The sequence below is a fragment of the Moschus berezovskii genome, chromosome 1, assembly GCF_049115385.1.
Source record: "Moschus berezovskii isolate FMDL1 chromosome 1, NW_MosBer_1.0, whole genome shotgun sequence".
In the NCBI taxonomy this organism is placed as follows: Eukaryota; Metazoa; Chordata; class Mammalia; order Artiodactyla; family Moschidae; genus Moschus; species Moschus berezovskii.
In genome coordinates this window covers 120,936,946-121,009,034 of record NC_142460.1, presented here as the reverse complement: position 1 = coordinate 121,009,034, position 72,089 = coordinate 120,936,946, and the positions used below count along the sequence as shown (strand labels likewise).

The 72,089-nt window shown below is 38.7% G+C and overlaps 1 long non-coding RNA gene across 2 annotated transcripts; it reads left to right on the top strand.

The window, feature by feature from the left end:
- The first annotated feature begins 25,079 nt into the window (after window positions 1–25,079).
- On the top strand, window positions 25,080–48,825 carry LOC129545747 (uncharacterized). Of its 2 annotated transcripts, XR_008683750.2 has the most exons (4): window positions 25,080–25,343; window positions 48,011–48,169; window positions 48,335–48,444; window positions 48,557–48,825. It is a non-coding gene; the product is annotated as an uncharacterized LOC129545747 (long non-coding RNA). The 2 variants fall into 2 exon arrangements; XR_008683749.2 differs by having other exon boundaries at window positions 48,335–48,825.
- The last annotated feature ends 23,264 nt before the right edge of the window (window positions 48,826–72,089 follow it).

Below are 72,089 nucleotides of genomic sequence, written 5' to 3'. Positions count from 1 at the left end.
TCCAGTAATAAACTGTAAGCATTTATGCCATTACTTTAAGTGAATTTTGAGAAACTTCTTACAAATTATCAAATCTAAGGGTAGTCTCTTTTGGAGACTGTTTCCTTTAAATTTTTCAGCTGGCTTAAACTTTCACACAGGTCATTTGGGTTAAAGTTCTAAATAACTTGACCCTTTACCCCTTCACACACACACACACAAACACAGAGGTGTCAAATAGAGTTTTCCAGTTTTCAGGGATATTTAGAGAAAAACAATTAGGAAAATACTGGATCTCTACTTGAAGCAATGTTCATAAAGGACATGGAGAAAGCAATTCTCTGAAAGTAGAAATTTTTTCAAGCTGAAAAATATAGAATTGAACTGAATTGATTATGGTTAGATCGAAATGACAGTCATGATCATAAGAATATATAGTATTCCACATTTCCTAAATAAGTCCAGTTCATTGTATTAAAATCACTTATGACTGAGGTGACAAAACCACGTGGTAATCTTGAAAAATTATAGAAAGATGCAAATATCTAGATTCAAAAATTGGTAAGAGAAACAATTTTATAATTTTGCATATATATATATAGTAAAGTAAAAAGAGACGAGATTTAGTTTTGATCAATAGTAAACAAATTTTCCTGATTCTTGGGAGGAACTAGGCTATAGTTTAGTTTACTTTGTTGTTTAGTCACCAAGTCACATCTGACTCTTTTGTGACCCCATTGCCTGTAGCCCACCAGGCTCCTTGTCTATGAGATTTCCCAGGCAAGAATACTGGAGTGGGTTGCCATTGCCTTCTCCAAGGGATCTTCCCAACCCAGAGATCAAACTCCAGTCTCCTGCACTGGCAGGCAAATTCTTTACCACTGAGCCACCAGGGAAGCCCCTTTCAGTTCACTAATGATAATCTAATTCAGAACACAAACATCTCTCTGAAGCCTAGGGCTACTCTGAAAGAAATCTGATTCTATTCCAAATGACTCAGATAACACCTCTGCACAATAATTCAAAGAGGCAAATTGGGTAATACTGAAAAGTTGACTAAAGAAGATGAAGTAAAATGGGTAGCCATCTATAACATGTATGAAAAATGTTTAGGGACAAGACGTGCGTGCCTCTTATGTTGCATCAGTTGTATCTGACTCTTTGTGACCCTATGGACTGTAGCCTGCCAAGCTCTTCTGTCCATGGAATATCCCAGACAAGGACACTGGAGTGGGTTGCCATTTCCTTCTCCAGGGTATCTTCCCAACCCAGGGGTCAAAACGGCATCTCTCTCTTTCATCTCCTGCACTGGCAAGAGGGTTCTTTACCACTAGTGCCACATAGGAAGCCCAGACACAAGACAGTATCTTTCAAATATTTGAATGGTCATTACTCAGAAATGCACATTCTTCCACCTACAAGGCAATGATGGGTGGAACTAATTCCAGTGTGCAATGAGCTCAATGTGACTAGAACTTTTTAATGACCATAGTTGGCCAAGGGTGAGTGAGTGAGTGAAAGTTGTTCAGTCATGCCTGATTCTTTGCTACCCCATGGACTATACATTCCATGGAATTCTCCAGGCCAGAATACTGGCGTGGGTAACTATTCCCTTCTCCAGGGGATCTTCCCGACCAAGGTATTGAACTCATGTCTCCCATATCGTAGGAGGATTCTGTACCAGCTGAGCCACCAGGGAAGCCCAAGAATGCTGGAGTGGTTCTCCTATCTCTTCTCCAGCAGATCTTCCTGACCCAGGAATTGAACCAGGGTCTCCTGCATTGCAGGCAGATTCTTTACCAGCTGAGCTACCAGGGGAAGCCTGCTGCTGCTGCTGCTAAGTCACTTCAGTCGTGACCGACTCTGTGCGACCCCATAGACGGCAGCCCACCAGGCTCCCCTGTCCCTGGGATTCTCCAGGCAAGAATGCTGGAGTGGGTTGCCATTTCCTTCTCCAATGTGTGAAAGTGAAAAGTGAAAGTGAAGTCACTCAGTCCTGTCCGACTCCTAGCGACCCCATGGACTGCAGCCTACCAGGCTCCTCCGTCCATGGGATTTTCCAGGCAAGAGTACTGGAGTGGCTTGCCATTGCCTTCTCCTAGGGGAAGCCTAAGGGAGGAATAAACATATACCCTTCCTTTAGTGGAGGGTGGGAAAGCATTTGTCTAAGCATATGATGGGACCTTTGTTGAAAGACTTAATTTGGTCAAGAGATTTTTAATTGAGTAAGCTTTTAAATAATCTTTAAAGTTATTTTTTAAACTGGGTCACCTTTAGTTACTATCAAAACTTGAGCTATCATATTTTCAGTTTCATTTTTCTAGTCTAGGACAGTTTAGAAGTAGTAAATTAAGAGGAAGTGGTTACCTGAAGTGACTTAACATTTATCAAACTCCTATTTTGTGTTTTACATGTATTATCTAATTTATTCTTTAGAAAAAAATCTACCATTAAGCCAATTTTGTCATAAGAGAGATAAGGTCAGGCATTGATATAATCTACCCAAAGTCAGTTAGTAAACAAGCATACACATCCTGACTAACCCAGATCTCTCTCCTTCTAACAGCCGTGTTATTTCTCAAACCATTTCTTTCTAGTGTCAGGAGATAAGAGTCAACATTGTCAGTGAAGGAATGACAGAGATTTCTCGTAAATCAGACCCAATATCTTCCAAACCACAGCTGTCTGGGGCCATTAATGTGGGTACCAACAGCTTCTCCTATTTCAGAAAGCTCTTCAGTGTGTTACTGAATTATGAGAGTACAACAATTTAAATTTACTTTTGTATACAAGCTCCATATCCTCAAGAAAATATGAGGGTGTGTTCTGTATGCTATGTTTAGGAAGATCAATGCCATTGCCACTTCTAAAGAAACATTTTCTATAAAATGTTCCTTGGCTTCATACAACTGCATTGACTGAGGTTTGCATAAAAATCACCTGATCTATTCTATGATAAAGTTCAGAAGTTTGCCTGAATCAGCTGAAGACAACACAAATATGTAATGGCGTGATCAGGATTGTGTGAAGTGCCAGAAATTCAAATGGAACCAGGTTACACAATAAGGAAAATTTACTGGAAGGCTAATTTTCTCACCTCAGGAAGAACAGAGGTACAACTATGCTTCAGAGATAAGTGAACAAAGCAATCAGTCTTCCCCAGGAGCCCCTCTTTGCATCGTTTGTCTTTCTATTCACTTTGACCTCCCCAGTGTCATCCTCTTACTGTAGACGGCTTCTTCATGTTGTGGACAATGGCTTCTGGGAGTACTTCAGCATTACTTCCTGGAACTCCCATCACTTACATTCCAGGGATTATAACTTAATTTCATTTGAAAATCATGGATAAACACCCTATTACTCTGTTTGGGTCAGGTATCTAACAATGAGTCAATCAGTTCTGTCCATGAGAAAGAGTTTAAGTAAATCAAAATGGTCCTTGTGGGACTAACCTCAATATTAGGGTCATTACTTCTGAAAGTGAAAGTGAAAGGCACTCATTGCTGTCTGACTCTTTGAGACCCTGTGGACTGGAATTCTCCACACCAGAACACTGAAGTGGGTAGCCATTCCCTTCTCCAGGGGATCTTCCCAACCCAGGGATCAAACCCAGGTCTCCCACATTGCAGGTGGATTCTGTACCAGCTGAGCCACCAGGCAAGCCCAAGAATACTGGAGTGGGTAGCCTATCCCTTCTCCAGTGGATCTTCCTGACCCAAGAATTGAACCGGGGTCTCCTGCACTGCACACAGATTCTTTACCAGCTGAGTTACCAGAGAATTGGTCCTATAGGCAAAGAAATCATAAGTCAGGGAAACACCATAATTAACATCTATTTTATCTGACCTTCAGGTTACTTAAATACTTTTAAGGAAAATTCTACTAAATCATGAACAAATTTTAAGCATAAAACATTAGTTTCATTAATGAAATGGGCTTCCCTGGTGGCTCAGTGGTAAAGAATCCACTTGCCAATGCAAGAGACGCAAGTTCCATCTCTGGGCTGGGAAGAACCCTTGGAGAAGAAAATGGTAACCCACTTCAGGATTCTTGCCAGGAAAAATCCTATGAAGTGAGGAGCCTGGCAGGCTACAGTCCATCAGATCACAAAATAGTCTTAGCAAACAACAATACTTAATGGAATAAACTTCAATTATCTAGAAAATGTAGTTACTTGGGACATTTCATTGTTTAATGATATAGAACAAAACATTTTAGTCAAAGTCTTTTGACAATAATGTCTTAGCAATAACAGCATTAAGTTGCTAAACCAATCAGGTGGCCTAGAAAACAAAATCCTTTCAGATGTGATTGAAGTCCTAGGGAAAAACAGAGTCCTTGTTAAAATGAGAATTTTGTAAAAATATTCCAAGGATTGTTTCCTCTCTAGCTCAATTGTTCTGAAGCATTAGTTTATACATTGAGGTGAATGTGGATATTATTCTCTTATACTAAGATCGAAGTCAAAACTTGGTGAGAGCGATACATGGAAATGTATGTTAATCATTAGAAGAGGTTTAAAAGTGTATGTTCCAATGACATGGTTATATAGATACAGTTCTCAACTGGAAAACCGTTAATGTGAAAATTCAAGGAGCTGCCATGAAGAAAGAGTTTGTGCCGAAGGCAAATTGTCAAATCTGAAATGTAAGGGCTAAAAGCTGGTCTTGGACAGATTAAAAAAACACACAGCAAATAGACTGCATTGTTGTAGGCTGAAGCTCATTTTCAGAAATACATTGCTCAGCACTAAAGTGGACAGTCTAATCAGTTCCTCTGCAGAAACAGCTAAACCTTTGCAAATGAAAGAAAATCAACAGAGATGAAGCTGTGACTGGAAAATTTGATCCACATGGTTGTATTTTTAGATATGTCAAAGACTGACCTCCGTTTGCAGTTTTCCTAGTTTAATGTAAAATTAGCCTATATGTAGCATTTCTATGTCTCATGGAGTTATGCTATATATTATACCTTATCTATTATTCCTAGAAAGGTAAATATTCCCTATATTCATTTCAAATACTCCTTCTTTTTAAGCTATGCGAATGGTAATTAGCCTACTCTGCAAATATTTGGTGTAAGATTCTGGTTAATTAACCTAAAATCCTTATCTGTGATAAGAAAGTTTGATGGAAATTTACTGAGGATGGAATGTACTGTTTTGTTACTTTCAAAATATCTAAAGGGCAAAGAGATGGTGAACATATGGGGAAATTCTCACCACTGGAATCTAAGCAGAAAGATTTCTTACTTTTTCATCAGTATGTAGGACATTTTTGAGTGTGGAAAAATAGTGACATCTCCATGTTTAAAGCAGACACAACCTGGTTGTTTTCACAGGCATATTATTATTATTTCATGGATAAGTGCGTATATAAGTGCATCAACACATATATACATGTGCATAGGTAAGTAATATGGGACCAGGGAATAAAGCTCTAGAGTAAAACCATTACCCTATTTTAAACTAAGGCAATTCAGTTGACAATCATATTGCTGTGTGATATTCAAATGTCAAATGCATATCTCATTTTCAACTAAGACCATTACATCATTCCTTGTCAAATGCCCTGAAATATGGATAGGTCTAGCTCTGATTAGATAAGGGACCTCATGCTGGTGTTAGCAAATCCAACCCCAGGGATCGGTTCCCAAGCTGAGGGAAATGGCAAAGTTATTATTGATGATGGTGCCAAAGCTAACAGGTTTCACATGTCCTTCATGAACATATGGCTACAGCCCCAATAGTGACACTGTTAAGAGCCATTTGTTCAAGTGTCCTAGAATTCTGACTGAAAAAAGTGAAAAATTCATATATTTTATTAAATACCCACCAATATGGAAGTTTGTTTAACTCATTGCAGTTTACCTGGTTCACTGTGCTTACTAGAATCATATGAAAAATAATCTTTTATGTATGTGCAGGAGTTTGTCTCACCAAAGGGACCACATAACATGCACATTAGAATCCAAGTCTGGGGGTTTGAGTCTGGGCTCTCAGGACAATTCTAGCTATTTGATTTTGGCAATGATCTTAATTTTCTAAACATCAATTCTTCTACATGGTTGTGATTATTGTGAAAATTAAATGAACTCATGTATGACCAATAAAAGGTAACTCTTTTTGTTATGCTATTTAACTTTACTCAATTTCATGAAATGTGTAGGGTACACATCATAGTCTTGTTCTAGTTCAAGAAACAGACCCCCCAAAGATGAGTGGCTTGTCCATTAGGTTGCAGTGCTAAAAAGAATGAAAGGGAATCAAGTTCAGGTCTCCTTATTTGAAATTTAGTATTCTTAAAGTGTCTGTGAAGGAACAGAAACTCTGTAAAATAGACTGTAATTAAGGTACCACTATACTTACAGAGGCAAAGTGAAATAGTGAATTGGTCCAATTACCTCAATAATTCATGCTCAAAAGTACCCAAATGATTTTATGTAGTATGTCTGAATATTTCAGGCCAAATATCTGAATAATTGCCCAATTATTCGTATCATTTTGAATATATGTATAAATCTGGTCTTTTGGGTGGGGGAGGGGAGGAGCATAGGCTCTGAATCATGTCTCTGATCTTTCCAAAATAAATAAAAAGTATTACTTTTCATTTTCCCCTTCTAATTTGTTTCAAAATCCAGTGGCTTTTTTTTTTTTAATTGAAGTTTGTGGATAAATGGGAAAATCTTTACTGAAATATGGTACTTCCAACTGTAATTTTGGTTTGAAATAGGCTGCTTACAAGCACAACTTCACACAAGAATGACAAGCCATGGCCTTTGTGGGTGTGTATTGGGGGTGGGACAGAGTTCAAAATCCTTTCCGCTTTTATTCTAAGTGCTGAATCAAATTCAGATCCTGGAGAAAATGTTTCAACTCTATTAAAATGAGTTATATCCAAATTAGTCCAAGACAATCCTGCTATCAGAACTGGGCCAAAATTACAGTTATTTGAAACCAAAGAAACCCACTCCCTCTTCTTTTTTCTGACATTTACTAACCATATACCCATTTCAAGGTAGAACTAAATTCTCTGATTATATTTCCTTAGCTACAGCCCTGAAGTGAACATAATATCAGCATTAAAATAGAAATTGGTGTAGTTTAGAAAACAAAAAAAGTTTTTTTAAGCTATAGAAACACAATTAAAATAGACTGGGCATGGTTAAAATCTAGTATCTGTACTGGGGGAAAACAAAGGTCAACCTACCATATTTTGGGTTTTGTAATAACTATAGTGCTGAGCAGAATGTGGGAATAACGTTACCATGGATTGACAAGTCTATTATACTTTAAACAGGTACCATGAGAAACTGTCTATTCACCACTAAGTCTGAATTGTACAACGATCCCCAGAGATGAGGAAGGAAAAGGCTCAGACACAATTAGAGTTCGTTTGAAAGGCTACACACAGTATAATGGTGTAAATCCCTCTGTAGTACTGTGCCCACCCTCACTTATTGCCAGTAAGGTCTCTGCCTCTCTGGTCAGCTTCCAGGTCTCTGCTCTAAAACCTGTCCCAACTGAAAGGCAACAAAAATCCCCTCAAGCTAGACAATACGAGTGTGCCCAAAGCAGCTAAGATTGTTACTCTCCTTGCTTTGATTATTCCTATCTTTGGAATTTTCAACCTGGTTTTAAACATCTCTGAACTCTGTTATTCCACACATTCATTCTCTTGGGTGTGAAATGAAAGAGGAGGAGCAGTGCCTTTAGAGAAGAGATTAATGAAAGGTGAACCCCTCACATAGTGGAACCTTAATAATCCTTTATTGACCAGACATGAAAGAAAGCCTAAAAAGAAGAAAAGAATATAGTAGCCGAAAAGAGAAAAGGGAGTGGTTATAAGTTACTTTTTTTAAGGGGGAAAAATACCTACTTCTAACCTTCCCTTGCACCAGGCACAATCTGAGACCACTATTTTTCTTCACCTTAATCTGAAAAGGCCCATTATGAATCAAATAACTTAGAAGAAAAAGAAACAAAGCAAAGCCTTTTGCCAAATTGTAATGGTTAAGATAGTGATAAAAAAAGAATTTTATCTAAATAGCTGTCCTTTCTATATACTTTGGCCACCAAACTTTACCTCTAAGATTTTTTCCTACTGAAATAATCATAAATGTGCCCAGAAAAGAATTTCAATAAAAACAGAAATAGGGGACTGCTTAGAAATATCACAATATATGCATATATACAATGGAAATGCTAATAAAGAAGACTGAGAACCAAAGAATTGATGCTTTTGAATTGTGCTGTTGGAGAAGACCCTTGAGAGCCCCTTGGACTGCAAGGAGATCAAACCAGTCAATTCTAAAGGAAATCAATCCTGAATATTCAATGGAGGGACTGATGCTGACGCTGAATCTCCAGTACCTTGGCCATCTGATGCGAAAAGCCAACTCATTGGAAAAGATCTTAAAGCTGGGAAAGATTGAAGGCGGGAGGAAAAGGGGACAACAGAGCATGAGTTGGTTGGATAGCATCACCAACTCAATGGCCATGAGTTTGAACAAGCTCCAGGAGATGGTGAAGGGCAGGGAAGCCTGGTGAGCTGCAGTCCATGGAGTCGCAAAGAGTCAGACATGACTGTGACAGAACAACAACATGCAATGGAAAAACTACAATCATTAAAACAGAGTCCTTGAAATTTTAACTTAGTCTGTACATACTTGTTTAGTTCTTACTGCTGACAGATCACTGGATGCCAGATCCTGGTGCCAGATACCAGGATCTGGCATCCAGGGGTATCTGCTTTCAAAGACCTCATACTCTTAACAGTAAGACAGAAATGAAAATAATTATTAATTTAGATTTGAGATACTTGTGATTATTCTATATTTATTCAATGAATATACTTTAAAAAATATAAAAGACATTATGCCTTTAACTTTATTAAATATATGTACATATGTGTACATGTGGGCTTCCCTGGTGGCTCAGATGGTAAAGAATCTACCTGCAATGTGGGAGACATGGGTTTGATTCCTGGGTCAGGAAGGTCCCCCAGAGAAGGGAATGGCTACCCACTCCAGTATTCTTGCCTGGAGAATTCCATAGACAAAGGAGCCTGGCAAGATACACTCCATGGGGCCGCAAAGAGTAAGACACAATTGAGCAACAACACTACCATGTATACATATACATACACATACATGTATGTACTCATATACACATATATATGCACATTGCAACTCTTAGCTATTGCTGAATAACAAATCACCCAAACAACCATCATTTCTTATCACTCATGCATTTAAACATCACAATTTGTGTGTGGATTGACTGGAACAACTCTGTTCCACGTTTTTCATCCTCCTTGGAACAATGTACGAGTCTGAGCTGCTGTCTTTATGGTGTGACAGAGGTAAAGGGAGAAAACAGAAACAAAGGAAGCCTCTTTAAGCACCGGCTGAAGAATATGCAAGGAAAAATATAGAAAAATCACAAAATATATTGGCACCAACATTAGTTACCAAAAAGAAAGGATTATGTGATTTTTAATTTCTTCTGTTTTATTTTTTTCTAAAGTTTCAACAACAAAATGTACTTTTTATAATCAAATCCTAACAAGAACTTATTTTAAATATTCTGCCAAACTGAATTTTCACAGATTTCCTACTTCTTATGGTCTTTTATATAGTTACTCACATAGAAGGGAGGCCAACTGGAGAAAGAAGACTTAGTATTTTGTGATGTCTATCCATATGTCATGATATGAACAGGCTTTAACAGTATCTGAACCGTGAACTTCCAGATGTTCAAGCTGGATTTAGAAAAGGCAGAGGAACCAGAGATCAAACAGCCAACATCCGCTGGATCATCAAAAAAGCAAGAGAGTTCCAGAAAAACATCTACTTCTGCTTTATTGACTATGCCAAAGCCTTTGACTGTGTGGATCACAACAAACTGTGGAAAATTCTTAAAGAGATGGGAATACCAGACCACCTGACCTGCCTCCTGGGAAACCTGTATGTAGGTCAAGAAGCAACAGTTAGAACCGGACAGGGAACAACAGACTGGTTCCAAATCGGGAAAGGAGAATGTCAAGGCTGTATATTGTCACCCAGCTTATTTAACTTGTATTCAGAGTACATCATGAGGAATGCTGGACTGGATGAAGCACAAGCTGAAATCAAGATTGCTGGGAGAAATATCAATAACCTCAGATATGCAGATGACACCACCCTTATGGCAGAAAGTGAAGAAGAACTAAAGAGACTCTTGATGAAAGTGAAATAGGAGAGTGAAAAAGTTGGCTTAAAACTCCCCATTCAAAAAACTAAGATCATGGCATCTGGTCCCATCACTTCATGGCGAACAGATGGGGAAACAATGGAAACAGTGAGAGACTTCATTTTGTGTGGTTCCAAAATCACTGCAGATGGTGACAGCAGCCATGAAATTGAAAGACACTTGCTCCTTGAAAGAAAATTTATGACCAACCTAGATAGCATATTAAAAAGCAGAGACATTACTTTGCCAACAAAGGTCCATCTAGTCAAGACTATGGTTTTTCCAGTGGTCATGTATGGATGTGAGAGCTGGACTATAAAGAAAGCTGAGCACTGAAGAATTGATGCTTTTGAACTGCGGTGTTGGAAAAGACTCTTGAGAGTCCCTTAGACTGCAAGGAGATCCAACCAGTCCATCTTAGAGGAAATCAGTCCTGAATATTCATTGGAAGGACTGATGCTGAAGCTGAAATTCCAATACTTTGGGCACCTGATACAAAGAACTAACTTACTTAGAAAGACCGTGATTTTGGAAAAGATTGAAGGCAGGAGGAGAAGGGAATGACAGAGGATGAGATGGTTGGACAGCATCACTGACTCAATGGACATGAGATTGAGTAAATCCGGGAGTTGGTGATGGATGGGGAAGCCTGGTGTGCTGCAGTCCATGGGATCGCAAAGAGTCAGACATGACTGAGCAACTGAACTGACTGAACTGATCTGTATAACAGTGGATGCTAATTACCTAATGTGTTGCCTGGCCTTCCTATTAATATAAACTCTACAACTGATCAACTTAAAGTGTAGAGAAATTGTGACACTAATATCATCTTTGTTTATTTACTTTATTTAAGAAAAAAAACACACAAAGAATTTCAGTTGCTTCCCAAAGGTTACATCTCCTTAAACTTACTTTATGTGCATGGGCACAACTAGGTGTCTTGTAATGGTCAGAAACTAGATGACACCTTGAGATGCTGTCACTGCTTTTCAAAGGATGTATGATCCTTCATCTCAAAATATTCCTCTTACTGGCACATAAAAGCAATGCTTTATGTCCTGTTCCTGTTTTTCATGTTGTTTTCTTGGGTAAGTGGGTATTTTTTTCCCCCTTGTCCTATTGACTAGTATAAGAAACCTTTTTTCCTTCTATTTTGGGTACAATGATTAGATTGAATGGTTGATGTTTCTAGTGAATCATTCCACCAATTAGGCCAAAATATTAAAAGACAAGTAACTTGAGAAGGAAACTCACATTTCCATAGCACTTTGCAGCAGATGTATCCTATTTACTGCTTTATTTTACTGCTTAATGACTGGATCTGAAGTAATTGCACCTTTGACAGATATTTATTTGTAAAATGTGATTCATTCAGTCAGACACTTTAAGAGTGATTTTCATGCCAAGTGTTAAAATTCTGTAGTCTTGAGTAGCTCTTTCAAAAGATGCAAACATGCATGTAAATTACATGCATCAAGCACATCTACTTTCGGCTCTTTTTTATTATAGAAATATTTCAGTTGACAAAGAGTGCTAGTGAATAGACGGCAGGGACTTCTGGACTTTAATCAACCGCAATCACTGGCAGGTTCAGAATTAATTTCCTAACCATGAATCACCTGCAGACAATGAATCATATTCTAGAGAATTTTGCCAAGCAAAACAAGCCATCATGCCCTGCACAACTTTTTGAGGACGGGGCCATGGAAACTCATTTGACTAGCATAGTTAAAATAGTGAAAAGAAAAGAATACTAGAGAATAGTGGAACAGGCTATCAGTGTCTGGTGACTTTTAGCTTCGCAAAGACAAGGGAATCAAGAATTCAGCATGCAAACACCCTTTCTGAAATGGTCTAATCATTCTGTTCCTTAAATTTTAGCTAATGAGAATCAAGGTAAAGCATCCTTTATTAATATTTTCTGACAGTGAAAGGTTCTACACATTACAGCACAGATATCAGAACATTTCCACCCATTTTAAAAATATTTATTTATTTATTGGCTATGTCAGTTCTTCATTGCAGCACATGGACTTTGATGTCCCACGACATGTGGGATCTTAGTTCCCCAACCAGGGATCAAACTTGCATCTCCTGAACTGGAAGGCATATTCTTAATCACTGGACCACCAGGGAAGTCCCTCACTCATTCTTTAACCAAAGTATTACAAACTTCTTTCATTTCTAATTCAGACACTGTCTCTCTATGGTAAGAGAGGAATGAGGAATGGCATCATCAACTCAGTAGACATGAGTTTGAGCAAACTGGGAGATAGCAAAGAACAGGGAAGCTTGGCTTGCTGCATGCAGTCCATGGGGTTGCAAAGAGTCAGATACGTTAAGCGACTGAACGACAGCAAACAAATACCCAGATAACACAGATGAAGAAACACTTTTGAAAGAGATAGCTGTCATTTATATACTAAAGTTATTGGTATGATTACCTCAGTTTTCCACGTTCTCTTTCAAGTGTCCTAATGAAAGAACCTATGATTGTTGTTTCTAGACATCATAAAAGAGTTGAGATAAATTTCAGTTGCAAGATATGCAACCAAATATTTAGCACTATAAACAATACCATCACAATAAAAACTGATCATTGAAATATTTGAATTGTCAAATTTGGATAAAGTTAACTCCAAACTCTATCAACCAATAAACAATACACAATAATAAAAAATGAAAGACTGGCTGACTCAGGATATCTGACATTACAGCTCCAAATTAAGAATGCCATTACAAAGAAAATAAAAAACAAGTAGAAAATTATCGAGAAAGAATAGTGAATAATAAGAATTTGTGAGCACATTATTTGACAAATACCAGAAACTCAAACAAAGACTAGACAATATACATTTTCAGAAACTGGCTTGAATTTTTTTTGATTGATTGATCATTACTGTCAAATAAACTTACCATTATAGATTCATCCAATTTTGGCAAGCAAAAAAAAAAAAATAGAAGGAAGATTCAAGTCATATGGCACAGAATGAAATAATTTTCCAGACAAGCAATCAATATTTCATTTTAGACCATGAAAACAAGTAAATCGGGCTATAAAGTACCCATTGTCAGCCACTTCAGCCAGGTGAATGGAACGCATTAACCATTATTATTATTGAGTGACGCTAGCTGGAGATTTTGTCTTTGACTTGTATACCATCCTCTGTCCTTCACAATGCGCTGTCTTCAGATCTAATCATTCCCTTTCACTTACTGATTACCTTGGCACCTGGGTTTACAATTCGCCTCTCTTCCACAGGCTCTGTTATCATTCTGAGTGCCTGGAAAGACGTGTATTCAACTCAAATAAACCCTTAGCTCTCAGGATGTTGACCTCATTTCCAGTGACTTACTTTCCTACACAGTGGCCATCAGGCATTCACCACCAAGTTGTAAATTTGGGACCTTAATCTTTACCTGAAACTGGTCTAGCTCTTAAATTGCAAATTCAGACTCTACAGGGATTTGAGCCAAAACTTATTCTTTACTGCTTGCTGCTGCTGCTGCTGCTGCGTCACTTCAGTCGTGTCCGACTCTGTGTGACTCCATTGACAAAGCCTACTGCTAAATTATTTCCAATACTTTCGTCTTTAATCTCAATTTTATGGCACTTAACAAATAGTATTGAGAGACCTCTTGATAACTTATGTTATTCTAGACACTGTATGTCCTAGAGTGAACCAAAAAGTCAGAGATACCTGCTGTCAGGGATGTCCTTTCAAAATCATTGATCTTGCTTTAGTCTCTCGATCAACTCTACTGCAACTTCCTTCTCTACACAGCTTGCTTAAGTCTCATGATTCATCATTTCAGCAACTCTGTTTTTAATATCCTTACCACTGCTTTTGAACTGTGGTGCTGGAGAAGACTCTTGAGAGTCCCTTGGACTGCAAGGAGATCCAACCAGTCCATTCTAAAGGAGATCAGTCCTGGGTGTTCATTGGAAGGACTGATGCTAAAGTTGAAACTCCAATACTTCGGCCACTTCATGCGACGAGTTGACTCACTGGAAAAGACTCTGATGCTGGGAATGATTGGGGGCGGGAGGAGAAGGGGACGACAGAGAATGAGATGGCTGGATGGCATCTCCGACTCGATGGACGTGAGTTTGAGTGAACTCTGGGAGTTGGTGATGGACAGGGAGGCCTGGCGTGCTGTGATTCATGGGGTCGCAAAGAGTCAGACACGACTGAGCGACTGAACTGAAACTGAACTGAATCACTTTGTTCATTATTTTTCCACCTTCTACTGGCAGAAGTCCAAACCTAGAGAACTCCAGCCACCTCCCTTGTTATCATATTTATCTCAGTGGCTGAATATCATTTGGAGGAAATAATGTAACTGTGCAGACTAATACCACAATAAATTTATAGTCTCCACAACAGCAATGGGGCCCTCACCCTTCCCGAGAAATCCTTTCTTCTGTGTTTTCTTAACTGTATTTCTAGATCCCCAGGTACTTATTTCAAATAAGCAACGAGCTGAATAATGCTACGATCCACGGCAAACAGTTCCAAGTGGACCGACAAATCAATTTTATCATTCATGTTGTGATAATAGATGATGGTGATTATTATCAGAGTAGAACATCTGGAAGCATCCTTCTTTAACTAATTAGGCTCAGAGACTGAGGCAATTAGGAAAGGTTCTGGGCCTTGCTTGGGGTGGAGCAACTGATTTTCTTTGCCTTCATGTTAAATATTTTGTTGGGTCTCACCATAACTTTCAGTTTATATTCAGCAAAAATAAAGTAGGAAGTTTCCACATTATGCATATAGAAAAAAAAGTATATGTGACCTCCTTAAGCTATCTGACCAAGTACTATAGCACAAGGTGATTAAGGGTAGCTCAAAATTTAGTTATTTGGCATATTTTTGCACCTTCACTTCAGTTCAGTCGCTCAGTCTTGTCCGACTCTTTGTGACCCCATGAATCACAGCACGCCAGGCCTCCCTGTCCATCACCAACTCCCAGAGTTCACTCAAACTCATGTCCATCGAGTCGGTGATGCCATCCAGCCATCTCATTCTCTGTAGTCCCCGTCTCCTCCCACCCCCAATCCCTCCCAGCATCAGAGTCTTTTCCAGTGAGTCAACTCGTTGCATGAGGTGGCCAAAGTATTGGAGTTTCAACTTTAGCATCAGTCCTTCCAATGAACACCCAGGATTGATCTCCTCTAGAATGGACTGGTTGGATCTCCTTGCAGTCCAAGGGACTCTCAAGAGTCTTCTCCAGCACCACAGTTCAAAAGCATCAATTCTTCGGCAATCAGCTTTCTTCACAGTCCAACTCTCACATCCATTCATGACCATGGGAAAAAACATAGCCTTGACTAGACGGACCTTTGTTGGCAAAGTAATGTCTCTGCTTTTTAATATGCTCTCTAGGTTGGTCATAACTTTCCTTGCAAGGAGTAAGCGTCTTTTAATTTCATGGCTGCAATCAGCATCCGCAGTGATTTTGGAGCCCAAAATAAAGAAGTCTGACACTGTTTCCACTGTTTCCCCATCTATTTCCCATGAAGTGATGGGACCAGATGCCATGATCTTAGTTTTCTGAATGTTGAGCTTCAAGCCAACCTTTTCACTCTCCTCTACCACTTTCATCAAGAGGCTTTTTAGTTCCTCTTCACTTTCTGCCAGAAGGGTGGTGTCATCTGCATATCTGAGGTTATTGATATTTCTCCCAGCAATCTTGATTCCAGCTTGTGCTTCTTCCAGCCCAGCGTTTCTCATGATGTACTCTGCATATAAGTTAAATAGCAGGGTGACAATATACAACCTTGATGTACTCCTTTTCCTATTTGGAACCAGTCTGTTGTTCCATGTCCAGTTCTAACTGTTGCTTCCTGATCTGCATACAGGTTTCTCAAAAGGCAGGTCAGGTAGTCTGGTATTCCCATCTCTTCCAGAATTTTCCACAGTTTATTGTGATCCACACAGTCAAAGGCTTTGGCATAGTCAATGAAGTAGAAATAGATGTTTTCCTGGAACTCTCTTGCTTTCTCCATGAGCACCTTGGTTTTCCATAAAATGCACACAGTAGAACCCTATTAAGGGTTGTTGTAAGGACTGAATGAGAAAATAAAGTGTTGAAACATGACCTGGCCCCTCATAATTACTCAGAAAATAGTAACATTAGTTGCCGATCCTATTTCCATCCATAATTCTAGTTCCATCTCTCTTCTTTCTGCTATACCAAGTTTCTTTAAAATGCAATCTGTGTAAATTCCATTTTCTTACCTCTCTGGATCTCTTCACACCACCATTCCTCCACACCTATTCTTATGAAGCCACCAATGGCCTCCTTCACACTTAATTCCCTATCCTTTTTTCCCTGGTTCTTATTTTGTTGATCTATTAGCATCATTTGGCACTAGTGACCATTCTCTTCTTCTTGAAACAATCTTCCCCAAACTTACATGAAGAAACACATCCCTTGATTTCCTCCTGTATTTCAGATTACACCTTCTCATCTCCTTTTCCAAGATTCTTGTTTGCCTACTTTTTCAATGTTGCCATTCTGTAATGTTATCGTTCAGTTGCTCATTTGTGTCCGACTTTTTGCGACTCCATGTACTGCAGCACATCAGGCTTCCCTGTCATTCACTAAGTCCTGGAGTCTGCTCAAATTCATGTCCACTGAGTCGGTGATGCTATCTAACCATTTCATTCTCTGCTACCCCCTTCTCCTTTTGCTTTCAATCTTTCCAGCATCAGGGTCTTCTCCAACGAGTTGGCTCTCCACATCAGGTGGCAAAAATACTGGAGTTTCTGCTTCAGCATCAATCCTTCCAATGACTATTCAGGGTTGATTTAAGGTCCAATAATTTTGTTCTCATTCCATGTACTTTCCCCCAGTATATCTAATATACTTTAGGTATATCTAATATATGCCATTTCTATTCTTTAGTGTGGAGACTAAGGTACTATGAAAAGAAGAGTGACCTAAAGAATGAGGTTTATATCTTTCTCACCTAAGAACCAAGGTGCACATAGTCCAAAATGGAAGCAGCCTTGCTCCATGCTGTCAGTCAGCAACTCAACTCCTTTTCTCTTGATATTCTGCACCCCTGAATCATCTGCATCATCACTGTCTGCTGTTTGAAGCTGGTTTTCTGTTAAGTTCAGGGGCCTGAGGGAGGCAGAAAGAGATGAAGTTCATGGGTAGGGACTACCCTTTAAACCAACAACATGGAGGTTGCACACATCACATCTACTCATATTGCACTGGCGAGAGTGTGGTCAAATGGCCACATGAGATCACAGTGAGAACTGGGAAATGTGGACTTTGGCTGGGCACATCCTCAGAGAGAAGGGGAAGGTGGATTTTAGTGAACACCCAGCAGTCTCTGCCACACCATGGAAAAGCCAGTAGCTAGAAAGTCTGTACCTTCAGCCCCAATCCCTTTCCTTAGCGTCTGACTCAAACATCTTACTGGACAGTTCCACTTTGATCTTCCACTGACAACTTAAATTCAGTGTGTCCCAAATAAAATCTATATATTATAATCTTTTACATTCCATGATCCCCCATACTTCATTTTACCAAAAAGTGACTCCTCTTCCTTTGTTTTCTATCACAGCAGTAGAAATACCACACAATTTCCCCAAACATTTTCATATAATTCTCCACTCTCTGCCTCCATTCTGCTTGAACTCCTTTCTATAGCAATGGCCTGTTGACGGCCTAGTCTAAATATCTCTTAAATCCTCAGGTCACTGTCAATTTATGACTTGGATTAAGTCTCCATTCTCTATTTTAGCCCACTTAAATTTACAAATATTCTTTATTTCTTTCATCTATTTGATTCCTCAGTGTGGACAGCAAGAATTTGGAAAAAGAAGGACATTAAATTCTAACTCTACTTGGCATAGTGATTAACAAAATTTGGAGACTGAGGGATTTATGTAAAAATTAACGTGAGTCTTCTCACTCCTGAACTGAGACACAGTAAGCTGCACTAAATATCATGTGGATAACAAGGGATTCCTGTATCCTCTACATTAATATCCAACTGCTCTTTCTAATCTGCAAATCTAATCTTACCATATATGCAACTTTTTAATGCTTCCATTCACTTTTGAAGCCCAAATTCTTAATATGGTTTAGAGATCTTACATTTTCTAATTTCTACCTATTCTTGCCCCTTCTCATCCTGAACTCTTAACCCCAGACATAGGTAATTGCTTCTTCACATCTCTCCCTTGTCTTGACGCCTTTGCACATGACATTTCATTTGACTGGAACTCATTTCCTTAAACTTGATCCTTTTGCCTAACTCCTGGTCATCCCTGAGATAGCAATGGAGTTCTCATGCCTTCCAGGAAGTCAAGGGACTCTACCTTGCAGGTGGAATTAAGTACCTTTTGGTATTTGCCCCTGGTGCTTGTCCTTCTCTAGCACTTATAAACCTTTGCTATAATTGCATTTGATTGATTACCTATCTCCCCAGTAAGAATGTAAACTCTGTTATAACAAAAGTTATTCTGCTCATTGTTGTAACTGCAAATTAGAGTTTAGAATGTAATAAATGCTCAATAAGTATTTATTAAATATTCGCTTAATATTTGGATATATGAATAGTTTGGAATGAGAATAAAAGTAACACAAAAATTATTAGTGGAAAGTAAAAGTTCTTGACACAATTACACTTAGAGTGAACAGATTAATGTAATCTACTGAAACACATTTTTATTTAGAAAAATAATCTAGTAGCATGTTGAGAGTAGATTGACTGATGTCAGGACAGATACGGAAATGTGAAGGTCTGCCTGACTTTGGTCTCCTTCCCGTGTCCCACTTCATGTACAGTCCACATGCTCAGAGCTCTAGCCTTAGCCCCTCAATCCAGTTCTTTGAGGCTTTCTAGATGAGCGGCATGAGGAGGATGTAAGCACAGAAACATGAGCCCATTAGCTGGTCTGGCTCTTTATTCTTTTTTAAAAAGTATTTATTTATTTAATTTTTGACTGTGCTGAATTTTAACTAAATGCTGCACAGGCTTTCTCTAGTTGTGGCAAGAGGGGGCTACTCTCTAGTTGTGGTGCGTGGGCTTCTCGTTTTGGTGGCTTCTCTTGTTACTGAGCATGAACTCTAGGGTGCTTCAGTTTCAGTGGTTGAGGCTTATAGTCTCCAGAGCTTGGGCTCCGTAGTTGTGACTATCGGGCTTAGTTGCTCTGTGGCATGTAGACTTTTCCAAGACCAGGGATCAAACCCAAGTCCCATGCATTGACAGGCAATTTCTTAACCACTGGACCACTAGGGAAGTCTGGACTCTCTTCAGGGCACTTGTCTTAGGAAACAAGATTACCATGGTGACAGTTGTAAAGTGTGTCACTGGTGATTACTAATATCAAAATACCAATGCTTACAAGTTGTCTTCTTTTTAAATCGAAGTAGATTCACTGTCATCTCTATTATAACATCATTCTTAGCACTTTCTTACCATTTTTCATTCTGATATTTTCAGGAGTGGGAAAGAAATGACACCGACTATGTAAACTGACCATGACTGTTGGATAAACATATGGTACATCACTTAGTTGTCTGGCTTTAAAAATTGAAGTGTGGCTTTCTCTTTCACATAAATTCATGCAAATTTTACACAGAGTATACAGAATCATCAGGTATGAGTCAGACAGTAGCAAACTAAATTAAATACTGCCACACTAGGAGAGGGCAGAAGGAAAATTCTGTAAGCTAAGGAAAGGCAGGGTATTGTTGCTAAAAGAGGAGGATGGAGCTGTCTTCTGAAAGCCTGTGGGTTTGAAGGATCTGCATTTAACTCCTGCAGCTAGGGAGAAGTAGCATTTTCGCCAGTGGGTTTAAATAGATGCAAGTTCCAGGTGAAAGTAAAGTATTAGTCGTTCAGTTGTCCCCGACTCTTTGTGACCCCATGGTCTATAGCCCACTAGGCTCTTCTCTCCACAGAATTCTCCAGGCAAGAATACTGAAGTGGGTAACCATTTCCTTCTCTAGGGGATCTTTCCAATCCAGGGATCGAACCTGGGTCTCCTGCATTGCAGGCGGATTCTTTACTGTCAAAGTCACCAGAATCTGGACCAGTAAGCATCTGTTACTTACTTACTAGAAGTGCAGATGCTGTCATCTTGGAGCTAACAAGGTGCAATTATGAATTTTTTTGCAAGAACATTTAGGGGCCTGACTGCTCATAGACTAGTAAGATACTAATCTTTTAAAATGTTATTTCTAAAACTGATCACATTGTTCTATTTCAAATATATCATCTAGTCCTACATTCACCTGGTGCTATATTGAAGCACCCTGCTATTAATTTCAGACTTCCAGACTTAAATTAACTTACTGGACAATCTATGTCCAAATTGCCAATTGGAATTTGCATGGAGTAAGACACCAAGCTCCAAAAAGTGACTCTCTCAAGGGCCCTTGCTAACACAGTACACGTATATCTAAGAGAAAGAAAAAAGCGACAGCCATCTTCTGAGTTACTTCTGTCAACAACTGCATAGAAAACCCACGTTTTACCTTGACTGTCTTACTGCCAGATCCTACTAAGCATCCCTGTGGTTTTGTATTTGGAGATACTGGAGCAAGGTCAGAGAAAGTTGGGTATGTTCTAGAATGAAGCATCCATGAAATGATGACTACTCCAGAGATGTGATGAAGAAAATCCTATAAAGCTTTATAAATTTCACATTAACACTCTCAGGTCCTGCAATTCCTAACACAGAAAGGCAGTCTTTCTTGACTGCATTATTCTTCTCTTTGGTTCGTTTGCTGTGTTCACTGTTTTTGCTGCACTTGTGCATTTGTTTTGTTCATTGGAAAAGTCAATACTTAAAAAAAGTGATATTTTTAAAAACCTGAAGAAAAAGTCTCAGAGGACATTGTGTAACGTCTGAAAGAACCAAGAGTCTCATTCTTTCTAAAAATTTAAACATTCTCAGACTTGCCCCTGAGGAAGAGTCTATAGTTCATGCAGATATCAATCAGCTGTCTTTCATCTTCCACCACCTCTTGCTCAAATTATGAGTGAAACTATAGCATTGTAGAACTAGCTACTCCCCAGTGAATCTGAAGCTGTCCTAAAGATCATTTTTTACCACCCTGAAGGTTTAACTACAACTACACTTAATTGGCACTGGTGGGCAATTCATCAGGGGCGTTGCAGTGTGACTATTCAGGAAATGTCTGCCTGCCCAAGTGCTGGCAAGCCTATTCCTCTCAAATCTCTCAAGATCACTTGTCCAAATGTTTTGCACTGCAGTGTTGATAATATGCCCAGTTCAATCAATCAATCAACAAATATTTATGTGAAGTGCCTGTTCTATCACTACCGCTTATATGAAACTCCCCCTCTGTTGCCAACATGCTCATGTAAATCGTGGTCAGGGGCAAAGGTCAGGGTGATCCTCATCTGACCTTAATAGATATATGCTGCAGTTTCTAGCCCTTCCTAAATGGAAAAAAAAAAAAAAATCAATTAATCCACCAAAAAAAGTCATTGAACATCTACTATGTGGCCACATTTTTAATAGATTTTTATTTCTTCTTGTCAAATGAAACTCAGACCAGGGTCATTCACTCCTTCTCTCTTTCCTTCCATTTTTTCCAGCTTATTAGCTCCTAACGTTTGTATAGAATTGTGTAGTTAACAAAGTATTTTGATTCTTAACCCTACCAGAAATACTGAGAGGAGACTGTTTCTTTCCTCTTTTGCAGCAGAAGAACCAGGAAATTTGGATTTGTCTAAAGTCACAGACAGTAAAGAGCAGGATAAACACTCGTGTCCTCTAACTTCAGAGTGAATCTCCACAGAATCCTATTGCTCCCCACTCCCTGTAAAGAACAGGAAATAGTGTGAGTTTGGGAACAGGACTGGTAATCAGATGAATAAAATAGTTTTCAAACTTGGAGATTTACTATCAGAGTCAACCCAATGATTTTGCCTAACTTGAAAACAGAACTTAAGAGCTTGATGCATTTCAGAATCCCTTCCTGATATCTAACTAGAGATGATCTGAATCTTTGGACTCTTCCATAGTTGCCTGACCTCAAATAAGTCCAATTACGTGACACTATCTTAAGACGATTAACACTATATTTCTCAGCACCATACTTGTAGATGGCTGTTCTTCTAGCTGTTTTTAAATGCAGCATTCACTTCCTCTCCCCAGGACCTCTCACTCTACAATTCACCTGAGTGAGGCTGTTGACCTGGCCCTGTCCTTCCATTCAAAGTCTGTGATTAAGATCATGATGGACCTTCATGTCACTCCAGTCAAACACATTTTTCTCTCTCTTTAAGAGGCAGAACAACGGCATTGGTGAACAAAACATAGAACTCTACAGTCAGACTGCTTTATTTTGAACCCTAACACCTTTATTTACCCGTTGTGTCATCTCAGGCAAGTTACTTAACCTTAACCTCTCCATGGTTCACTTTCTTCACTCACAAAATGAGGATGATGATAGTATCTGCATCATAATACAGGTAGGAGGATTCAAGGAATTAATATATGCAAAGCCCTGAGAAAATGTCTGACACAGAGTAAATGCTTCAATTGTCAGCTGTTATTACCACCTAAGCTGCTCAGCATGGTAACCATTTTTATCTTCTTTAATCCCAATCTTCCATTGACCTCTGTGGTACCATGTTCTCACATCCTCTCCAATAATTTTTCTCACTCTCCTTTGCAGACTCTTTCCCTCTCACTCGCCCTCTCTCTCTTCCTCTTTTGTTTAAATCCTCCTATGTTTTTTTTTACAAGGTAGATTATTTGTATCATTTTTCTACCCCTCAGGAACTCATAAAAGTCACACATTAGAATACCAAGTTCATGTGAATATAGTGTTTCATGACAGACTCTTCCCCTGAATTCTTATCTGACATATCAATCTTCCCTTTTAATATCTTCATTTATATATCTCACATACAACCTAAACCCAATCTTTCTCCCCCAAACTTGTCACCTTCTGGTATTCCTCTTAGTAAATACAACCAGCGGTTAATGTGTTATGGAAGCTAGAAATCAAGGAATAATCCAGAATACTTCTGTCACCTTCAATTCCTGTATCCAACGTACTTACTAAGCCCTGAAAAGTATGTCTCCCGTATCCTTTTACTACTGTTATCTTTTACCTGGAGTAGTGCAAGAGCTCTCAAAGTGCCCTCTTCTCATCACTCTGACTCCACACATCAAGAAGAATGATCTTTTCAGACACAAGGAGATCTTATCCCTATCTGCTTCAAGAACCCTTATGTCTTTCTTATACTTTTATAATAAAGATAAATTGACACCTTGACTGAGCCTACAAGACCACATCTCCACAGCTTTAAATCTTCTCACACTTCCTCTTGCTCTATTATTACCAACTCACTGACCACTGTTTCATTTCATTAAAAGTTCCTTGTTCCCTTTCACAGTAGGACCTTTGCACCCTGATCCTTCTAGTCTTTCTCTCCTCTTTGCCTCATCAGCTCCCGTGCATCTTGACATCTTGGCAGTATCATTACATCATCAAAAAAGCCTCATCCAACCTTCCTGGCCAGATAAGTTCCTCATATTCCTTTTCTTCCTAGTATTTATCATGGTTGTAGCTCCACATTCCTTCAGTGCTTATGTCTATCTCAAAGATTAGACTGTAAACTCCCTGAAGCCATGCCTTGGGTAATGGTGGTTACTCTTGTACCCCCAAGACTGCATAGAAATGTTGCTCCAATATAGATCTTATAGAGTACCTTAACCCTGGACAATCTGAGCTCAATTCTGTCTCTACAGTTTAAAGCCTGGAATGCACTGACCTCATTTTATGGAAGAATTAGCTCCATGAATGGGGGAAAAAAATATATATGCTAATTAAAGGACTTCCCTGTAGCTCAGAGAGCAAAGAATCTGCTTGTCATCGAGGAGACCCTGATTCAATCCCTGGGTAGGGAAGATCCTCTGGAGAAGGGAATGCAATCCACTCCAGTATTCTCACCTGAAGAATCCCATGAACCTAGAAGCCTGGCGGGTTATAGTCCATGGGATCTCAAAGAATTGGACACGACTGAGCAACTAACATTTTCACTTCACACTTTGAATAGCTGTGTTTATAGGAATTGAAGTCAAATGAAAAAGAGGTTTGTTAGACAACATTATAATTTGCATGACTGACACTCAGGCTTGGGAGAATAAAGCATTTCAATCTATTCTGACTTCTAAGACTGCTGAAACTTCAGTTCCTAGGTTCCCATCTACTCATGGACAGTATAACATGACACAAATGTACCAGAATGATTTTATTTCTTAGCTTTATCTTATTTGTGCTATAATGCATAGGCAGTATTTGAATTGACTTTCCCTAAAAAGAAACTGTTTTATATTATTTTATATTTTTTATATATGATGGCTAATAATAGCCATACTATTATTGGTATGGCTATTATTATTATTACATAATACCCTACTGATATTCCCAAAATCCCAATAAGGGAACAAGCTGGGAACTGCATTATTTTACCATCAGAATGGCCAGAACTATTTCAAACTTCAGCCTTTTGATGACCTCATAGATGAATAACAATGTGGTTGGTTTTACTAAAAACACCAGAAGAAACTGGCTTTTTCCTATTCAACCCCATTGCTGTAGGTACCTCATAAAAAAATTTAAAAATTATTTTGTTAGCCTTGATATTCAAATGTCAGAGACACTAAATTTACTACACAAACTAAATGTGATGACTCTGGTTGAAAAAAGTTTTCCTGTTAATATTATAAGATCTGTTTTTCAAAAGAGGCATCTGGACAGTTCATTTGAATGGCCACAAGAGAGCAGTAAGAAATTAAAGCTTACGAAGATGACTCATGGTCACACTTTCTGTGTATGTGCTCTGCTATTAGGAAGAATCGAAAGACAGACCTGTTTCTATTTGTTCTTAAGCTTAGAAATACAGCTTAGAATTTCTTAATTTTTAAAAACCCTTTAGGAAAGACAATATAAATAGCATTTGCTGAAATTTACTGAAAAGAACCTTGAGCTAGGGCTTTTCTGAACCTCAAGTTCAAGTGTGGAAATAGAAGACAATAATCACTCTGGGCAAAGGGACCTCTTGAGCAGTCATCCAGCCCATCCCTTCGGATTATTCAAGCCTGACAGAAAGGTACGTAACTCATTTACAAAGTCCCTCAGAAGGAGATCCCACCATCTTGTTCTAGAACATGGCCATCCCTTTAAAACGTTAGCTATGAGGAACTGTATTTTTATGTGTAATTCTGTTTCTTCATGTTGTAATTTAGCTACTATTTAAAATAATATCTAGGGAGATGGTGGATGTTTGCACAAGGCCTTTCCCTTTTTCTGTATGTGCCCTGTCCTTTTCTGCACATAAAAACTTTGCCACTTTTTACTTGGAATTTTGAATACTGTGAATACACAAAATAAATTTAAAAATTAAGAATTTGCAAAATGACCAACAATAGCCCCAATATACAAGATGCTGTTAAGAATCAGTCTCAGAAAAAGATTAAGAGCCAGTAGAAGAATAGACAAAGGACAGGAATGGGCAATTCACAAAAAGCAGACTCTCAGCTAGTCAGTAAACAATGATTCATGCTCAACAGTAAACAAAGGAATGTAAATTAAAAGGGGGTACCTTTTTATTATTAGATAAGCATAGGTTTAAAAGAATTGTAATGTCCAGTGTTAGCAAGAGAGAACAACCACTAATAAACACTGGGGCATTTGTTGGAACAACGTTCCTGAGGGTAGTTTGGAAATATATATCAAAAACTAAAAAAAAAAATTGAATTTTCTCTAACCTAGCAATTCGGCTGAAAGGAATAGAGTCTTTAGAAACATTCAAGCAAATACAAGCATAGGGTGTAAGAGTAAAAAGAATTGGGAAAATAAAAACTTACATTGTCTCAGAAGGAGAATTTATTAAATAATTTTTTTATTAAATAAACTAAGGTATAGCCACACAAAGAGACTATTATGCAAATCATTAAAAATACTGCAAATACATATTTATTTATATTGAAAACCATTGTCATATTTTAAATTAAAATAAGATTGAAAACAGCAGGGTATGATTTCACATAAGAATTGTGAATGACTACATAGAAGAATGTCTGGATGATATACACCAAATAACAATTATCTGTGGGTAATGGGCTCAGATTTCTGTCTTTTTTCTATAGACATTCTTATAGAGTCTGCATTTGTGTTTGTTTTTAATCAGTTATATGTTACTCATAAAATTTGTAAACACACTATCTTCCTTACCCCTTTCACCCACGAACATGTCAGTGACCTGACATGCAACCTATTTCATTTTTTTCTGGATGTTCTAAACGATCATGTTCTCATTGATTTTGAAACTCATACTCAACCTACAGTTAAGATAATGGAATATCTTTTGAAAGGGATTTTACTGAATTTGGCTTCTATGTAGCTGAAGATCTCTGATAAAAGGATAACTTTCCACTTACTGCAGATTTGGAAAGGAAGACTAGGTTTCCTACCATAAACTACTGGCAATTCTTCATTTTCCTCCCAGTTCAAATTATCTTTTGATTTCTAAAATTATCAACTACTGACTATCTGCTATGAACCTAGTACTAGATTAGACCTCATGACAAGCTGCAAGATAAGTATTAGCCTCAATTTAAAATGGCACACAGGCTCGAAGAGGCTCAGTATATCGCCTGAGTCTGAATGGTGTAGTGGAAGAAGGAGGATCACCCCTACACACTTTAGGAACGACAACTTTGCATTTTTTTTTTCTAACATGAAGGAGGCCTTTTTTCCTAATTGCTCACTTTTTCTTCGACACATTTCCTCAACCATTTGAAGCTCATTTTCCTTCTACCCCTGCCCTGAACTCTTCCAGATTAAAAAAAAAAAAGAAACACAAGAAAGTCTGAGATGCCTTTCAAAGTTTTATAATTTTCTCCCTGCCTTTGCTTGCAGAAATTGAGAGTTGGGCTGTGAGGGTGGGTACAAGGCAAAGCCCAGTGAGCCTGTTCAGAGTTCCCCTCCTCAACTTACCACCAATGGTCTGAATCACCCTGAGATAACTGCCCACTTGTTGTACATTATGGTTTCCGGTTACAGAATCAGAACAGGTTTTGTTGTCACCCTCGTTGGTCAGTTACAACTCCACCCCTCTTAAAAATGTATTTTATCCTTCTTAGAAAAATCTAAAGAATGGATCATGGTGATGTAAAATCAGAAAAGAAAGTAAGTGCCTCTGTTTTATCCATCACACCTGAAAATGTCTCTAGCTGCCAATCAAACTGTGTCAATAGCCAGTGCTTTTAAATACCCTCCACTCTGTGGTTCATGGGATGACTTAGCAGGACATTGAAGTTTGGGCTACACAATGCAGACAGCTTTGCCATCAATGATGAGTAAATGCACTAGTCATTTCCAGTCTCCCTTCTGGCTACCTTTGAAAAGGAATTACTTCACCATGCCCTGACCATTGCCTTCTTGGGTAAAGAGGTTTTTGGAACTTCAGAGGATCTGCTGATTCTTACCAGTCTCTCCCTACCCCTTTCTTTCCTATTCCCTGAACACTGTTCTCTTTCCACACCCAAGCTTTTTCTTTATGCATGCTTTTAAACAATATGCTAAAAACAAGAAAATAAGTTTGAACCTTAAAACGAATCTGAAGGGAACCAAACAGAGCAAAGACATTCAAACAGTGAATGGGCAGCAAGGAAGAGACATGGGAGATGAAGGGAAGGGCTGTGGGTGGGGTCGGGGATTAGAAACATGGGTACTTCCTTTCCTATCAGCTCACCAAGTTAGGGTGAGTCACCTAACATTAATCTTTTCTGGAAAAGGGGATGTAAGGCTACTTCCTTAAAGAAATTCTATGTGAACAGATACAGTAATATAGCAATACAAAACCTCTTTGAAAAATGTTCCCATAAAAACTCCAACTAGTCTTTTTACCTCTCAGCTTGCTTAGCCTTTACATGTTGGAGATCATGACAAGGTACTTCACTGACATTAAAACAAGGGGCATGTTATCACTCAGTTTTTTGAAACTTGGCTTTTTTAGTAGAGTTAATATGTTATACAGCAAGTATGAGGTTGCTCAACTTAATTAAAATAAAATATCAGATTCCAATTGCACTAACATTCATGAAGTACCTAGCCTGTGTTGAATTCTCTCTCTAGGTACTAATAGAAACTAAATGAATGTAGGGCTCTGGCAAGAATTAAGGTAACTGTAGAATCTAGGGAATGAAAATTAATGGGCCCTCACGTAGCTGTAGTAGATTAAGACCAGTCCTGGGCTTTTTTCTGGCTAGTGGGCTTAACTATTAATAAATTCAATGATTTGGCCATTCAACCATCCACCCAACAAAAAAAAACATCCAGTGACTATTCCAGACCAGGCAATGACCCACCAAAAATAAGATCAGTTCAGTTCAGTCGCTCAGTCGTGTCCGACTCTCCATGACCCCATGAATCACAGCACGCCAGGCCTCCCTGTCCATCACCAACTCCCGGAGTTCACTCAAACTCATGTCCATAGAGTTGGTGATGCCATCCAGCCATCTCATTCTCTGTCGTCCCCTTCTCCTCCCACCCCCAACCTTTCCCAGTGTCAGAGTCTTTTCCAGTGAGTCAACTCGTCGCATGAGGTGGCCAAAGTATTGCAGTTTCCCCCTTTTCAGGAAGCACATATTACTGTATAGGGAGACAAAAAAATAAACATATAAGCCAATGAAATAATTAGAAAATACTAGAGAATAATGAGTATCCTGAAAGAAACAAGGTAGTTAAAGGAGAAACCCTAGGAGGATTCTATTTTTTTTAGTTAATTTTTTTTAATTGGAGGATAATTGTATTACCATGTTGTGTTGGTTTCTACTGTACAACAGTCAATGAATATATATATGTATATCCCCACCCTCCCTCCCCCCGACACCCCACCCCCACAGCCCACCCCTCTAGGTCCCCACAGGATGCCAACCTGGGCTCCCTGTGGCATACAGCAGCTTCCCACTTGCTATCCATTTTACACATGGCAGTTTGTATATACGTCAATGCTAGTCTCTCAGTTCTTCCCATCCCCTCCTTCCCTTGTTGTGCTCACAAGCCCATTCTCTACATCTGCCTTTGTATTCTTGCCTTGAAAATAGGTTCATTAGTACCATTTTTCTAGATTTCATACATATGCATTAATTTATGGTATTTTTTATTCCTTTTCTGACTCACTTTATTCTGTAGAACAGGCTCTAGGTTCATCCATGTCATTAAAACGGACTCACACTCGTTCTTTTTAACAGTTGAGTAATATTCCATTGTGGACTTCCCAGGTGACTCAGATGGTAAAGAATCTTGCTTACAGTGCGGGAGACCTGGGTTCGATCCCTGGGTCAGGAAGATCCTCTGGAGAAGGAAATGGCAACCCACTCCAGTACTCTCGCCTGGAAAATCCCATGGAGAGAGGAGTGTGGTAGGCTACAGTCCACGGGGTCACAAAGAGTCGGACGTGACTGAGCAACTTCACTTTACTTTAATATTCCATTGTATAAATGTACCACAGCTTCTTTATCCATTCATCTTTCAATAGACATCTAGATTGCTTCCATATTCTAGCTATTGTAAATAGTGCTGCAATGAACATTATGTTATATGTGTCTCTTTGAATTATGGTTTTTGTCAGGGTATATACTCAAAAATGGGATTGCTAGTTTAATTTTTAGTTTTTAAAGGACTCTCCAAACTGTTCTCCATAGTAGATATTCTTTAGATAAGGTGGCTCTGAGAAGAGTTGCTTGAGTTGGTGACATGATGAGTCAGTTGAGAGCCAAAGGATGGCTGAGAAATCAGTACTGTGATGAGGCAGAAAAAGAATATTTCCGAAAGAAGGAACAACCAGTTGAAAGTCTTCAAGATAGAACCAGGAATAAAGTCATTGTGAATAAAATACAGTGCACAAAGAGAAAGTGGTAGTAACTGAAGTCAGGAAAATGATACAGCCTAGATTATGGCAACTTTCTGACTTCACAAAAAGGAGTTTGGATGTTGATCAGCATGTAGCAAAAAGTCATTGGAGGATTTTAACAGGAGAAAGAAAAGATCTTACCTGTATTCATTTTTTAAAGAAAATTCAGACTCCTCTGTGAGGAATGGGTTATAGGAGAGTACGAATGAAAAGAAGGAGACAAGTTAGGAAGCTTTATCAGTGAGCTTTCAGGTTTATACAGGCATATAAAGAAACTTACATTGATTTATATAAGAAGCTGTATAATTCATCCTTATAATAAAAAGATGGTGCTATGGACCAGATTCACCATGTAATATTAGGGAGGACTAGGGCTTTTTATGGTGCACCTAGAAGACTTTGACAGTGTTCCTTTGAAATATAATAATAATAGTCTCACCAAATGAACTTGGTGGTGACAGAATTAAGGCAGATGAAACCAGAGCTCTGTACTAGAAAATGAGTTTCTCTTTGTGTTTGATTCATTTTGATTTTCTCTCATACTTAAAAGAGCATTTTTACCAGAACTGATAATATGGATAATACTCACTCTGTGTTCACCTCCCAAAAGATGACCCCTTGGATTTCCAATCTCCCCAACCATTGCAAGCTAAGAAGAGGAAGGTAGGGTCAATAAGCTGCTGGTGTTAACATGGAAAATGAGAAGTAGAGCTCCTAGCGGAGCATAGGTACTATGTCTGGACTTCAATAAGGCTGTAATCAGAACCACATTGCTTTGTAACAGGAAATCTGGGCTTCTAAGAACTGCAAAGTGGAGATTTACCAACTGACCTAATCATGCAAAGAAAACGTCAAACTGCAATAACAGATTTTTGTACTCCTGTCTGCTTAAAGAGCAGAGGTTGGGGCCCCTGCCCAGCACAGATCATGAGGCACACAATTATCCAGGCTCCATGTTTCAGTACAGAGTTTTGCTTAAATGTGCCAGATATTGTTAAAAACACAAAGAACCCTGTTCATAAACACCAGGCTTTCTACCGATCCAAAAGCACATGTTTATTTGTGTGGTCAGTGGCCTGCATATTTTAAGAATCATGTAAATAATAAAGTCAAACTACTTTAGCTGGTAAGAGTGAAATTGATGGCCCAATAATCAGACACATTTGTGGGTTGTTGTATCTGTACATACACTATTGATGAGAAATAGTGGCCATAGACTTGTGCGAGACTTTATAAAAAATACACTTCAAAATTTACATCTTCCCTAGTTGGAAAGAATGGCTTTTCTTTTTTTTTACTTTAGAACACAAGTGGAAAACAGATATAATAATTTTTAAAACTTATAATGACTATTCATTAGCTACGCCTTAAGGAAAAAGAAATACAACAGTTTAAGGCAAATCAGACCTGGAATGGAAAGCTATCTAACCATTAAATATAATCAAAATATTTGAATTATTTTTTTCCTTACCTTAGGAAAGAAAAGTAAGTCTATTTCTGAGACCAAGACAATCGATCGTTGCCCCATTTGAATCCTAACTAGAAAAAAAACAAAGTCAAGAAAGTCTTCAATATCACAGAATAAAGTGGCCAATCCTAATTAGCTTTAGAATATTTAAATGCTTCCTTGAAATTCTTTCACATTTGCTTTAGACAAATAGATGTTCTTTTTGAAACCTAAGTTTTGATGGAGTAACCATTTTTATTGTATGCCACCCTACCCTCACCTCACTCTTCTGTCTATAGACACCTGTAGCCTCAAAACATGCTCACTGCAGAAATGAGTCCAAGCTAAGGTCATCACCAGTTGACAACTGTTTTTTTTTTTTTTGAAGTGCAAATAGAAAAATTAGCATTTATTTTAAAAATTTATATATGTAGTTTTACATTGTCTATTTTTACATATTTCTTTTTCTCAGACCAAGGCAGAGATTAAGTTGAAGTTATCATATAAATAACTCAAAATCATTTTCTGATTTTTGGCAAAGCATGGCTGGTCATTTGTGATCTTTGCAGCTTTATCTGGATGGTGGAATCTTTGCAAAACCAGGAGTTGACATCTCCATTTTGATCACAGCATTCTTTCTCTCTGAGCCTGCCTGAGGCTTTACCACAGAGGGCACTGAGTAGCGGCTACAGAGACATGAAAGCTAGTTAAGGGGACGAAACCTCCTTGCTCTTCCTGAGCTCTGTGCAAATGGAAGTGAGTTTTCTCATAGAGTAAACATATGAGATCCAGCATCTCTAGAGCCCATTCATGTCACACTTTCTTAATAAACTGCCAAAGAGAGAGCTGAGGGAAAATCGCTAGGACTTCAGACAATCCGGACCTGGTGTTTTTTTTAAAAAAAGGAGAGAGATGTAAAGGTAGTGCATTTGTGTCACACTCATTTTATCCAAATAGGATCACGGATACAGTCAATAACAAGATGGTCAAGATGGAAAAGCAAAGCACTCAATGAAATCAGGATCAAATTCCATATCCCCCAGCTCACCACGTTCCAACTGCCAAGCCACATGGTATATGATGGTTTTAAAGTGAACTACAACTTACATGGGGCAGTGGGGGTTGGCGTTTAAAATTGTACTGTTATGGGACAGCTGATTGAGGGAAATCACAGAGCAGATCAGATATTCAGCTTTTGACTTGAATGCACTGCACAGAGGTTCCTTTTGGGTATCAGAACTAATAACAAGAAAAAGCAGGAAACAATACCTTTAGTAATTAAAAGGAAAAGAAAGAAAACTGCAGCTTTAGGTGTGCATTTAAAGAGTTGCTTCTGACTCAAATTCTGCATGATCATAGATCCAGAACAAAATTAAGCCCATGTTTGATTGTTAACTAATGATGTGAGTTAAGAAATCTAAACCTTGCTTAGAGATAACTAGTATTTATAAAGATTTCATTTTGCATTCTATAATATAAATTATTTTAGTCTGTTCAGTATCCTTAAAAACACTCAAAATATACTGTTTAAAGCCTCAGGCTTAACAAGGTTAAACATAAACTCTGGTAGGAAGAAAAATTGACTTACAAATTTGGAAATTTTCACTGAGTTATATGAAATGAGAAGCTAGTTATTTCCTGCATACTAAAGGTGAACAATATGCTTTTTCCCAAATAATTACAGGGTCAACATTACCATTACTCAAGGAAAATATTTAGGATAAGTTACTTAAAAATGTTAATATAAAAGTTAATTTTCAGAATATATGGTTATGATATTACTGAGTTATTTCCTAAATAATGAATAATACAGTTCATTAATCTATTTGAGACATCAGGGTAATTTAGATTCATCTAATATCCAAATCCCATAAATATATTTAGTAAGTATTATCTTTATGTCAGCCCAGGGAGTTACAACAATAGTTCTTGCCATGAAAAGGGAACTGGAGTAAAAATCAATTTAAATGAATTGAGGAGGAATGGTCCCATTTAAATAATTATCAGTTACCACTTTTCCAAATGAGATTTTGAAGAATATCCTATTTTACTTGAATATTTATTCTCAAACAATTTGGATTACTTTCCTTTCTCTGTTACTGCATTCACATTTCTAACCTAGAGATTAGGAAAAATAAATAATTTGCTTCTATGTCATTATTCAGTTTTAGAATGATAAATGACCTACCTGGATAATGAGTGATTATTCATTTGTCAAGCATCTCCAGTGAACTTTATCCTAAATCTATGTAAGTAGTGAGGGGCATTTGTGAAATAAACAAAGGGAAATAGCAGAAAACAATAACTTGTCTTAATCTTGCACTATTTTATGAATGAGGGACTCTCCGGCTTAAGACTCACAGTTTGGACTTACTTTTAAAAGTATTGAATCATGTTTTCATGTAGATTCTACAAGTAGAACGGTGTTTCTTACTACTGAGTCATACTGTCTGCAAGAACTAGAAAGGATTCTTTATATTTGCTGTTTGTGTGTTTTAAGACTTCTAAATTTTCTTTCCCAAACCAATGAAAGCATACAAACGTTGCATTGTAAATGCACACAATGGTGTGAGCTAACCTGAAATAATATGACTGTTGTTGACTGTAATTCTTTAAAAAAAAAATTTCCCCCAACGGCTGCTCCCGACTCCAGTTTTGAAACATTATTTCCATGCATATCCATGAATTATTTAGAATTTCTTACTTTGCAACTCTCTTTTTCTGCTGTTTAACTCTGGTTTTAAACCATTGTCCTTAGAAAGATGAAGAATTTGTAAGACTGAGTTCCACACAAGTAAAACGGTTCTCCATAGGTGCTTTTACTTTCCAAATTGACTTTGTTGTTTAAAAAAATGAACACATCGTTCCTTAGAGTTTTACTATAAACCAATGTAAAATGAGAGTTTATGTAGGTACAGAAACTACAAACATAATGGAAAACAATAAAGAATAATTTTGCATTATGACAGTTGTATCTGGAAACAGAAAAGTCTCTAGCGTTTATCAAATTATGAGTCATCAATGATGATTGAGCTCTCAAAAGCTGTCCTACCCATATTTTTCAAGTTTAAAACATTTTATTCTAGTATTTTTTTTTTAAAACAACTAGTTCAGAGAAGTATTCTTTTTGATATATGGCGGTCAATTTCATCAGCAAAGAAAAAGGATTAAACACTTGCTATCTAAAGGAAAAATTAAAAAATGAATCAACTAACTGTCAGATTATTGCAATGAAGGTGATCACATACAGGGTACCTTGCCATACAAAGACCAGCCATCCTTGTGTTTGGAGGAATTGCAATGTCATATGGGTGGAACAGCACTAAGAAGTCTGTAATGGAATCTGTCTTCAAACCTAGCTTTGTTTGTTTTCTCCTTTTACTCTTGCCTTTTCCCTTCTTCCCTCTCTTTTCCTTATGTTCCATTGAAGTTTTGGCGTCTCACTGCTCACCTCAAACAGAACATCTAGGACCAAGTAGGCTTTTCTGTTTGATCTGAATTTTCATCCAGATCATTTGCATCCTATAGACACAACACCATTTTTCAAAATAAGATCTGGCATCTGAAGTTGAATTCCGCAGTTCAACTGCAGATGCCAAAAATGCAAGGTGCTATGATGGCGTTTTATAGTGTCTAATGGAAAAACTCGTAAGTGGAATTCTTTCTCCTTCAACTTTCTTACATTAAAAGGATCAATTTTTTAAAATAAACTCAGGTTTATGGAAGAATCATCAAACGCAAATGTTTGGTTCCTTAGGGCAAAGCGTCTCAGTTAAGACACATTTTTATAATTTGCTTCTATTCCAAACGTTTGATCATTTTACTATAAGGGAGTGAAAACTTTCTCTTCTGGTGCTTCTTGTATTCCCCAATAAATGTTGTTTATAAAAATGGTAAACAAATCTGATTGAATACATAAAATGGCCATTTAAGAATATAGCCTAAAATAATCATTTTCAAAAGAATTTTAAGGTAGCAATATTGCAGATTTTTAGTAGAAAACAGGTTTTGGAAGTTTGTCTTGATAGTCAAACTATGAAAAAATATTCTAGTAATATCTTTAAAATTTTAATATTCCAGTAATACTTTAATAATATACCATATTTAATAATTCCTGACAAATTAATACAACATAATACTATTAAATATGTCAGGAATTATTAAAATAATATATGTAGATTTCATTTTTAAATTACTGATAAATTTTAATTTGCATTGCACTTTAAAGTCAACAGATTTTAAGGAATTCCATGTCACTTTAAAAATGAGTGTGGATATAAATATGAATTTTTTAAAGCATACAGACTACTCCAGTGGTTTTGAAAATCATCTTAATATAGTTTTTACTTTACTGTTCTGTGTTGTCAATAGTATTAATTTAAATTGAAACTTGTTAAAGTAAAAAATTAACATTGTTACATATTTTAGTAAGTTACCAATTCAAAAATATTTATTTGTAAAAGAAATGTTTATTCATTAGCTCCTTCTATTACAAAATAAAATAATATAATATTCTTAGAGAAATAATATTGAGAAAAAACCTTTTTTTCTCAATAATGTAGATTTGTGTTCCCTCATTCCATGGTGTAAGTACAAACAGGAAACAAGAAATATATTTTTCTAAACTAGTTTAAAATCTTTTTTCGAGAACTGGAGCATACTGTGTATGTATGTTTCTCAGCTGTTTGTTTGTTTTTTAGACAGGATATAGCAGTAACTTCCTACAATTTTAACCCTTTTGAAAAACACACTTATTCAAAAAGTCATAATGGCAAAAGATAAAAACAAGAATCACTGACACATTTATAGCAGGAAATTTGAAAACTTAAGTTTTGTGTTTTCTTTGCAAGGAAATTTTTATTTTTTTTCCCAAATGCCTTTGCAAATAACGTAGAGCTCATGATAAACAAGATGTGTCTTGCAAAAAAGATCACATGTTAAGTAGTTAACCCAAGGTGCAACATTCCCCACTTTTTTCTAAATTATTAGGAAACCCTTTCCAGTGTCAAGGAATAGCTTATTTATTTACATTTATACAATGTTTAAGAAATGATAATACACTTTTAGTCAAGAAATTACTTAAGTGAAATTATATGACTAACACTGCGTGCTTTTGTTTTTAAAAGGGAAAATAGAGTTAAGTACATTGTTGGGATGTATTTATAGCACATTTTTATTGTTAGGTTATGCTTTCAGAGCTTTAGGAACATTTGAGAACAATAATCAGTGGTGTGTAATGGTATTGTTAGTGGAGTCCTTTCTATTGAATTTTCAAGATGTTGTAAAATGAGATTATGTGAGTAGCACCTCTGGACACTTTTTCCCATCATTGTGTTGGTATCAATCGCTGACTTCCACCATTTCTCCGGGTATTAAATAGAGACACTGTTTCCCACTGCCTTGATTGGAGGGTTTATAATACATGACAGAACTGATAACCCTACTGAGATTAAGCATTGTAACCTTATGAAAGCTAAATGAAACCTTCAGCTACAGAGAGTGTCTCCAAGACAGATCTGAGAAGGTATAAGAAATTTTACTTTCATCACTTATTCTAACAAAACACTTCTCCACATAAGCATATCTGACCCAGAAAGATAGTGAGAAACCCTGCCTTCTTTAGCTGCAGCCACAGACTGGCAGCCCTACTACTGCTGAGACAACCTTTGTCGGATGCAGACACTATAATACCTCGTTGCAGAAAGTGTGGCAGATTTGCATGTCCCTTAGTGCACACGGACAGATTGCCAGTGCACAGCAGATCAGTTTGCAACTGGGAGGGCTCGGCATGGCTGGAAATTGAAGTAGGTATGAAAAATTGTGTCTATTCCTGGCTTTGCCCCTGGAGTCATCTGTAACTATGGAAAAAGCCTTCTCACAAAATCTGCCTGTTTCCCCCCCTACACACACACACATACAAAGAAAATGAAATTTAACAATCGGTCATTGACACTCCTCCGTAAGGATCTGTGGAGTCAGATATTAACCTATCACCTAATCTGATACAGTGAGGGTCGGATACCAGTTTGTGAGGCCTGGCTGTAGAGACCAATATAGCTACATCCAGTCACTGGAACTGTAAACAGTTTTGTTACGTTTATCATTCTCATTGGTTATGGGCAATCCTCCATGACCGAAGTACAGAAATTGCATACCCTTTACTCACCTGTCACCAGACTTTTAAAAAAAGCAGCTATCTCAAGAAAGCTTTGGAGAGTACCTTGTTAGCAGAGAACTGCTACCTAGAACTGAAATGTTTATAAATCTTTCCACCTCTCATTTGCTGTCCTTACTTAGGTTGATCCCTCGTTCATATCCACCCAATCCACCCAGTGTTACCATTGACTTAGAAGCTTAGTCCCCACCCAACTTCCATGAAGTGTTTTCTGGATTCTGGCTCAGAACTCCCCTTTTCTCTCTCAATCTATATGTTTTACAATTCATATCAAAAGGGAACTATCAACTGACCCATTGGAAAGAATATAAGCTGAGGCTTGAGTGGCTGGTGACAATTTAATGTTGTAGAAAGCTTTTTCAGGTGATCAGTTGACAGTGCCTTAATCCAAAGGAATTGTTTTTATCAGTATTTTTCCTAGATGTTTATTTATGTTTTAAAAAGTCTCAAATACAGACATTTTCTGAAAGGAGATTTTAGTTAACTGCAAAGTTACAGTGGATTGTGATAGTCTAATGCTACTCTGAGCTTGTCAAATAAATGATACTCAAAGCGTTTCATTTAATTCTGGGCTCCTTATTCTAAAATGATTGACAAATCATAAGGTATTCAGATAAGCATGACAGAATAGTTTCAGTTCAGTTCAGTTGCTCAGTCATGTCTGACTCTTTGCAACCCCATGGACTGCAGCATGCCAGGCCTCCCTGTCCATCACCAAATCCCGGAGTTTACTCAAGCTCATGTCCATTGAGTCAGTGATGCCATCCAAACATCTCATCCTCTGTCATCCCCTTCACCTCCCACCTTCAATCTTTCCCAGCATCAGGATCTTTTCAAATGAGTCAGCTCTTCAAAAGCATCAATTCTTCAGTGCTCAGTTTCTTTATAGTCCAACTCTCACATCCATACATGACCACTGGAAAAACCATAGCCTTGACTAAACAGTCGTTTGTTGACAAAGTAATGTCTCTGCTATTTAACATGCTGTCTAGGTTGGTCATAACTTTTCTTCCAAGGAGCAAGTGTCTTTTCATTGCTCACTCACCATCTGCAGTGATTTTGGAGCCCCAAAAGTAAAATCTGACACTGTTTCCACTGTTTCTCCATCTATTTGCCATGAAGTGATGGGACCGGATGCCATGATCTTAGTTTTCTGAATGTTGAGTTTTAAGCCAGCTTTTTCACTCTCCTCTTTCACTTTCATCAAGAGGCTCTTTAGTTCTTCTTCACTTTCTACCATAAGGGTGGTGTCATCTGCCTATCTGAGGTTATTGATATTTCTCCCAACAATCTTGATTCCAGCTTGTGCTTCTTCCAGCCCAGCGTTTCTCATGATGTACTCTGCATATTAGTTAAATAAGCAGTATAATAGGAGAGAGGTCTGAAAATTAAATCATGTTAAGAACAATGAAAGTAACTATGGATGTTTTATGTCTAGAAATCTTTCAGATGAGGCATCCTCATGATCATCAATGGACAGTGGTATAGCCAGAGGAATTAGACTTATTCAGCATGCTTCCCAAGAACTCCATGTTACAGGAAGAAAGATGCAGCTCTATGTATAGAAGAAAACTGTATCCAATGGATCTGTTAAAAATGAGAATCTTCTTTATGAAAATATCTGAGACAAGTATCAAATGACTGCAATTAACAAAATCTTGTTCTCAGTAGCTAAGTCGTGTTTGACTTTTCAACCTTGTGGACTGTAACCCACAAGGCTCCTCTGTCCATGGGATTTTTCAGGCAAGAATGTCAGAGTGGATTTGCCATTTCCTCCTCCAGGGCATCTTCCTGACCCAGAGATCAAGCCTGCATTTCCTGTGTCTCTTGCATTGGCAGGCAGATTATTTACTACTGAACCACTTGGGAAACTCCTAACAAAATATTACTCTAGAATAATTTTTAAACAGATTATTGAGAGGAAAAAAATAAAAAAGAATAAGGAGACCCTTACAGAATGCAACTGCAGGCAGTGCAGTCAAGCTTCCTAGAAGTCTCCTCTCCCTGTCTGTTTCTCTTGGGAAATAGACTCACACAGACTCATCTTTCTCTTTTTCTCTTAAATCTGCTACATTCTTCTCTCTGCAGAATGAATTGATCCTCAGAAATTCCTGGTTTCTGTGCCTCCACAGTTTCAACTTGCATGTGGCTCTAATTTGCCATAGCAACAACTCTATTATCATCGCCCTATTTCCTTAGCGTTCTAGAACCCAACAGCTTCTTTCTTCCATTTCTAGGTTTTATGGTTCAAATTCTTCCAACAGGGTTTTGTTGGTTCCTTTTGAGTCCAGTTTCCCATACTATGATATAGTGCTGGGACAAGGAGCAGATTCTTTCACAAGAGTATGAGGGAGAGACAGTCACTGGAACTGTTCTCGTCATCTAGAACATGATAGTGAGTTCTCTCCTTCTGGAAGGGGAACAGAGACTAAACAATCATCCTTGGCATTAAAATCACCTTGAAAGTACAAGTGTTAGTTGCTCAGTCTTGTCCGACTCTTTGGGACCTCATGGACTGTACAGTAAACTGCCAGGCTTCTCTGTCAATGGGATTTCCCAGGCAAGAATACTGGAGTGGGTTGCCATTGCCTTCTCCAGGGTATCTGCCTGACCCAAGGATCAAACTTGGGTCTCCTGCACTGCAGGCAGGTTCTTTACCTTGGTCCACTATTAACATCACCTTAGTCAAAGTCACCATTGTCTCTCATTTGAAATATTTCAAACGTCCAATTTGCATTCCAAGATGATTCTAAACACCTTTCCACATTGAGGCTAGAGCAACATTTCCAACCAGTTATAACCATGTCATCATGTTTAAAATAAGACTTATCAGACTCTAAATTCAAAATCAAATATCCTTTAAGAATCCACACAGTCTGGATCTTGCCAACCTCTCTGGCCTCATCATATACTTTGCTCCTTGCTTTCAGTGCTTGGACCATACATTTCACTTCCAAAAATTAAAATTTACCAAGTTTCTTATCACCTCAATACTTTTAAACTTGCAACATCCTGTACCAGGAACACTTGTTTCTATCTTTAGGTTAGCTAACTTCAACTAAGCCTTTACATCTCAAATTAAGTATCATGTCTTCAGAGAGGTCACCCCCCGGGAATGTTTGCTCCCATAGCACACAGTTATCATTCTTGTAAATTTCAACCCAGTTGAATTCTTTAGTTCAATGTGTGTCTTTCCCACCAGAGTATAAAATCGATGGGTACACCTCCTAATGTCCAATGAGGTCCATGCTTTACATAAAATATAATTCAATAAATGTGGAGAAAATGAATCATTAGAGAGATCTAGGTCTAATACCAGGTATTCTGAAGATGTGAAATTATTATTTCCTTACATTTCCAGAGATGATGAAAAGTTGACACTTCTGAAAAACCTGTAAACATAATTAGAAAAAGCAAGACACTTTGTGAAAACTTATGAAATCAAAAGTATACTTTAAAAGATGTTGTTATTTCTCCATGCAGAAGGAAAGCAATAACAATGTTATGTGGGTTATTGTTTGGTGTAAATAAACAATGCAATAAAGATATTTCAGACAAGCAGGAAAAATACCAGATTTTAATTCTTTCAAGAAATTCTTATTTCAAGTACCTAACATATGCTAGGAACTATTCCAGATATTTTAGAAGCAGGGTGAAAAAAATAGAAAGTAATCCATGCCCTTCCGTTCCTTTCCGTTCAGTCACTCAGTCGTGTCCGACTCTTTGCGACCCTGTGGACTGTAGCCTACCAGGCTTCTCCATCCATGGGATTCTCCAGGCAAGAATACTGGAGTGGGTTACCATTTCCTTCTCCAAATCCATGCCCTTAGGGAGTTTATATTTTAGTAGAATAGCATTGTTAATAAGATACACAAAAATAGAAAAAAATAAAATAATGAGGTGTTCACCCAGACTTGGTCGATATTTTAAAACTTAAATATTTCTGAAGTTGACCTATAAAACATTAGTGTTTTCTCTCCTATCCATTAATCTAGGGAATCCTCTAGATGTTGCATAGAGATATAAGAGAAAGATTTTAAATAAATATTGAAACACAGGAAGATGTAACTTCTTTGGTAGATTTGCCAATTCGGAGATTTATGTCTAAATAAATTATGTAAATATTATTTGAACTTGGATAACTTAAATATTTCAAAGTAACAAAAGGCTAAGATTCTTACGCATCACACACTAAAAATTCTATCCAAAAGATTTACAAAGGATAAGTTAATTTTAGTGACCCTGCCCTTCCTTGCTTCCTCTAACACCCAGCAAGATAGCAGAGAGCTTACGGAGAGAACAAGATTCCTAACAGTCCCCGGATCAGATTGGTCATAGGGATACGTGAGAATCAAGATGCCAAGAGTAGAAAAGAAACCTTGCGAAAAAAATTGATATGGTATCTCTTTTAATCCCTTTTGTTTTAATTCCAAGGGATTCTATGTTGGTGCAAGGCAAACAATAGACTCTGTAAGAGCAAAGTTCACAGCACAATAGAGGCTCCAAAATGGATGTCAATGCAAAAGGAAATTGGGCCACTTAGAAAACAGAATGTTGCCTTTCATCTTAAAAATCCAAGCCAAATTTAACTCAGAGAAGACAATTCTGAACTTAATAGAGGTCTGTGGCTTCTGTCATTGGTTCACTCAGAACTCACATATATGTCCAACAGAGATCATCAATGCAATATCTGATAACACTAAGAAGTCATTCATTCATTTGATAAATATGTATTCATGCCTACTGTATATTAAGTACAATTTTAGGCGCTAAAGATAAAGAATGAAATTAAACAAACTCTGTCCTTACACAGAGTACAATCTAGAAGATAAACATATAGAAAATAAAAATAGATATATGTCTAATATAATGTCAGATAGTGATTGTGCTATAAAAGGAAATGTAACAATATAAGGTGATAGAGAATACTTGGAAGTGGTCTTTAAGATAAGATGGACACATATGACTTGTCTGTTAAGGTGACATTTATGCTACAGAGAAGTGAACCAGGAGAAGCAGATCCAAAGAGGATTGTAGAGAGGGAGCTGGGCCAGATAAAGGGCACTATGGACCATAATAGGATATAGTGGTGGCTTGGAGAAGAGTAATAGGAGGTGGTAAAAATAGTCGGATTCAGGAGAAAGAGAGAGAGAGGAGATATTATCTACCTACTCAGGCTTACAAATAGATCACCAGTAAACACTGAAGATTCCATCAAAGATGATGAAGAGAGCACCAGTGATACTGAACTTGTAGGACTGGCGCAGTTGTTAAAGTGCTCTCTGGTAGTGACCATGAAACTGTGCTTCCTGATAACAAGATGGGTAATAGGAGCCAAAATAATAATAGAAGCAAGGTAGGAACAGTTATTATAGTAAGTACCAATGCTAGTGAGGCAGGTAAGAGAGCATCTAATATTTATTGAAATACTTGCTTTAGACCTTTTGAAAGTGAAGGGGGAAGCTCAGGTCTGGAAACTGGGCAAAGCATGGATCCTGGAGGATAATAATGGACTATTAAAATCTCAACCAAGTACCAGCCCCTCTTGCAGCTGCTGTACTTGGTATGGTAATTTTGTTAGAGCAGATTAATAAAGACTCAGGTGACTGAATATGATCACTGGGTTAAGGGCATTCTTTTCTAATTATAGCAGAATGGAAGATCAGGAACAGTTAACAATCACTTGAGACAGACAATGGTGTATATGTCTTATCTTGTCCTTGGGATTCTTTCACTCATTGTACAGGAGACAGGGATCAAGACCATCCCCATGAAAAAGAAATGCAAAAAAGCAAAATGGCTCTCTGGGGAGGCCTTACAAATAGCTGTGAAAAGAAGAGAAGTGAAAAGCAAAGGAGAAAAGGAAAGATGTAAGCATCTGAATGCAGAGTTCCAAAGAATAGCAAGGAGAGATAAGAAAGCCTTCCTCAGCGAACAATGCAAAGAAATAGAGGAAAAGAACAGAATAGGAAAGACTAGAGATCTCTTCAAGAAAATTCCAAGTCCAGCGATCGCACTCCTGGGCATACACACCGAGGAAACCAGAATTGAAAGAGACACATGTACTCCAATGTTCATTGCAGCACTGTTTATAATAGCCAGGACATGGAAGCAACCTAGATGTCCATCTGCAGATGAATGGATAAGAAAGCTTTGGTACATATACACAATGGAGTATTTCTCAGCCATCAAAAAGAATGCATTTGAATCAGTTTTAATGAGGTGGATGAAATTGGAGCCAATTATACAGAGTGAAGTAAGCCAGAAAGAAGAACATCAATACCATATATTAACGCATATATATGGAATTTAGAAAAATGGTAATCTGAACCCTGTATAAGAGACTGCAAAAGAGACATAGGCATTTAGAACAGTCTTTGGGACTCTGTGGGAGAGGGTGAAGGTGGAATGATTGGAGAGAATGGAATTGTAGCATGTATATTATCATAAGTGACCAGTCCAGGTTCGACGCATAAATTTTCCTCTGTTCATTTCTTTGCATTTGTGCTTTTTTAATAAAATTCTTTTTTAGAAATAAAAAAAATAAAAAAAATTAAAAAAAAATAAATAAATAAAAATAAAAGCACTTTATGCATGGTTAAAAAAAAAAAACAAAGAGGTGCTAAAAAGTTGGTATTTATATTTCTGTGAATTAGTATTACTATTTATAACATTACAAACATCTATGTGAGAAAAATTGCTTGTATAACCATGTTTTGATATTTGGCAGGTTACTTAAATTATGGCTTTCATGGAAATTAGTACATGCATATTAAAAACAAACATTAATTTCAAAAAAAAAAAGAAAAGAAAATTAGATATACCAAGGGAACATTTCATGCAAAGATGGGCTCAATAAAGTACAGAAATGGTATGGACCTAACAGAAGCAGAAAATATTAAGAAGAGGTGGCAAGAATACACAGAAGGACTGTACAAAAAAGATCTTCACGACCAAGATAATCACGATGGTGTGATCACTCACCTAGAGCCAGACGTCCTAGAATGTGAAGTCAAGCGGGCCTTAGAAAGCATCACTACGAACAAAGCTAGTGGAGGTGATGGAATTCCATTTGAGCTATTTCAAATCCTGAAAGATGATGCTGTGAAAGTGCTGCACTCAATATGCCAGCAAATTTGGAAAACTCAGCAGTGGCCACAGGACTGGAAAAGGTCAGATTTCATTCCAATGCCAAAGAAAGTCAGTGCCAAAGAATGTTCAAACTCCCTGTCAAAGGATCATCCAAAAACCCACACCACATAGATATTCTGCCGAAAATCAGGTTAGTCCAATATCTTGATGATGTCATGTTAATTAGACAGAATGATCCAGAAGTTGTAAGTATATTGGAGATCTTGGTGAGACACATGCTTTCCAGGTTAGAAATAAACCCAAAGAAGATTCAGAGATGAGCCAGTGACTGAAGATCGTTGATATGCAGTGGTCTTGGACATGTCAGTGCTTCCCATCAGGTAGATTCTTGGATGGATTAACTCAAACTTTATGCAGGCCAAAAATGAATGACAGCTACACTACTGCTTAGTCATGGGTAGTACTGAAAAAAATCAGTGATAGGAATTTTCCTAAAAAGAAGAGCTTTTGGCTTTAAATTCAGTTATTTTGTTCCCCAGGTCACCCACTTTGGATTAAATTATTAGTTCAGTTTAGAATGTATCAGTTCAGTTCAGTCGCTCAGTCGTGTCCGACTCTTTGCGACCCCATGAATCACAGCACGCCAGGCCTCCCTGTCCATCACCAACTCCCGGAGTTCACTCAAACTCATGTAATCAGTTCAGTTCAGTTCAGTTGCTCAGTCGTGTCCGACTCTCCACGACCCCATGAATCACAGCACGCCAGGCCTCCCTGTCCATCACCAACTCCCTGAGTTCACTCAAACTCATGTCCTCAGAGTCGGTGATGCCATCCAGCCATCTCATTCTCTGTCGTCCCCTTCTCCTCCCGCCCCCAACCTTTCCCAGCATCAGAGTCTTTTCCAGTGAGTCAACTTGTCGCATGAGGTGGCCAAAGTATTGCAGTTTCAGCTTTAGCATCAGTCCTTCTAATGAACACCCAGGATCGATCTCCCTTAGAATGGACTGGTTGGATCTCCTTGCGGTACAAGGGACTCTCAAGAGTCTTCTCCAACACCACAGTTCAAAAGCATCAATTCTTCAGCGATCAGCTTTCTTCACAGTCCAACTCTCATATCCATACATGACCACGGGAAAAACCATAGCCTTGACTAGACGGACCTTGGTTGGCAAAGTAATGTCTCTGCTTTTTAATATATTATCAAGGTTGGTCATAACTTTCCTTCCAAGGAGAAAGCGTCTTTTAATTTCATGGCTGCAATCAGCATCTGCAGTGATTCTGGAGCCCAAAAAAATAAAGTCTGACACTGTTTCCACTGTTTCCCCATCTATTTCCCATGAAGTGATGGGACCAGATGCCATGATCTTTGTTTTCTGAATGTTGAGCTTCAAGCCAACCTTTTCACTCTCCTCTTTCACTTTCATCAAGAGGCTTTTGAGTTCCTCTTCACTTTCTGCCATAAGGGTAGTATTATCTGCATATCTGAGATTATTGATATTTCTCCCAGCAATCTTGATTCCAGCTTGTGCTTCTTCCAGCCAAGCGTTCCTCATGATGTACTCTGCATATAAGTTAAATAAGCAAGGTGACAATATACAGCCTTGACTCATGTATACTGCCTTGTAATTAATTGGACTGGTTATTCTGAATCCTGATAGAAAAAAGATTGGCAGGTGAGGGGTAGCAAAGTTTAGGAAAAAGGAATGTGTGTGTGCTCAGTTGCTCAGCCATTGTGACCCCATGCACTGTAACCCACCAGGCTTCTCTGTCCATAGGATTATCCTGGCAAGAATACTGGAGTGGATTGCCATTTCCTTCTCTAGGGGATCTTCCATATGGATGGTTTAATGTGAGTGGTCATGAAATATGAAGATCTTTGTATCACATAATGTCTCTCACATGACAGCAGTTGCCAGAGAAGAAGCCTTAAATAACAAAATAGAAAAAAATGACTCAATAGTTGACATCACCCTTCCTGTCATTGGAAGCCCCCATTCTTGCACAATACATGCAGGAATAGAATAGCCACATGGGAAGAATGGAAATTCTGCACTGGACCTAAAGCACAAGCTAGCTCTCCTTCACTGAAGCTGATCTAGCTACCACCACTGCCAAATGCCTGAAACAGTCATCACTGAAGAATAACACTGAGTTCGCTATACGGTACTTCTTCAAGGAGAAACAATTTTGGAGAAGCTGATGATAATATTGGACCACTTCTACCTATATTCGACATGTATTCTTAGTATAAATTTGCCTTTTTTTGCTTGAGGGCTTCAGCTAGCACCATTAGCAGAGGGTGTGCAGACTTTCACTACTAACACAGGAATACTAACAATACAACACTGCATAAGACTAAGGAATCCTCTACAGCAAAGGAAGTCTGGTGCTGGGCACAAGACCATTGAATCCATTGGGTGTATCTCATGTTGCACCACTTAACCGGCCTGACAGAATAATGGAAGAGTAGAGTGAAGGGGCCAATCCACAGAGTACCTGAGTCCAGGACCCAAGAAATAGAAATGAGTGGTGCCACTGCCATAATTCCCATTGATTTGAGGAATTTGTACTTCCCATACTTGCCTGTTTAGAGATGCTGATTCCCAGAAGGAAATGCTTTCAGTGGGGAACATTATATTAAACTGTAATCCATGGCTGCTTTCTAGTCACTTTGTTAAGAAACCTGTAGCAAGGAAAGAGATGACTATGCTAGGAGGGATGATTAGCCTTGATTATCAAGGAAGGGAGATTTGCCATTACACAAGGGAGGCAAGGAAGAGTGTTTGGTACTCATGTGATTTACCTCAGTGGTTTTTTTTTTTATTGGAGGCTAATTATTTTACAATATTATATTGGTTGGTTTTGCCATACATTCACGTGAATCCGCCCAGGGTGTACATGAGTTCCCCTTTCTGAACCCTCCTCCCACCTCCCTCCTCTCCTTATCCTCCCTCTGGGTCATCCCCGCACGCCAGCACCGAGCATCCTGTATCATGCATTGACCCTGAACTGGCGATTCGTTTCACATATGATAATATATATGTTTCAATGCCGTTCTCCCAAATCATCCCACCCTCACCCTCTCCCACAGAGTCCCAAAGACTGTTCTATACATCTGTGTCTCTTTTGCTGTCTCGCATACAGGGTTATCATTTCCATCTTTCTAAATTCCATATATATGCGTTAGTACTTCCTCACCAATATTGACGGTAAATGGAGAAGCGAAGCAGCACTGACTGAGAAAGGCATGGTGACCCTGAGATCAGACCTCTGAGAGATGAGAGTCTGGGTTATCCCCAGAAGGTAAGTCACCTCGACCAGCGTATGAACTAAACTAGGGAAATTTAAAATCTGTGATAGAGATGGGAGACAATGAATATCTGTTGCAGCCTCAATAGCAGCTACAGCAGTAGCAGCTATGGTTAACTGCTATCTTGTTAGCTGTCTTGCTAACATTTTTCTTTTAAGTTTCTCCAGGTAAATATGTCCATCAGAATCATGAAGGAGCTTTTCCTAGAAAGTGGATCTGAGCTATGCCAAGAGTGGAGCTAAGCCATCCTATCTCTATGGATGCTGGGGTATGCTATGCATATTTTCCTGCTTCAGTATTAATCATTCAGTCTGTCAGCTACTGGAAATTGCCCTCAGATGAAAGGAATCACCTTATCCAAGACCGTGTTCCCTTCCCAGGATCAGCCCTCCTCCAATGACTGGTTGATGCTCAATACAAAGGGCCAGCACCTTGACACAATTAGGGATAACTCTAAAGGCCATCTCAGCTTCAAAGAATTCCACAAAGTGGGTTGAGACCTTCATTGTAACTGCATCATAGTGCCACCTCTCTCTCCCCTCTCCAGTCGTACCTCCTTCACTACCAAAGGTATTGTTTCCAAGAACACTCCCTAAAAAATTTCCTGCAAACAAATCTCCGGTTCAAAGTCTTTCTTAAAGATCCCAATCTACACCACAGGATGAGGTATTGCTTATTATTCCGTTCCGTTCCGTTCAGTCGCTCAGTCATGTCCGACTCTTTGCGACCCCGTGGACTGTAGCCTACCAGGCTTCTCCATCCATGGGATTCTCCAGGCAAGAATACTGGAGTGGGTTACCATTTCCTTCTCCAGGGGATCTTCCCGACCCAGGGATCGAACCCGGGTCTCCCTCATCGGAGGCAGACGCGTTAACCTCTGAGCCACCAGGGAAGCCCCATTGCTTATTATTAGGTGCTTAGTATACTTTAATTTTATTCCTGCCCCTCAGAACCTGCAAAGTTTATATTAAACTTTAAGTTTATATTAAACCCAGGGGACGTGGGTTCCATCCCTGGTCCAGGAAGACTCCACATACTGCAAGTCAGCTAAGCCAATGAGCCTCAGCTACAAGTCCACATGCCCTAGAGCCCATGGTCTGCTACAAGAGAAGTCACTGCACTGCAATGAGAAGCCTATGCACCTCAACTAGAGAGTAACACCTGCTCACAGCAACTAGAAAAGGCCCAAGTGCAGCAGGGAAGACCCAGAGCAGCCAAAAATAAAGTTAATTAAATGATTAATTAAAAAATAATAAAATCAACCCATAAGTCAACCCAGGAAACTGAGACTTAGAAAAGTTGAAAGCCTTACTCTATATTGCACCATCTATAACTGGTGGAGTCAAGGTCTGAACCTGATAAACTTCTCACACCTGTGCAAAATATTATGAATGGTTGAATATTCCTGTCAGGGGCAATCATGTAAATGAGGATAGAGATAAATAGATGGATGATAAATTAAATAGATAAAGATGAAATATAGAGTATTCTATTAAGGGTAGTAGTGAATGGTGGCCAGTGATTGGGGACATGAGGAGTGGTAGGAAGAAATAAGTTTGAAAAAGAGGATCTCAAATTTGAATAAGCCAAGAATGCCAGAGCAGACACGGGCTTACCCAATAATTGAAACAGTTTTATAAAATTCTCAAATGAATGCTCTTATCTCCCCAAAGGAAAAAACAAAACAAAACAGTTCAGTCGCTCAGTTGTGTCTGACTCTTTGTGACCCCATGAACCGCAGCACGCCAGGCCTCCCTGTCCATCAGCAACTCCCGGAGTTCACCCAAACCCGTGTCCATTGAGTTGGTGATGCCATCCAACCATCTCAGCCTCTGTCATCCCCTTCTCCTCCTGCCCTCAATCTTTCCCAGCATCAGGGTCTTTTCCAATGAGTCAGTTCTTTGCATCAGGTGGCCAAAGTATTGGAGTTTCAGCTTCAGCATCAGTCTTTCCAATCAATATTTAGGACTGATCTCCTTTAGGTTGGACTGGTTAGAGCTCCTTGCAGTCCAAGGGACTCTCAAGAGGCTTCTCCAACACCACACTTCAAAAGCATCAATTCTTCAGCGCTCAGCTCTCTTTATAGTCCAACTCTCACATCCATACATGACCACTGGAAAAACCATAGTCTTGACTAGACAGACCTTTGTTGACAAAGTAGTGTCTGCTTTTTAATATGCTGTCTAGGTTGATCATAACAAAAAAAAACGATATGGCTTCTTGACAAGGTGAAAGCTATTGGAAAACTTACATTCGCCCACTTAATTCTGTTCTATCTTTGCCCCGTATGAGAAAAGCCAGGGGTGGAGGGAGAAGTGGATGGCAATAGCATAAAAAGAAATCCCAGACACCCCTCTTCAGGCCTTCTGGGGTGAAGGTGCCAGTCGTGGAATGCTACACTCCCACCCTCCTGTGTTTATTCAGCCCTGGGGCTGAGGTTTGCCTTGGAGTTGTAACCTTTATAAGGGGTTTGCTTAATGACAGAATTATTCAGCTGCATACCTCACCCCAATTAGAAAAAGACTGTTTGGATTCTAATTGGCCTTGACACAAGTCTGCTTAAAGAGATTCCCCAAGAATTATAGAGCTACTTTCAGAGTTTGACTTGGCTGGGAGTATGAAATGTAACACGGTTTTTTGAATTTTCTGCACTTACCATGAAACGACCAAGCCACAGGTATCAAACATGCTTTGTTTTTGTGTTATAATCACATTACAAATTGAACATTTCCACATGTTCAAGTTGGCAAATCTAAAATGAATGATTATGAAGATTGTAATTACATATATCAGGTATATATGGCCTACATATTTTCACTCACACAAAAGTGTATTTTCTTGAGTCCCTAGACATCCAGATAAAGTGTGTTTATAGGATGTAAAACCATCATCCTATATATAAACCAAAAATGTATATTTTTAAACAGTTATCACCAGGTCAGGTGATAAGTCGACATAATATTTGGAAGGTGCAAATACCAGGAAGGGATAGAGATTCCTAAGTTAACCATGAGGAAATGACTAACAATAATAGGTTGAAATCAAGAAGAATATAATTTGGACTAAATATCAAGAGGAGGAAAAAAAGTCAGCTTCCTGGCTACAATAACTGTAAGGCTATGAAATAATTCCTAAGGGAAGTGGAGACCTCTTCCTTAAAGCTGGACTTTGTAAATGAGGCATGCATTCTTGGAGTCCCTTATAACAAGCCATTTTGCTTTGGGGAGAGGAAGGAGATCCTTTCCGTTTCCATTTTCTGTGACCTGATATTAAGAAAAAAATCTCAGAAATAATCATATAATAACCCATTAAATGTTCACCAAACCACCTCTGAGCAAGATCCTGCCTTCACCTCATAGTGAACATTGTGTCTCTGGTTCCTTCACAGCCAAGAAAAATCCCACAGTCGTGCAATTTGTATTATAGCAACCTGGAATTTTTTCCCCCCCAAACTTAGCTTGATCTTGACGGCCACTTGGTACTCTTCCATTCCTCTCTGTGCCCCCTCACTGCTACTGCAGGGAGATTTTCTTTTTTTCCCTAAGAAAAGTAACCATATCCATCAGGGTTCCTCTCCCCATCTCGACCCCAACCACTTTCTTTCCATGGAGATGGGTTCCCAGTTGGCCAAGAAAATGAAAGCAAAAAGCATAAGTGCTTTCCAACTCCTTCTCCCTCTACAAATTACCCTGGATCCATAATTTTCCTCTCTTCCCATGGAGGCTGGAGGCCCCCTTTGTCCTTGCTCTCTGTGCCATCCTGACCCCTGTCATCTCCTGTAGGGACTTGGCAGTCAGTCACTCGCTTTTTTCAGGCTCTCAACAATCCCCCAAGGTTAGTTTCTTCCCCCTGGCATGTAAATATGCCTTTGCTCACCCATTATTTTGGGAAGTGCTTGCCTGGTCAGCTCTCCAGAAGGCAGACCACCCTGTTGCTGGGCACACTCCTAGGGCCAAGGCACAGATATAAGGGGAATGCTAGCAGGGAAAGAGGTGTGGATGGAATTTGGACTTGTGGGCTGGGTGGCCATACATATGTTATGGGTGCAGGGTTCTTCACTGTATGGAGGTTATGGGGTGGGAGCCAAAAAGGCTGGCATTTACCTCTCCAAACTACCACAATCCAGGGAAGAACTCTGAAAAATCAAAGAGCTCAACATTCGAGCCTGGCCTTCCAGATGGTTCAGTTCAGTTCAGTTCAGTTCATTCACTCAGTCGTGTCCGACTCTTTGCGACCCCATGAATCACAGCACGCCATGCCTCCCTGTCCATCACCAACTCCCGGATTTCACTCAAACTCATGTCCATCGAGTCAGTGATGCCATCCAGCCATCTCATTCTCTGTCGTCCCCGTCTCCTCCCACCCCCAATCTCTCCCAGCATCAGACTCTTCCAGTGAGTCAATTAGTCGCATGAGGTGGCCAAAGTATTGGAGTTTCAGCTTTAGCATCAGTCCTTCCAATGAACACCCAGGATTGAGCTCCTTTAGAATGGATTGGTTGGATCTCCTTGCAGTCCACGGGACTCTCAAGAGTCTTCTCCAGCACCACAGTTCAAAAGCATCAATTCTTCGGCGATCAGCTTTCTTCACAGTCCAACTCTCACATACATTCATGACCACGGGAAAAACCATAGCCTTGACTAGACGGACCTTGGTTGGCAAAGTAATGTCTCTGCTTTTTAATATGCTATCTAGGTTGGTCATAACTTTCCTTCCAAGGAGTAAGCGTCTTTTAATTTCCTGGCTGCAATCAGCCTCTGCAGTGATTTTGGAGCCCAAAAAAATAAAGTCTGACACTGTTTCCACTGTTTCCCCATGAAGTGATGGGACCAGATGCCATGATCTTTGTTTTCTGAATGTTGAGCTTCAAGCCAACATTTTCACTCTCCTCTTTCACTTTCATCAAGAGGCCTTTGAGTTCCTCTTCACTTTCTGCCATAATGGTGGTGTCATCTGCATATCTGAGGTTATTGATATTTCTCCCGGCAATCTTGAGTCCAGCTTGTGCTTCCTCCAGTCCAGCGTTCCTCATGATGTACTCTGCATATAAATTAAATAAGCAGGGTGACAATATACAACCTTGACGTACTCCTTTTCCTATTTGGAACCAGTCTGTTGTTCCATGTCCAGTTCTAACTGTTGCTTCCTGACCTGCACACAGGTTTCTCAAGAGGCAGGTCAGGTGGTCTGGGATTCCCATCTCTTTCAGAATGTTCCACAGTTTATTGTGATCCACACAGTCAAAGGCTTTGGCATAGTCAATGAAGCAGAAATAAATGTTTTTCTGGAACTCTCTTGCTTTCTCCATGATCCAGCGGATGTTGGCAATTTGATCTCTGGTTCCTCTGCCTTTTCTAAAACCTGCTTGAACATCTGGAACTTCACGGTTCACATACTGCTGAAGCCTGGCTTGGAGAATTTTGAGCATGACTTTACTAGCGTGTGAGATGAGTGCAATTGTGCGGTAGTTTGAGCATTCTTTGGCATTGCCTTTCTTTGGGATTGGAATGAAGACTGACCTTTTCCAGTCCTGTGGCCACTGCTGCGTTTTCCAAATTTGCTGGCATATTGAGTGCAGCACTTTCACAGCATCATCTTTCAGGATTTGAAATAGCTCAACTGGAATTCCATCACCTCCACTAGCTTTGTTCGTAGTGATGCTCTCTAAGGCCCACTTCACTTCACATTCCAAGATGTCTGGTTCCAGGTGAGTGATCACGCCATCGTGATTATCTTGGTCATGAAGATCTTTTTTGAACAGTTCTTCTGTGTATTCTTGCCACCTCTTCTTAATATCTTCTGCTTCTGTTAGGTCCATACCGTTTCTGTCCTTTATCGAGCCCATCTTTGCATGAAATATTCCCTTGATATCTCTAATTTTCTTTAAAAGATCTCTTGTTTTTCCTATTCTGTTGTTTTCCTCTATTTCTTTGCATTGATCGCTGAGGAAGGCTTTCTTATCTCTATGGTTACATAGGTACATTTGTCAAGTTAGAATGGGTAGAACATCTTCAGCAGTTCGTGCTATTGGTTCACAGCTTTTAGATATTAGACATACAGTATGTTTGCCTCCATTGATACTCTCTCCTGGACCCTGTTAATATAAAGAGTGTACTCTCTCCCAGACCCTGTTAATATAGAGTGTCCTGTCTTGAGCTACTATAAGCTGGCTTCCTGTATTTACCATTCTCTAGCAACAAATAGGACTTCCCTGGTGGCTCAGATTGTAAGGAATCTAACTGTAGTGCTGGAGGCCCAGGTTCAGTCCCTGGGTCAGGAAGATCCCCTGGAGAAAGGAATGGTACCCACGCCAGCATTCTTGCCTGAAGAATTCTGTGATGTGGGGAAATTAACAACATGGTACCAGTCAGTCTCTCTCACCCCACGTTCTCACACCCTCTAGCCCCATGTTCTGTAAACAATGACTTTGCACAGTTATGTAACAGCTGAGCTCGCTTATGGCAGTGCACATGCGTGTCACAAGGTACTCGCTTGGCCACAGGCTACTTTTGTTCAAGTTTATATAAGCTTCACCTGGAAAAGCCCTGGGGACTGTGTGCAGTTATGTTGTGTCTGCTGCTATGGCTGCTGCACCAGCCAGGAGAGAATAAACGTGTTTGCAGTTCCTACAGTTCCTCAAGTTTTCTTCCAACCTCTTAGCTTGCGCCTAGCCTACCACAGGTTCAGTGAACAGTGTGGACAGTGTGAACAGCAAGACAATGGGCATCACGAACAGGATCATCAATACACATGGACTACAGTACACTGGTTCACAAAGAGTTGGACGCAAGTAAGCGACTAACACTTTCACTTCTTCAGCAACACTTATTGTTAAAGTTTTCAATGATCCTTTTCCCCTTCTCTTCATGTGACACTACTGACCAATCCTTCTCCAGTCTGTCCTCCCTCGGCCTCCAGAGCTGACTCCCAGTTCTCTTTCTTCCTCTCTGTCCTTTATTATTTGTCCATCATCACTCATCCAAATGGTAATATTTCCCAGAATTCTGTCCTTGAGCTTATTTCCTTTTCATTGTACATTTTCCTCTATCATTTATAGTTTTTTTATTTTTTACTTCCAAATCTGTAATTTACTACAGTGGGTCTCAGCTGAGACCCATTTTCCTATATCCAGATAATCTTTCCATTAAGCAATACCATCTTAATGTTTCACATGCACCTAAGGTTCAAAATGGCCAAAATTAAACTGGTTACTCACTCTCCACTTCCTTTCACATGTGTCCTTCCTGTTGCATTCTTCATTTCTACAAATGGCCCTACCTCTATCTAGTTCTGCAAACAAAAATCTTTAAGTCATTTTTTTTTGGGTGGTGCCACATGGCTTGCTGCTGCTGCTGCGTCACTTCAGTCATGTCCAACTCTGTGTGACCCCATAGATGGAAGCCCACCAGGCTCCCCCGTCCCTGGGATTCTCCAGGCAAGAACACTGGAGTGGGTTGCCATTTCCTTCTCCAATGCGTGAAAGTGAAAAGTGAAAGTGAAGTTGCTCAGTAGTGTCCAACCCTTAGCGACCCCACGGACTGCAGCCTACCAGGCTCCTCCATCCATGGGATTTTCTAGGCAAGAGTACTGGAGTGGCTCGCCATTGCCTTCTCAGGCCACATGGCTTGCCAGATGTTAGTTCCCTGACTATGGATTGAACACAGGCTGGGCAATTAAATCACTGAGTCCTAACCACTGGACTGCCAGGGAATTGCCTGGAACTCATTCTTGAGTATGATTTCCTTTCTGTCTCATATCTAATCCTTCACCAACTGCTATTGACACGTCTTCTTAGATCTCAATTGTCTGCCAGTCCCTCCTCTTCATTCTTCCAGACAGTTCTTAAGACATGTTCAGTTTTTAATACACATCCTCCATTTCTTCCATAAATTAATTATGATACTCCCTAGATTCAGTCTTTATCATGTTATAGGATGAGGTCTATTACTGGTTATGAAATACTTGTAATGGATTATGACCAACATTTTTTGTTAAAAAATGAAATAGAATAGAAAATATCAGAGTTAAAAACAAGTACTATTTACTGAAACTTTTGATTCATTTATATTTATGCATATAAACATTAATATGTATCAATATATGGATTGTATGTATTACCTAGTATGGATTCTGACAGCAATTCCAAGGTGTGTGTTTGGGGGTGGGGGGAGGTTTCCCTACGATTCAAGCAGTCAACACCAATCCAAACCAGCTGAGTGTCCTACAGTTCAACTTAATTCTGACCTGGAGCTAGCGTCAAGTTTCAGTTTAAAAACTTAACCTCACAAGAGTGCTCCCACCCCCACTTCAGTTGCCAATTGCAAGTTCAGGTTGTTTACTTGGGTTTCACACCAATGGTCTATAGGTTTGAGATTTCAATCACTACCTGCTCAGGTTTCATCAATTTGCTAGAACTGCTCTCAGGATTCAGAGAAACATCTTACTTACTAGATCATTGGTTTATTATGGAAAGGAAATAACACAGGAAGAGTCAGATGGAAGAGATGCATAGGACAAAGTATGATGAGAAGGTGCTGAGTTACTATGCCCTCTTCCAACTGGCCATTCTTCCCAAATCCCCACATGTCATGTTCACCAATTTGGAAGTTTCCAAGCCATGTCTTTACAGTGTTTTATGGAAGTTTCATTCCTTAGGCATGGATGATTAAATCATTGGCCAGTACTGATTGCTTTAATGTCCAGCCCTTCTCCCATCATCAGAAGACAGGGGTGGGACTAAAATTTCCAACCTTTAATCACATGGTTGGCTCCATTGGCAACCAGCCTCCATCCTCAGGTGCAGTAAAACTTAGGTTCCTCATGAACATAACAACATACACTTATTGGCTCTCATCACTTGGGGAAACTCCCAGAGTTTTGAAAGTTTTGTGCCAGAATTAGAGATGAAGATCAAATATATATTTCTTATTATAAATCACAATACCACACTTAGATGGCAAATTAAAAATGATTTTACTATGATAGCAGTTGCAAAAGTTTGAGAACTATTGAACCAATTATTCTCTCAGTTTCTAGTCTTGCCCGTTGCAGTCTTTTCTCCTAGGGTGAGCTTTCTATGTTCTAAATTTGTTCATATTATGGTTGCACTCTTCCATGGCACCTCATGGTCACCTGTAGTGTAGATTCAAAGTCATAACATAGTTTTAGGGATTGAGTCATCTGGATTCTCCAGTCTCATCTGCTACTCCCTCCTCATATGCATCCCAGTCCAAACAGTTCTTTGCAGTTCCTTGACATCCAGCATTCATTCTCGTGACTCTGGGCTCTTACACTGCTCTTTCTTTTATCCAGAATGTGTTTCCCTCTGTTGTCTGCCTCAATGAACTATACACCATGTATGCTTCATGCTATTGGAGTCTATGGACTATCCTGAGACTTTTCCTTGGGTAGAATTCTGTGTTCATGTCCATGGATGGCTTCATGGTAGTCAACAAAATTTTGTATTTTTTCCTCAGTTCGGGGCAGGGAGATCCACAAATCCAACCATGCCTGCCATACAAATTAACATTTTGATGTATTTCCTTTCAGTATATATGCTTTTACAAAATTTTTATTACACGGTACACTGTTCTGGTTTTGGCACTTTCCTTTATCATGTTATCATAAGAATTTTTCCATGTTATCTCATTGCTTTTTTAGCAATCATAAATATCTTTAAAATATATTATCAGGCTCATGATTTGAAAACTAAAGTTGCTAAGAGGAATATGAACAGACTGGCACCAGAAAATCAGGCAGAAGTCTACTTGATCAGCCAGCCCAGAGACAAGAGATGATGTGAGCTAAAATACAATGGAATATTGTGTGTTTGTGTTAAATTGCTCTAGTCAAGTCTGGCTCTTTTGTGACCCTATGGGCTGTAGCCCCCCAGGCCCCTCTGTCCATGAGATTCTCCAGACAAGAAATCTGGAGTGGATTGCCATGCCCTCCTCCAGGGGATGTTCCCAACCCAGAGATCAAACCCATGACTCTTACATCTCCTGCACTGGTAGGCAGGTTCTTTACCACTAGCACCACCTGGGAAGCCCCAGTGGAATATTACTCGGCCACAAAAAGGAACAAATCTAGGTCATTTGTAGAGATATGAATGTTTGTCATACAGAGTGAAATAGGTCAGAAAGAGAAAAACAAATATTGCATGTTAGTGCATATATATGGAATCTAGAAAAAAATGGTACAGAAGAACCTATTTCCAGGGCAGGAATAGAGACACAGATGTAGAGAATAGACATGTGGGCATAGTGGGGAAAGGGGAAAGTAGGATGAATTGGGAGATTAGGATTGACATAGATACACTGCCATGTGTAAAATAGATAGCTAGTGGGAACCTGCTATAATGCCCTGGAAGCTCAGGGTCAGTGCTCTTTGATGAAACAGATAGATGGGTTGGAGGGGAGGTGAGACGGAGGTCCAAGAGGGAAGGAATATATGCATGGCTGATTGACTTTGTTATACAGTAGAAACTAACACAACATTGTAAAGCAATTATACTTCTATGAAAATATAACAAAACAAAATATAATAATTATAGCCAATGAGAGAAAAGGAGCAAGAAAGCTTGCAACAGATATAAGAGAATTTAGTGAAGAAGAAGTGACTGGCCTTGGTGAAAGAACCCATGTGGCCAGTCAGGTGGTAGCAGGTATTTCTGTTAGGTGATGCTGTTAATCAGAACACAGAGGAAACATCTTGGAGGGAAGTTCTGCAGAGGATAGTAATGAGTTGCCACAAATAGAACCATTTGAGGAGTCTTCAGCATACAGAAAATAGTTGGATGAGTCAGAGTTTAATAAATTATGGAAAACAAGTTAGAGAAAATGTTTAAAATGAATATATTAAGTTAGAAATGTCAATGGTAAGAACGCTTAGGATTTCAAAAGTTTAGATATAATTTAGAGATTTTAGGGCAAGTCTTACCTCCAGGAAAATAAGAGTTAATACAAAGTAAAATGTAATGCATGGGTCAGCTATGAATGGTATTTATATAATCAATACAAAATATATTCATTAGCATAATTTGTAAACACAATTTTGGGCTATTTATATAACTATGCTGGGAAGATAAGAGGAAGGAATATGGAGAGATTATGTAAGATAATTAAATTCTTATTAATCATAGCAGAAATCTGAGGATAGTATCTAAAACTGAAATCAATAGATAAATAAAATTTATTGCATACAAATATAGTAAGCATTTTATATATAAGCACAGAATCCAATCAATTCTTACAGCAGTATAAAAATGTTATTTATAGATGAATATTTAAATACCTAAAATGCTTGACATTACATGCCCGTGAAAGCAGGAAAAGGGAATCAGACAGTAGGCCAGAGGACTTTTAAAAATATTTATTATGAGGTATTTAATACTTTGATTTTTAAAATTTGATGACAATTAAATAATAAGCTGACTAAGGTAAAAGCCTGCATCTGCATGTAGTTATAAATATGTGTGTGTGTGTGTGTTTTAATGCACAATTAGAAAGGGGCAAAGATTTTAAGTGTTACCAGAATGAATTATCATAAAATGAACACTCGCATGAAATCATCACCCAGGTTAAGAGCCAGGATATATTAGCATCCAGAAGTTCCTTTTTATACTTACCACATCATTAACTCATCCTGACTACTTAATTCACAGAATAGTACTACCTAGATTTTTTTAACTTTAATATCAATGAAGTAACACAGTATGTATTCTTTTACTTGAAATTGTCTTTAGCAAAATTCATCCATGTTGCTTCACGTAGCTGCAGTCTTTCCTTTTTAACGCTATCATCAACTCAGTACACATGAGTTTGAGCAAACTCTAGGACATAGTGAAGGAGAGGGAAGCCTAGGGCGCAGCAGTCCTGGGGTCACAAGGAGTCGGACATGACTTAGTGACTGAACAAGTATTTTCCTATATACAAATACCAGAGTCATTGGTGTATGTATCTATGCTACTGCTGATGAATATTTCAATAATTTACAGTTGGGGGGCTATTATGAATGATGCTGCTGTGAATACATTTGTATATGAACTATGGTGCAAATGTGTACATATTTCTGTTGAGTAGCTGGTTCTTTGGCATAGCATATATTCAGTTTTCATACATAATTTTTAAACAATTTTGCAAAGTGATTTTACCAATTTATGCTCCCACCAGCAATGTGTGAGAATTACTGTTGTTTTCTATGTCTTACCAACACTTGGTATTGTCAGTCTTTTTTTTTTTTTTTTATGTTTTGCAACCAAAAGAAATTTATTGCTGAACTTTCAGCAACAGGTCTAGAGCTCTTTAAATCCCTCTTGACTCCCTGATGTAAGAGTTTTATTCATTTATTTATTTATTTTATCCATATTTTATTTTATTATTATTTTTTATTTTTTTATTTTTTCAAAAACAATTTTAGGAATCTTTACTTAAAAACAACCTTATCTTAAAATGGAGTAACTTTGGTTTTACGAGCAGCAAGCAAAGTACAGAAGCAAAAATGCATTACAGGAGCATTAAGTTCTACATTAGGTAAGTCTACACTGTTGGAAAGAGTGTCTCATGAAGGCTTTCTTTAATCAGTACACCTTGCTTTTTGATGAGCTTGAATATTTAGATAACATCTTTTGTGAAGTGTCAAATTTCTTGCCTATTTTTCTACTGAGATTAATGACCATTTTCTTATTGATTAGGAGGAGTTCATTATGTGTTGATTACTATGAATTCATTACATATTCAGAAGAGAAAATGTTTTAACCAATTATCCTTTTGGTTAGAATTTTTGCATCCCATTTAAGAAAGAAATTTTACATCAAATTGACAAAGGTATCCTTACTGTATGTTATGTCAGTTTTTTCTTGTTTAGCTTTACTTTTAGATATACAATTCAGCAGACATCCCTGGTGGCTCAGTTGGTAAAGAATCTGCCTGTAACCTAGGAGACCCAGGTTTGATCCCTGGGTTAGGAAGATCCCCTGGAGAAGGGAATGACGACCCACTCCAGTATTCTTGTCTGGGAAATCTCATAGACAGAGGAACCTGAAGGGCTATAGTCGATGGTGTCACAAAGAGTCGGACACAACTGAGCACACACAATTTAGCTGAAATTAATTATATTGTTTGGGATGGTGTGAAAGTGAAAGTCACTCATTCGTGTCTGATTCTTTGCATCCCCATGGACTATACAGTCCATGGAATTCTCCAGGCCAGAATACTGGAGTGGGTAGCCATTCCCTTCTCCAGGAGATCTTCCCAACCCAGGGGTTGAACCCAGGTCTCCCGCATTGCAGGCAGATTCTTTACTGGCTGAGCCATGAGTAAATGTTCAATTCAGTTCAGTTCAGTCGCTCAGTCGTGTCCGACTTTTTGCGACCCCATGAATCACAGCACGCCAGGCCTCTTCTCCCTTAATTAATATGTGAATTCAATGGGTCCCAGTTGAAAAGAAAAAAGTCAATAGGACATTTTAAATCTATATAAATTAATTCTAAAATGCCTTTAAAAGATAAATAGCCAGTAATGGACAGCAAATTCTGAAAAAGTTAAACCATTGAATGACATTTACCCATTAGCTGTGTAGGCTGTATACTGAAAAATTCTGACATGGTTGGGGGAGGAGAGTAGGCATCATTATATTTATAGTTTATGCAAAAAATAGTTCTGAAAAGAAGTTACAACCTACTTGATTATACAGAACAGCTTGACCCTACCATAAAACCTTCTAAAAAGTTACATTGATTAACACAGTGTGTTATTAGCTTCTCAATAGGTAGGGTGATTAAAGGAAAAAGTGAAATCTGATCAAGTAAAACCGAGTTCATATAGAAATTTAGTATATGAAAAGGTGACATTTCAAATCTGTTATGAAAATAATCAATTATCATTAAATGATGTTTCAGTTCAGTTCAGTTCAGTGCAGTACTATCACTCATGTGTGTCTGACTCTTGGTGACCCAATGGACTGCAGCACGCCAGGCTTCCCTGTCCATCACCAACTCCTGGAGCTTACTCAAACTCATGTCCATTGATTCAGTGATGCCATCCAACCATCTCATCCTCTGTCGTTCCCTTCTCCTCCCGCCTTCAATCATTCCTAGCATCAGGATCTTTTCCAGTCAGTCAGTTCTTCTCATCAGGTGGCCAAAGTATTGGAGTTTCAGCTTCAACATCAGTCCTTCCAAGGAATATTCAGGACTGATTTACTTTAGGATGGACTGGTTGGATCTCCTTGCAGTCTAAGGGACTCTCAAGTCTTCTCCAACACTACAGTTCAAAAGCATCTATTCTTCGGCTCTCAGCTTTTTTTATAGTCCAATTCTCACATCCACACATGACTATTGGAAAAGCCATAGCTATAACTAGATGGACCTTTATCGGCAAAGTAATGTTTCTGCTTTTTAATATGCTGTCTAGGTTGGTCATAACTTTTCTTCCAAGGAGCAAGCATCTTTTAATTTCATGGCTGCAATCATCATCTGCAGTGATTTTAACTATTTCCATTGTTTCCCCAACTATTTGACATGAAGTGATGGGACTGAATGCCATGATCTTAGTTTTATGAATGCTGAGTTTTAAGCCAACTTCTTCACTCTCTTCTCTGACTGTAATCAAGAGGTTCTTTAGTTCTTTGCTTTCTGCCATAAGGGTGGTGTCATCTGCATATCTGAGGTTATTGATATTTCTCCCAGCAATCTTGATTCCAGCTTGTGCTTCATCCAGCCCGGCATTTCTCACGGTGTATTTTGCATATTAGTTAAATAAGCAGGGTGACAACATACAGTCTTGACATACTCCTTTCCCAATTTGGAACCAGTCTGTTACATGTCCAGTTCTAACTGTTGCTTCTTAACATGCATACAGATTTCTCAAGAGGCAGGTCCAGTGGTCTGGTATTCGCATCTCTTTAAGAATTTTCCACAGTTTGTTGTGATCCACACAGTCAAAAGCTTTCGTATAGTCAATAAAGAAGAAGCAGATGTTTTTCTGGAACTCTCTTGCTTTTTGATGATCCAACTGATGTTGGCAATCTGATCTCTGGTTCCTCTGCCTTTTCTAAATCCAGCTTGAACATGTGGAAGTTCACGGTTCATGTACTGTTGAAGCCTGGCTGTTAGGTTGGTCATAGCTTTTCTTCCAAAGGATCAAGAGTCTTTTAATTTCAAGGCTGCAATCACCATCTGCAGTGATTTTGGAGCCCAAGAAAATAAGGTCTGTCCCTGTTTCCATTGTTTCCCCATCTATTTGCCATGAAGTTATGGGACTGGAAGCCATGATCTTAGTTTTCTGAATGTTGACTTTTAAGCCAGCCTTTTAAATGATGTTTAGGAAACTAAGTATAATCTCTACCTCATATGATACAACAAAACAAACTTTAGCTGAAACAAAATAAAGTTTAAAGATAATCAGAGTGAGGAACTTCTCTCTAGGTAACAGTAAAACAAAAAAGAAAGAAAAGATTAAAAATTGCACTGAAAACCAATCTCTACAAAAGTAAAAATTTATAATTAAATATCACAAATGAAAGGCTGTTTACTTAAGAGCTCATTGTAATACAAAACCAATAAATCTAGAGAAATGCAGGCAGAGGATAAGAACAGATAACTAAGCAAATATATAAGAAATAAAAAACTAATGGAAAAATTCACACAACCTCACTCATAGTTAAAGAAATACACTATGCTTTATTATTTTAGATGGGCAAAAATCAAGATATTGGATTATTTGTTACTTTGATATGCAGAAATAAACACAACAGTGATGATGAGAATATTAATTGGTTACAACTTTTTAGGGATTAATCTAATGCCCTTATTTTTTGAACTTGCAATTCTATGAGTATTTACCAGGATATTCATTAAAATGTTGTTTCCAGTAATGAAATACTAGAAATGTTCCTAAATGTTCATTGGTAGGGGATTGGGCAGTCAAATTATGGTACAGTGGAGTATTATGTACTTGAAAAAGGAGAAAAGGAGGCAAGAGGGGAGAAGAAAAATAAGAAGACAATTTTACTTGAATTTAGATGCAATGATTTCTAAGAAAAATAAAGAAAACATCCATATATCATTCTACCATCTGTGGGAGAAATAAAGGAATAATATGTATGTCTTCTGGAAAGATATATAAGAATCATACAACAGGATTTGCATTTATTTGTGAAGGGGAACCAGGTTGCTGGAATACAAAGAAGAAAAAAAATTTATTTTTACTGTGCCTCCTTTTACAATTTTTAAAATTTTACCAAGAGCAGATATTACTTGTGCAAAAAGATGAATGAAATAGCTTAATAAAAATTTAAAAATAACAGAAAGGATTATAATAACACATGAATTATACACCAAAAGCTTCATGTGCAACAGTATTTGCAACCTTCTTCCCCACTATATGATAGTTTTATCTGTTCCTCCATGGTTCTGCATTAGTTAATAGCAAAGTTGCAATATTTTTCTGGGTGTATCTGGTTCAACCCATGAACTTTTTGCACTGTGCTTTCTCTTGCTACAACTAATTTTATTGAGATTCTCTTTAGAGCCATCTTGATGGTGCCACATCCCACTGGTCAACTTTTAATCCATCGATCTTCAACTTTTAATCCATCCATCTTTTCACTTGCCCCTCTGGATTCCCTTTCTACCCCCTCACACTCACAGGAACCCATGTACATACAGAAATGATTGTTTGGAAAGCAACCACCTACCATGAAGTGACCCAGAACCTTGCACTGTTCCGTGGATAATTGTAGGAAACCAACGAATAGTTTTCATGCTCAAGACATATGTGAGTAATTGGTCAAAGTTAAGTGGCATCCACCCTACTCTGCATAGCTGGACTGTTCATGCAACTCTTAACACTAGCATTCCCCTGCAAACTGTTCTGTTTACACAGGCAAAATTCTAAGCACATGAATATATCTCAGGTTGTCTTCATGATCAGATTCCAAATATTCAAAAGACAAGAAGCAGGATACAGCGATTGTAGAAAAGTGTAATTGCTGATTAATCAGTGGGAAGGTAAATAGCGTCTTTTGCCACCAGCACAAATCAGTGATTGAGTTCATAGTCTTTGGAGACAAATCAGCTGGGTTTGTTCCCAGTTCTTGGATTAACCTGCTTTGTAATCTTGGATAAGTTTCTTGATTTCTTTAGCTTCAGTTTTCCAGATGATAAAATAGAAATAGTATTAATTCATGTGTAGAGTTGTTAATTAAAAGAAATAAAAGCATTATCCTCAGTGCTGGATACATACTAAGGATTCAATAAATAATAATTATTGTCTAGATACGATTTGAATACCCTACAGGCCAAACCATTAGTAAATCCTTATTGGCTCTCCCTCTACAACCTGACCCAAATGAGGCATTCATTCACCTCTTTTGCTGCTGCTGCTGGTTCACTGAGTTAGCTGATCTCCCTTGATTCCACTTTTTTCCAAAAGTCAGCTCTCCATAGGGATGTCTTAAGTTCAAATAGGCTTACCCTAACCAAGTACCATTTTTTTGGTATATCCTCCAAAGCCAAGAACAGTTTTAAAGGAATATTGCCTATCAAATATCCTTGTGCTAATTGCATAATACTGTACAGCTTTAAAACAAGACCTACTAAGATGTTTTGATTGTATGCCAAGCAACTGCCATCTTCACATGTTTTCCTTTCATCATTATAGAGCTAATTATTTTCTATCATTTTCTTGATAGAGGAACAAAGGATCAAAGAGTTTTCATATTTTTCCCAGTATATTTTAAAACATTGTTTTCTTTTGATTCTTAACTTTTTCATCATAATCAAGAAGAAAGTCTCAAATTAGTGATAAATTTCTCTAACACCATTCTAACACTTCCAAATATTCCCCTTTTCACATAAAGCACAAATAGGCAAAGAGACCACAGTCTTAAGTGGGCAATTAGTGTTGTATTAACCAGGTTTTGCTGCAAGTGAAAACACACTCAAAGTCTCAGTGCCTGAACTGAACAAAAGTGTATTTCTTATTCATAGTTCATATCCCAGTGGGTTAGTGTTTGGGACAGAAGCAAATCTATGCCATCACCACTTGGAGACCAGGGCTGTGGCTTGACCATCTTATAAGGGCATAGTCTGGGACCTGCAGCTTTCTTCTTTGTCACATCAAAGGAAGGAAATGAAGAGAACTGCATAGTGTCAATTAAATTATCAGAGTGCTATGTCCCTTCCCCTTCCAGTCTCTTAGACAAAACTAATCATGTGGACCTCCATAACTGGAACATCTGCTTTTTGATCCACCCAGAGAGTAGCAACGTTGACCACAAGCATCTCCCTAAAATCTAATATCTCTGTATTTTTGCATTATATTTATTTTTATGACTAAGTGATACTTATGGAAAGTGAGTTTCTATGTAAGGATTCTTTTCAGATAAAACTATCAATGTGTAAAAAATAAATCAAGAAAAAGAAATGTTCAGTTCAGTCAGTTCAGTTCAGTTCAGTTGCTCAGTCATGTCCGACTCTGCGCAACCCCATGAATCACAGCACGCCAGGCCTCCCTGTCCATCACCAACTCCCTGAGTTCACTCAAACTCATGTCCACAGAGTTGGTGATGCCATCCAGTCATCTCATTCTCTGTCGTCCCCTTCTCCTCCCGCCCCCAACCTTTCCCAGCATCAGAGTCTTTTCCAGTGAGTCAACTCGTCGCATGAGGTGGCCAAAGAAATGTTAAGCAACCAATTATTCAGGTGGTATACAGATATAGTGAATATTCTGGTGATATCTAAATTGTTAAAATTGAGAGTAGCTATTTTTGCATGAGGTCACACAACTAATTTGTGACAAAAATGATAAAATTCCAGGCCTCTGACTCCATCTTCATGCCCTCTCCATACTGTTGTTGCTTTTCCAAGAACTGTGGTAGCCAACCAAGCTTACGTGATAATCTTAAAAGTATATTAATCGCTCAGTCTGACTCTTTTCAACCCCACGGACTATAGCCTGCCAGGCCCTCTATCCATGGAATTCTCCAGGCCAGAATACTGGAGTGGGTAGCCATTCCTTTCTCCAGGAGATCTTCCAAATTTCTTTCAAATATGAACATATTAAAGAAAGAAACTCCACTTCCTTTAATTATTTTGGTGTGTTTTTTTTAAGTGAAATAACCTGGCAACTATTTTTTTGACAATTTAAAAAAATTTTGGACTTAATGGAAGAATGTGGAGAGGAAATTAATGATTTTTAATCCATGCTGCTGCTGCTAAGTTGCTTCAGTCGTGTCCGACTCTGTGCGACCCCATAGGTGGTAGCCCACCAGGCTCCCCCATCCCTGGGATTCTCTAGGCAAGAACACTGGAGTGGGTTGCCATTTCCTTCTCTAATGCATGAAAGTGAAAAGTGAAAGTGAAGTTGCTCAGTTGTGTCTGACCCTCAGAGACCCCATGGACTGCAGCCTTTCAGGTTCCTCCGTCCATGGGATTTTCCAGGCAAGAGTACTGGAGTGGGGTGCCATTGCCTTCTCTGTTTAAGTACATGAGAGAACAGTAAAGAAAATATCACCCAATTATTATTTTAAATAACAGTAGACACTAAATTAGTAGAACTAAAATTGGGATGCTTCTCTGTAAAGACCATATTGAGGAAATTCAGAGCTTAACAATTTAAATTTTTCTCTTTTAGACCATGTATTTTGTTCAAAAGAGGTTTACAAAGCCACAGAGCTAATTGAATTTTCCAATTTACACTGTCACAGAGATTTGCTTATCAAAAATTCTTCACTGAGATCTCCAACTTATCCCTCTATTATTTTTTACACATGTAGACCTTTATCTTTACTTTTGTCGGCAAATGAATTTTGATGGAAGAAGTGGTCCTGGACAAAAAAAAAGCAAATCAAAACAAACCAGCAGACAAAATTTGACTTATTTCTTCATCTTACAACACTTTTTCTTGCTCCAGGTCAATAGAGCCAGATCCAGATTGTGGCTACCATCTCCCGCTTTATAAGCCCTAGTTCTATCCACTTCAATTGTTCAGTCACTAAGCCATGTCCAACTCTTTGTGAGCCCATGGACTGCAGCATGTCAGGCTTCCCTGTCCTTCACAATCTCCTGGAGTTTGTTCAAACTCATGGCCATTGAGTAGGTGATGCCATCCAACCATCCCATCCTTTGTCATCCCCTTTTCCTCCTGCCCTCAATCTTTCTCAGCATCAGGGTCTTTTCCGATGAGCTGGCCCTTCCAATGAGTTGGCCAAAGTATTGGAGCTTCAGCAACAGTCCTTCCAAAGAATATTCAAGGTTGATTTCCTTTAGGATTGACTGTTTTGATCTCCTTGCTGTCCAAGGGACTCTTAAAAGTCTTCTCCAGCACCATAATTTGAAAACATCAATTCTTTGGCATTCAGCCTTCTTTATGGTTCAGCTCTCATATCACTCATTCAGAGAGTGTTTCAAATCTGTCCCCTTACTGAGCATGTCATCCTACTCTGACCTCTTCAAAAAATATGGCCTCCTCTCTGTGGCCACAGAGGAAAAGATCAGATTCACAAATTCAAAATAATGCTGACTGAAACCACATAATATGTCACTAGAATGTTACTCCTCTTAGAATAATGCATTATTATTTTAAGTGAGGAGAATATGACTGTAACAGACAGGGATGACTTCAATGCTGGTGGTGAGGAGTTACATTTTGACAAAGTCATGACACTAACTGGCCTCCTGCTAGACTTGTTAATTCTGCTTCTTTGGGGGAATCTCTGATTCTTCGTTCTCCTGATTTATTTATCCAGTTTTAGAGATGCTGTTGCCTACAGAGATGATTGGAAGAAACCACAATTTTATCCTGCAGAAAGAATGTAGAGAAAGTATTAAAAGACAGTTTTTCCTTATGAGATGGTTTACACAAATGCCTTTCATCACATCTTGCTTATGAGCTCGAAACCATTCAGTTAGTTATTAAAGGAGCCCCATTTCTGATGAGTAGTTAGAACTCCAAACTGAAATAAAATCAACATAAATCTACATGGGGGAAATGGCTACCATAATTATTCTTATAATGTGTGCAATAAATGTGTTGCCTTAAAGACATGTTTCCTTTTCTTTGTGTTGAACATAAAAACAAGTTCAGATATGGGCTAACACTTATGGCATTGATGTTGATTTAGGGACATTCAGAGGTACTCTAACCTGTGAACTCACTATAGAAACCTTTGACCCCAGCTCCCTTAGGGGACACTAGAATTGGACTCCACCCTCACCTCACATTCCAGGACTTTCCCCGTGGCTCAGTGGTAAAGAATCTGCCTGCCAATGCAGGAGACGTGAGAGACATGGGTTTGATCTTTGGGTTGGGAAGATCCCCTGGAAGAGGAAATGGCAGCCCACTTTGATATTCTTGTGGGGAAAATCACATGGACAGAGGAGAGGGTGGGCTACAGTCCACGGGTCGCAAAGAGTTGGGCACGATTGAACACATACCCACAAACTCTACCCATTCCTCATCCTGAAAATGGTTCGCAGGAAAGTGGCCCAGAAAGCAGAAACTTGAGTTTTAACACCACATCATCTCTGGGACCTTGGGCCTTGGACAAAGCCATCATAGTTCTTTGTTACTCGTGTCACTTGCATAGTGAACAGTTCAGTCTCATCCAGCTCTCACAGTTGACGGTGTGACAGCACATACATCACTCCCTCAGACAGAATGTCTTCTTTTTTTCTCTTTGTTGTGTTAGGCACTCAGTCGTGTCTGACTCTTTGCAACCCTGTGGACTGTATCCTGCCAGGCTCCTGTGTCCTTGGAATTCTCCAGGAGAGAACACTGGAGTGGGTTGCCATTCCCTTCTCCAAGGAAACTTACTGACCCAGGGATCAAACCCAGGTCTCCTGCATTGCAAGCAGATTCTTTATGGTCTGAGTCACCTTTGTTCTGTTTAATAATTTGGAAGAAGCCTTTTGTTTGTTTATATAATATTTTTCTCATTTAAAAAGTAATGCATGTTTATTTTTAGATAATGTAAAAATGTAGATAAGCACAAAGAAGAAAACAAATTCACCCATAACCCTACTAACCAGTAAAATGTTACAGTGTATAACCTCCAGTCATTTGTAACAAGACTTTTCACTTAATAATATGTTGGCATTATCTGTCCATGTATTTAACCATGGTCATGCAGACATAACACAGTTTACTTCACTGGATCTCTTTTGTTTGACTTCAACATTGATAAAAATTTTCTGTTATTAGTGTTTAGTGACTGTCCATGGATGCAAATATTAGTGTGTAATGCTAATTAATATGATGAATTCTTAGAATTGAGAGTCTCCTGCTCAGGAGGTATGCTCATAAAAAGAAATATGTGTGTTTTTTCTTTTTTAACACAAGAGTAATTCATTCTCACTGAAAGCAATAAAATAAAAGTGTACATTGTAAAAAGTTACTTTCTCCGCTCCTCTCTTGGAGATAACCACTGAGAATGGTTTGGAGTCTATCCATTGGTTTAATAAAATTTACATTAAAACCACAATGTGCCATACTCTGTACTAGTCACTGGGGACAAAACACTGATCAAGACGGACATAGTTAGGGCACTCATGGAGCCTAAGAATTTAGGAATAGGAATCTTAAATTATCTACAAATATATATACAGTGGAACTGCCCAGGTGACGCTAGGGGTAAAGAACCTGCTTGCCAATGAGGGAGACCTAAGAGACACAGATTCGATCCCTGGGTTGGTAAGAACCTCTGGAGAAGGAAATGGCAACTCACTCCAGTATTCTTGCCTGGAAAATCCCAAGGACAGGGGAGCCTGGTGGGCTACAGTCCATGGGGTTTCAAAGAGTCAGACACAACTGAAGCAAATTAGCTCATTGTTGTTCAATTACTAAGTTGTGTCCAGCTCTTTGGGACTCCATGAATGGCAGCATGACAGGCTTCCCTGTCCTTCACTGTCTCCCTGAGTTTGCTCAGACTCACATCCACAGAGTCAGTGATGCCAACCAACCATCTCATCCTCTGTCGTCCCCTTTCCTCCTGCCCTCAATCTTTCCCAGCATCAGGGTCTTTTCTAATGAGTCAGTTCTTCGCATCAGGTGGCCAGCGTATTGGAACTTTAGCTTTAGCATCAGTCCCTCCAATGAACACTCAGAGTTGATTTCTTCTCAGGCTTCTCTAGTTGCATCTTGTGGGCTCTAGAGATCACTGGCTTAGATGCCCCATAGCATGTGGGATCTTAGTTTCCCAACCAGGGGTTGGACCTACATATTCCCTGCATTGGAAGGCAGATTCTTAACCACTGGACCACAAGGGACGTCCCAACGTATATACAATTACAAATTGTAATGGACACACTGAACACGTAGTAAATGATTTGATGAGAGACTACAACATACTACATACAACACACCACAACATTTTCTTATGAAGAAGAGTGAGGAGTTATCAGGAAAGTTTCTCTGAAGAAACAAGAGAGAAGTTAAAAACTGAAGAGTAAATTAATTTAGCCAGTCAAGAACATGGCAGCAGGGGGAAGTTGAGGGAGAGGGGTTCTGCATTGAGAAGAAGGCAAAAGGAACTCTTCAGTTCACAGAGCACAATTAGAAAAGACCCTGATGCTGGGAAAGATTGCAGGCAAGAGGAAGGGACGACAGAGGATGAGATGGTTGGTTGGCACCACTGACTCTGTGGACGTGAGTCTGAGCAAATTCAGGGAGATACTGAAGGACAGGGAAGCCTGTCATGCTGCCATTCATGGGGTCCCAAAGAGCTGGACACAACTTAGTAATTGAACAGCAATGAGCTAATTTGCTTCAGTTGTGTCTGACTCTTTGAGACCCTATAGACTGAAGTCCTTGGAAGTAGAGATGAATTTGGTAACTGAAAGGAGAGAATACATGTGAGACAGGTAGGCAAGTGGAACAGACTAGAGTGGTAGGTAAAAACTTGGTCGTGGAGGGC